The following is a 71,471-nucleotide window of genomic DNA, read 5'->3' on the forward strand; positions in this document are numbered from 1 at the left end:
TCTCCCAGGTGCTGTACTTAGCTCATCCTGGGATACTCGAGTCATGTTAACCCTTGAACTTGTGTCATCTTTTCTTCCAAATTTAGTAAGCTGAGGCTTTTAAAGTTCACACTTAAAATTAATCTCTTGTCTGATGACTCTTATAGATGTCCTGATCTATAGCTTGTGCTTCTGATCTGCAGACAGTGGCTGTCAGATGCACAGTTGAAATAATCAGCTTTTTTTCTTTAGTTGAAAACAGGAAAAAAAGAAAAAAGGAAAAAAAAACAGACAATACATACACAGTCTTTTTATATCCTAATAATATCAGATGGACTTTTTTGAAGGAAAATAAATTACTAGATAAATAGCTTGCTTGGATACTAAACAGATTAGCCCTTCATACCATTTAAAAGGAGAAAACTACTTTGTAACAGGAAAATTATTTTTATATCTCCTATCTCACCTGGTGCATTTCCCTTCCATTCTACTGATAATTCCAACATACTTTTTATTAAGAGCAATTCCAGACCCCATTATTGTTCCAAGCTCTGACATTCACATAGGAAATGAAAAACTGCCCTAACCTTCCTTCCTGCTCATAAAGTCCTGGAAGAGGTGGATAAGACCACAGAATCTTTTGACTTAGGGTAGATTTTTTTTTTCCTGCATTTGCATAAATCCCCTAGGCAGTCAGGAAGAGACAATATTTCAAACCAAATCCCAAATATTTCATTTGGAGCGGTTATCTCATAATTACAGAGCTGCTGCCAATTAGTAAAAATAGAAACTTGTGGAATAATTCTGTGCTGTTAAAGATGGAAGAAGGGATGGGACTGATGGGCTTTAATATGTATTATATGCAGATGTACAGTCCTGGACTAAACCAGGCAGTCCCACAGAATGACCAGTGATTTCTTTGCCTGGAGGGGACACAAACCCTGAACACACCCATCCAAACACCTTTTCCTTGCAAAGTTTTTTTTTGGGGGGACAGCTATTGCTACAACACAATGTTAATAGACAATCTGAGGCATAAACTTTATTCACCCAACAGAAATAAACTGGGAATTCGGAGGGAATATAAATATCTTTGGCAGGGGATGAGTGTCCAAATGCAGAACTTCCCTGGAAGCCTGATAACTGCAGGGAAAAAAACCCTTTCCTTTAACATCACCTTTCCCAGAAGATCTACAATATCAGGCACCCCTGATGTCGTGTGGGTCCAGAATACAGTGAGGTGAAGATAGACCTCTGGGCATTTTCAACTCTTGCTGGAAAACTTTCTCTGAAAACACCTCATACTCCCCAGTCCCTCACCAGCAGATGGAACTCTGTGATTCAAGGTCATTCCTACCTCGTGTCTTATTCTCTAAGGTTTCTAACCCACTAATTTGCTGTTCTGCACATATTTTGTTTAAGTTTGTAAGACACAGACTGCTCAAGCCTTTTACAGGTGAATACAGGAAGCCGTGGTAAGGAGGGGATGAGGCAGAAGAGCTGGAGACAGACTTTGGACAAGAGCCTGGAATGGCTTCACAGGGACAGAGGGTAGGGTTAGATGGGATACTGGGGAGAAACACTTCCCTGTGAGAGTAGTGAGGCCCTGGAACAGGTTGTTCAGAGAACTTGTGGCTGCCTCATCCCTGGAAGTGTCTTCAAGGCCAGGTTGGATGGGGCTTTGAGCAACCCCGTCTAATGAAGATGTCCCTGCCATGGCAGAGGGGTTGGAACTGGATGGTCTTTAAGGTCCCTTCCAACCCCAACAATGCTATAATTTGGTGACTGTGTTCTCCTACACCATGTGCATTCAAGTACATGGGCCCCAGCTTTGTGTGGAGAATGTGTCAAGGATGAGCAAATTTAACCTTCAGTGTCACCTCAAGGCTGACCCAAATGAACAATACAAATTATCAACTGTTTCTGTATGAGATTCCTAATTGAGAAGTACCACCATGTCACCACTGCTCGACAGTCAAATCACTTATGTTCCACTCCCAAAGTATTTGAAATAAACTGGATCTCTGGACGTAGTTGGATAAGAGGTAGGGAAAGTCTGTAGTTTCTTGAATACTGAACAGTGTAGGACTAAGTAGGTTCGTTCCTAAAATGGGTTGAGGCTGTTGAAGATCAAAAGGGCAAAAATGTGAATCAATTATTTTACAGTGGACATCACTGAAGAAATTAAGACCAGGCCCTGTTTCTACTGAATCAATTATAATTTTGCTCCTGACTGAAATGCAAGCTGAATCAGACTTCATAACTACTTTAATAGCCAACCCTGTGTTTTATAATGCCTGTATTTAAATGGCTTATTCATTTAACAACATCCTTTCCCCTTCATTTATGTTACAAATAAACAGAAGTTGTTGAGTTGATGCCTAAAAAAAAATAATAATATAAATATTTGCTACAACTAAAAAATAAGATTCTTCTCTGGCCCTGCATTTGTTAAGGATAAATTGGGTCCAGTAATTTTTATTGTACTCATTATAAAACAGACCACACACTAGTTTCTTTTAGAAATGTTTAATCAGGGCTTAAAATTATCAGCATGGCTCCCAGGACCTGTAGCACCTTGGGATGCACAGAGGGTTTCTACTGAAGTGTCTCAGCACTTTCCTTCCTGATTTGTTAAAAAAAAATACAATTACTGATATGATTACAAAGAGGTGGATATGGAGGCATTGTCTGCTGTAGCCTGACACCAGAAGGTGTGATATTGTCTATTTTTGCATCAAAGTCACCCAAATGAAGAATAATCTGCCCCATATGGATACTGATATGACTCGATTGTGCCATTTGGGCCAGATGCCAAGGAAGTGGGGTCTGATAGCTCCAAGCTGTCTGCTGTAGAGGATGGACTTATAACTCCTTATGTTACAAATATTTTAGTTTCCTACTGTTTGGGTCAGGAGGTTTTTTCTGTTTCTGATGTTCAGAAAGACTCACAAGAATGGACACAACCTGACATATTTTTCTTCTTTCCTGTGAAGCTTTTCCAGTGTCTTTTCCACATCTTCAAACAAAATGACAGTTGGCTAAATGCCATCCTGCTTTTTTTCTTGTTTTTTAATAGACTGTGAAAGCAAAGAAAAAAATAAAGTGGATAAAAAAAACAAGGAAGAGTGATTAAAATGAGGAAATTAAGATCTAGAACATATAATATAATTAACAAGCAGTGAGAAGATTAGGAAATTACTAGGTTGGCCTTTTATTTTTTTTCACATTTCATTTCAAGTTATTAGAAAGAATGGGGGAATCAAGAAGGAAAGGCCAAGAAATTCTTACAGCTGACCTTATTAGTGCTGTTCCTCAGATCCAGGACAAACGTAACCTCTTCCTTGTGCACTGTATCGTGTTATTCTGCTGCCTGGCAGAGCAATGAGTTAGTTGATATTGGAAAGCAGGGCAAAAAAATGTTGTCCTTATACAAATGTTAAATTTTGTTGTTATCACGTGAAGAATGCTGCTCCATCCATCCTACAAGATGAAAAGGGAGCCTGGTGTGTCTGTGACTGGGGACACAGCCAGACCAGGCTGAAGTCACACACATGCTGTTGTGTAGGTGCTTAAGGACCCTGCCAAAACAGGGTCTATAAATGCAATGTATGTTTTCAAACCCCAGATCATGGCCAGCCTGTGGAAAACTTGCTTGTGTTTCAGCCTGCAGGTTTAACCAGGGAGATTTGAGGGTAGGAGGGAGTCCTGTCCCTGTTTCTAGTTTTGGCAGCAGCTGCCAAAAGCTCCTGCTGCAGTTTACACCTCCAGAGACCATGGGGAAGGGAAAAAACACCTCACAAATTTTCAGCTGGTGAGTGCATCAGGAAAGCCTCTCCCTCTCTCACTGCCACCATTCACACCCAGAGTTATGGTCTCTAAAACCTTTCACATGGCCTGAGAAAGGCCTGGCTGGTTCCCTTCTTTTCCCTCTAACAAGAAAGAGCAGAAGAAACTTTGCAGTTTATGGACACAATAATCTCATTAAAGCTTCACCATGGCTTCCAGAAGTTTTAATAAACCAGCTGGTTAATCACAATAACCTCCCTCCCCCCCTCCACTTTATGGAAAGATCCTGCGGTCAGGAAATATAAAACTCTCAACACGTTGACCACAGCGAGGATTACAGCCTCATGCAGTGACACTTCTCCAACTGTAGATCTTGTGTGCTGCACAAACCTCAAACAACCTCATAAACAGGTTCCAAGCAGACCTAACGCCAGGCTTGCCAAAGAGAACATCAAGAGTGATTCTGTTAATGAGGTCTGGCTGGAGCTGAAACACCTCTGCTAAGTGTGTTATTTTTAATCAAGTCATTTCCAGCAGGAACCTTTATAGGAGTGTGCACTGATTCATTCCTTAAAATTTGCACTTGAGAGCCCCAGTCTTGGGCCACTGATGTCACTGAAAGCTTTAGCAGTGACGGATGGGTGTTAAAGCAGACACTCAGTGACTTAACACCCACAGATCAGACTAAAATCCACATCCTCAGACTCTCATATCTCAGGGAAGGCTGGGAGAACGATCCAAGAGCTCACCTCTACAACCAATAAGGAAGTTAATAACAAATCATAGAACTATCTAAGGGCTGGAGCACTTCTGCTGTGGAGATGGGCTGAGAGAGTTGGGGTTGTTCAGCTGGAGAGGAGAAGGTTTTGGGGAGACTTCATTGTGGCCTTCCAGTACTTGAAGGGGGCTTATAAAAGAGGGAGAGAGACCTTTTACGTGGACAGATAGTGACAAGACAAAGGGAAATGGTTTTAAAACTATTATCTCTCCTAAAAGATGAGAGATTTAGATTAGATGTTAGGAAGACATTCTTTTGTCAAAGGGTGGTGAGGCACTGGAACAGATTTCTCAGAGAAGTTGTGGATGATCCATCCCTAGAAGTGTTCGAGGTTGGATGGGGCTTGGAGAAACCTGGTGTAGTGGAAGGTGTCCCTGCCCACAGCAGGGGGCTTGGAAATAGATGCTCTTTAATGTCCCTTCTAACCAATCCCATTTCATGATTTATGATTCTAGGAACTCCCCTTGCATTCATCAGCACTGTCCTGAGCTGACCTGACATGTCACATGGCCGAGGCTCACAAGAGGGGTGCTCCTGAGCATCCTAAGGGGGTCCAATCCAGCAAGTGCATTCTGATCTGAGCAGCGTGGGTGAATAACAAGTGACGTTACTTCCAGTTCATAACCACTTTTATTCAAAGTGTAGTAAGAGTTGTTTTTCCCAGGAAAAAGGAGATTTGAGGTCAGTGCCCTGCTCCTCTTGAAAGATTTCAGGCCTGTCTCCCAACAAAGCCTCTTAAACCACCAGGCTACTTTAGAAAAAAAGTCTCACTTCCTCATGCTGCAATTAAGCCACTGTGAAACCAGGACTGAGGAAACAGGAGGGAGCGTGATTTTCATTTAGACAGCTATTTTGCATCCTAGAGCTGCCTTTATATCACAAACAGTGGCAAGTCTTAAATGTGGAGACCACATTCAGAGACCCTCTGCTGCCAGGGGACATTGTGTGTTCCTCCCGAGCAACACCAGGCCCTGCAATGCTGGCAGAGCAAAGTGGGTGTGGTGAGCACATCTGTGACTAAAGATACTGAGAAAGGCCAACTCATGTCTTACCTATCAGGCCACAAAAGCTGAATCCTGCTGTGCCAGAAGTTAAATCCACTTATACTAAGAAACACATCACACAAAAGGAGGAAATTCTATAGTAGCATCAAGACTGCTGGGGAAGTGCAGTTCTTTATATCTGAAGACCTCAGAGTGCTTCTCAGCATAAAATAACCAGGAACAAACACGTTCTTACCACTTACCTATGTCAAATTTAGCAATCAGATGTGACCTCTTAGTTCATTGAGGGCATCAGTAAGTGTAAAAGGCAATTCACAACATCTCCTTTGAGGCCTCTGGGTCCCTCTCAAGCACAGTGAGAAACAGAGACGTACAGATGATGTTCATCCAGCCTATCTGGATACTCAGGTCGGAGTCATACAAGCCACTCCTGGAAGAAGTGCTCTCCATCCATGCAGAGGGAACCTTTGCAACTTACACAAATGTCTCCCTCAGAGCCAAGCAAAACCTAGTGAGATTAACTTCAGTCCTCAGCAAATAACCAAAATATGGTTCTCTATCCCCATTTATGAATATAAAAAATGAGCGTTAAGGCAGCTGTTCCAGCAGAGCTGAGAAAATACAGCATTTTTTCCTCACTTCCATGCCATGTCGCTACTCATTGAGCCACAATATTTCTCTAAAGATTTTCTACTCCTGGAAATTTACTGTTTCTGGATAATGGTTCCCAAGTAGTTGTTTAATTAAAGCCCCTATGTAGCCAGTTTTATTCCAGAATTCTGGAATAGCTGTTCTGGTAAATTCTGAAGTGTCAAGAAGCCCTAAGGCATGTGAAGAGAAGTGTGTGCCTGTCTCAATGAGAAGCTGTTAAAAGGAAGGTGAAAATAATGGGAAACTTGCCTGTATTGGTAAAAGGCAAAGAGTGTGTTGCTGGTAGCATCATTTTAAATCATTCTGGCACACAAATAGCTGGAGCTGCACAACTAGGAGGGGAAAAGAAGGATTGAATTAATTCACCTCCTTTTTTCATTCACACATGGTCTTCGAGGTTACAATTTAGTCATTATTTGAATTCACATTCCAAATAATTTCTTGGAGGCATCTCAGTCTCAGGTCTATGAGCTGTTGATTGTGTATGTTTGATACATGAAAATCAAGCTGTGCTAATTAGTTTTGATTTTACATATGGTTTATGATGTGTTAGATCTTTGCCTTGATTGAATAAATGTAGCTCTTAGAAACACATGTTACACATGAAAAAAAGTATTTTCAAATACCTCTGCCACAAACATCCTCTAATAGTCATTGAAAAACCTTTTTTGTACATGTTTTCCTCCAGTAAACTTACAGGTTAAGTATATGTAAAAAAAATCAATGCACTAGGAGTATGAACATGGAAAAAATATGTATAGTATTTTATTTGAGCAAATAGTCCATGTTTTGTAGACTGGCCCAGTATTGTTCACTATTGGGTTCATTAATTGCATCCACTCATTTTGTAGTCCTTGTTGCTGATACTGAGCATTTATTCATGCATATGCAGCTCCAGTAAAGTCAGTGGGATTGCTTGTGACTTTGAGGACACCAGCAGAAGGGTTGTCCCAGCTAAAACTGCAGGTTAGAAAGCCCAGGCTGCATTTTGCTTACACACACACACACACACACACTGCTTGCCCCTCACATCCCTCACTTCAGAAACACGAGCGTTCAGCTGTTCCCTTGTGGTCCTACTGCTGCCATCCTGGTTTCTGAGAGCCCTCCTTCACACACCAGCCCCATCACACACACACTCAGCCACACTCACCTTCAGCTTCAATCATGCCCTGCTCCCTCCACTAACATGTACTCACTGAGACACTTTCACATTGGGTTACGTACCCAACCCCTGGCACTCACATCCAGTTATGTCCAGAGTGTTACACCCACACTTAATTACAATCACACCCTCACACTCCCCATCCAGTTACACCACCAGGGCTGCCCACCCACCTCCCCCCACATTCAATTATAATCACATGTGATTAAACCTGCAATTCTGCACCTACAGTATAATCCTTCCCCAGCATTCACATCCACTTACACTCAACAGCCTTCACCGGGTGCACGTCTGCTCGTCACACTCCTGCACGCATGGAAACACCACATTCCCTCCTTCGTCCTGACAGTGCAGTGGGGTTTTCAGGTTTTCTTTTCAGTGACACAAAGAGCACCCACTTCTTACTGAGGAACAGAAGGACTCACTGTTCCTGTGGAATGTTGCCTTCCCAGGAAATCACCTTGGATACTTATTTTATACCTCCTGATAAATGTCTGCTGTGGTTGGTTTTATTTCAGTACCTGGCGGGAATTTAAATCAAGGTCCCAATTTGCAAAATACTGGGTACTTGAAACAAAAGGCAGTTCCAACCATAAAGAGATTCCAGCTATATCTATCTTTCATCTGGAGAAACTGATGGAGTTTCTTACAGAGGAATATGGTCACCTACTCAATTCCTTGTTGCATCCATGGAAGTGTTATGAAAGCAAATTCCTGGTGTTCCCTGACACATGGACAACCACTCACTGCTACCCAAGTAGTCTACAGTCACCTGAGGTCATCTGTGTGTATAGTCCCTTCTGCATGACTGCATGGCCATCCTGAGCAGTTGGGGATGGTGATGTGAGGGTAAAATCCTCCTCTTAAAGTCATCCAAAAGGTTGTTTCAGTGACCATAGACCTGGAAGCGTTCAAGACCAGGTTGGATGGGGCCCTGAGCTACCTGGTCTAGTGGAAGGTGTCTCTGCCCATGGCAGTGGTTTGGAACTAAATGATCTCTAAGTTCCCTTCCATCCCAAACCATTCCATGATTCCATGCTTCTATGACCTTTCCCTTAAGCCCATCAGGTCTTGATGAAGACAAGACCCACCTCAGAAGTGTGTGAAGCCCATACAAATGTTAACAAGAAATCTGGGCAGCTATGGGACTGGTTTCACGGGATAAATTCAATTCCAGGAACATTAACCACATTCAAGGATATTAATAAAAGACCTGAAAGAAAAGAGGATAGAAAAAAGGTTGTGTACAGACACTTCAGAGGCACAAACAGAGTAAGCATCATCTGAACCAACCCATGTGCACCCGCATGCCCAGACACTGTATTATTTTTTCCAGCATTTAAAACCCACAGTCAGCCTGAACCAGACTTAAGAGGAAACTCTGATAATGTGAAGTAATTTCTAAAGCATGTTTTGATTTAGAAAGATAAGGCAAAGCTCTATCTGAGAAGCAAATTTCCAATTGCATATTCCTGACAGAGACTCGGACTTGGGTTTTTATCAAGACAAAATCCAAACTAAATTCACTCCCGGAAGTAATGGCAGGTGGTGGGGTAAAGGAGAAAGAATAATAATAAAAAAAAAGAAAAATATCAAAAACAAAACCATCCAAACATAAAAAACCTCTGCAGGACGAGACAGAATCTATGGATAAGTGCCCGCCACCACAATAGGATACACATGGCCTGTTCAAAGATGCCTTTGCAGGGAGCCAGGCCACAAATAAAACAAGACATGTGGTGTGGGGTTGAATTGGCCACTTTTTTATTAAATAAACAATTGATCCACATCAAGTAACTCTAAATCATTTAGGAGGTCTTTGTTGATCCTGACCAGAACTAATATGTGCAGATAACCTGCATTTGGTCTTACAATTATCATTCCCTGCACATCTTAGAGAAATCCCACTTCTGTGTATCCCAGAGGGGCAGGAGAGAAGATGAGGGAGAAGGGAGAGAGGGACACAAACAGGAGGAACAAACTTTTTTCGTCATCCAAACATCGTAAGCGCTGTCAGAGTCTGAACAGATGCAAACAACAGAGGAGGGACACACCAGTCTCAGTGTGGCACCCCCGTTCCATGCCCATGCTGTGCCCATCATTGTACACAGGGAGGACTGAAAGACCATGAATGCTCCTACTATAACTCTTGGCAAAGTCAACAGAAGGAGGTGAGAAAAGTACAGGGGGCAAAATGCATCCTGTCATTTGCTCGTGGAAAGATTAAAAGTCAGATCTTTGCCACACCCTGGTGACATCAGGGATGTTGTTTCTAAGAGAAATGATAAGGCGACATGAGGAAATTAGGAAGTATTTCCCCACAGCATTGTCTTAATCAACAAAGATCAAAAGGGCAACACAGAAAGGATATTTTGACCAAATACCTTGCAAAACTCTCATATTTAAAAGGGTGAGATTCAGGCCAGGCTGTTGTGAATACTCCAGGTTCACTCCTGTAATTATTGTGACTTCAGAGAATCTATTTTGCTGTAGTGTTCTTGGATGACATTTTGGGCAACATTTTTCAAAGGTACTGTTGACTGTTTGCTCCTCCTTCTTTTTCAGGACCCCCTGTTTTAGCCACCATTTCTTTAAAAGCCATACTAAGTGTCACCACTCCATAGGACAGTCTTAGGCATCCTACAAAACATGGAAGTGTTTTGGAAAATGCAATTTGACCCTGATGTGACTGACATAACACTGTGAGCTTCTGCCTTACATGAGTCAAGGATTAGGGCCAAAAGGCAAAGATTCGGGTTCAGAAGAGTGAAAACCATGACAATAAGGATTACTATTATATTGTTTGCTACCAACTTGAAAAAAAAAATTGGAATGGTGTCACTGTCTAGGAGGTGTATTCTGCTTTTCAGCTGATGATCAGTCACTGCCCATTTTGATTTTTCATTAAAATATGAAAAACGCCTTCAGAGTAGTAGTTTTCTGGAGGCTTGATCCTGATGGACTAGTCCCAGCCCTGAGGGTCCATAGGGATCTCAGCAGAGTTTCTATGGCACTATTGGCATCCCAGTGCTCAGTTAACCTTCTCTTGAGAGTGTTTTTGTTCATTTACAGCCAAAGTGATCCAGATCTGATGTTTATAGTGGTTTGTTTCCTACCGAGTAAAGGAAGGGAGAAAAATCATGCAGCACAATCTATGCCGTGATTAAAAGCAAAATGATAATCAGGACAGAGCAGAGAGAGCAACTTTGCAATGAAAATATCCCAGTTCATATTTTGGGTTCACACCTCTCCAACAGCTTGTGGGAAAATAGTAATAGCAGCAACAATAAACACAGGAGCAACAAAAATGTGGGATCCCAATGCCTACGCCCACAGTGAGGATAAAAAATGCAAAGCCTGGGCCACCTCGCCTTTAATTTCCTAACTGCTGTTTTGTAAGGCTGTGTCATGCTTCTCAGTTCAAACACGCTTTGGCTCTTTATTATTCATGGGCCTTTTTCTCAGTCAGTGGTGTTGAATAATAAAACAGCCCAGGATCAAATGGGCCAATTCTCCACGCCTGACACCAACTGCTACTGTTCGCTGGGCTCTGCCAAGCGTTGCCTCTGATAATGAGTGGGATTTGGTTAAACAGTAAATTAATGAATAATGAAATATCCAGGTTGATCAGTTAGAGAGCACGCTTGCTTTGCCCCCGGCCAAGTGCTCGGGGCAGAAATTACTCTCAAACGGCACTTGCCTGTGTGCTGGGCTGGATAACTATTTTACAGCCTATTGCTTGACAGGATGTTGGGAAGGGGGCGAGGGGAAAGGGGGAGGTCGGGGAAGCAGAGCGGGCAGGGCAATCTCCTTATCACCCCGCACGGAGGGGAGAAGGAGCCGCTCTGGGGCTGTGCAGACACCTCACCCCCCCCACCCCCCCCCAGAAAGGGGAGAGGGTTGAGAGGCTGAGGGAAGTCGTGATGAGGGAAAAGGACGAGCCCCCTCTTAGCTCTTCCTCTCTCTTCTCCCAACTTTGTTATCATTATGTTGGTGGTATTATTATTATTTTTATTTTTTTATCCTGGTAAGGATTACCTTAACCCTGACTATCACTGGGGTTAACCCAACTTTCCCCCCGGCCCCATCACCTTTAATTCTCGCCTTGCACCAGCCCTGTCCGAGCCTGTTTCGGAGCGGGGCCATCCCTCCTGGCAGGGCTTGGAGCCCAGACTGGAGAAAGAGCCTCCTGGAGCCGTGTGTCAGGTGTTCTTAGCAAATAAAAGAGCCTGTGAAAGGCTGCCTGCACGGGATGGGGCATAGAAGCAGAGAGGTAGGAAAAGCAGTGTGGAAAGGAGAAAACCACCCCATACCCTTCACTTTCTGCCCTAGGAGAAATAAGTAGTTGTAAAATATTTCCCACAGGTCAGTGACACAAGTACATGTATGTACACAAACACACAGGTACGATTTTTTACGGCTGGAGGAGGGGGGAAATCCCTTGCTTGACTCTCACACTCGTCTTCTGGGTGTTTATTTGGGATGCTGGTATTGCTCCACATCGGCGAGAAAACCGCTACAATCACCATATTTTATCCAGAAGGATAACTCTCTGCAACCAACTCACCCCATTTTTTTTTTTTTTTTAGTGATTACTTTTTCCAAACTTGCCAAACAAGCCCCAACTTCCTAAGTCAAAGTAAGGAGGGGGAGAGGGGGGGTGGTGAGGAAAAACAATGTGTACATATTAAAAATAAAATAAGGGAGTAGAAAACCAATCTGTTTCCAAAATGCGAGGTCGGGGCTCAGTTACTTTCACTCGTCTCATGTCACTCCTAAGTTAAAGTTTAAAGAAACCTGTGAAGCGTAAGGAGAAGGAGGTCCCTGCTGCGCCTCGGACATCGCCCCTGTACTCCCCCGGCAGCTGCCGGGCGCAAGGAAAAGCCTCCAGGCTCCGGCTGCGATGGCAAAATCCCGGGAAAGAAGGACTGGAGGGGTTTAGCGAGAGTTCCCTTCACTTTCTCAGTCTTCCCTATTCATCTGGCTGCACGACGTTGTTGTGTAGGGATGAACAGCCGGCTTTGGGGCAGGTTAAAGCCCATGTTTACTTTATTCCTCGAGGAAAACAATATCTCACATTCACCGTTTAATCTTAATAACCAAATCCAGAACTTTTCGTTTTCAAGTATTTCACCTCGTTCCTTTCTGCTCGCGTTATACCAATTTAAAACGCATTTTTAAATCCAGACTGTTTCCGTGAAAACTAGTTACCCAAAAAAATGTTTTCTAGTCCCATTTGCAGTTCTTCCACCACCACCCCACACCCTCTTGTCATCATTACCAGTTATTGTACTGTGGTCTTCTATACAGAGCTGGAAACAGGTTTCCTTTTTCCCAACCTAAACAGGATCCACTCTGCACTGGAATAAAGCGGAGTTTATGGGTGAGCGGGGCTTATCTCGTCCCGATCGTTGCTCACAGCTTTTTGGGAAAACTGCAGCTTTCGGTTAAGTCACTGGAAGTTTTGCACGAGCAAAAAAATGCCAGGTGATGCTTTGTGCACTGAGATAAACTATTGTTAACGCTAGTTTCATGAGGCAAAAAGGTCTCCCCTGGTCCTTTGATGGATTTTTACAAGGAAAAGAAATGCCCACACGCATTCCATTCACTCTGACGTTTTAAACCAGTAAAACTCTGGATATAATTGCAATTGTAGACAATGCTCTTCGTAAATCTCAACACGCACTAATTTTTCACCAGGGAAGGACCAGTGGGTTTTGTTTTAAAGGAAATGTTCCCCTGGACCTGAGGAAAGCATCCTCCTCGTGTGCTGTCAGGAGATGAGGGAGATTTCGCTGTATGTTTAACAGGAGTAATAATCACCAGCACAGCACCTCCCCACGCTAGGGAGCCGTGGAGGTCCCACTGCACTCAAGAGAGTGTTTGCCTTTGCTTTAAAAACACCTTGCAAATGTTAAACCTTTCTTTTCTTTCTTTTTTTTTTTTTTTTTCCTGCGTGGATTTTTTTTTAATATTTGTCCCATCTGTGGTCGGACGGGGGTAAAAGGATTCTTGCCTCTGAAAATTCGGGTAAGAAATACATGTGCAAACACACACACTTTTTTCATTTTAGCGTTGTTTGGAGGAAGCTCCAAAGTGATTGCGGTCATTTCGTAATTGCTTGAGATTCTGAGGGGTTTTTCGTCTTCATATTAAGGAGAGAGTATAGAGACACTCTTAACTCCTAAACCCCCAGAGATTTACTTCTCCCTGCCCCAGGAAACGTTCACAGGCAGACGGGGGGATTTTTCTGGAAGGGAAATCGGGGCAGCGTTTCCTACGCTGGGACATCGGGATGTGCGGGAAGCAGCAGAGCCCTGCCCTGAGGGGAGAGCGTCGGGAAGGACCGGCCCCTTGCACCGGCTGGACTCTGTTGCAAGGGTTAAATTCCGAAGGCAAAAACAAGGAGCTTTTTTTCTTTTTCCCTTAATTCCTAAAAGCCAGTGGTGGTGTGAGAATGGAACCGACTCCAGTTACGAGCACTTGTGACACGACGTGTGACACAATGTCCTGGTACAGCTTTGCACGGACAGACACACGTCCAGCTACAGGGAGAAAATATGTGTGGATGCCTGTTTACGAGGGAGACAGAGCAAACAAAGGAATTCGGTGAATGTATCGGTCCTGGGGATTATTTAAGACATTTGACCAGTTTCATCATAGGGACACCAGATGTTATTTATGAGGTCTCGTATTAATGTGGGCCATACCATGCAGGTGGGAGGGAAAAGGGGGGGAGGGGAAAAAAGCCAAAGGAAGAATGAAAAGAAAAGAGTTCACCCCAAAGGGATGAAAGACAAAACTGATGTTTATGACAGTATAAATCACGGTGAAGTTTTGTAATGGAAACTAGAACTACCTGGAGTTCTAGGAAGAGAATGGTGTAGGGCAAGAGAGGAGGAGGGAGGGAAGGTCCCTGCTGGTCATGGTTGGAAAAGCAGATGAGAACCCAGCGCGGTGCTGAGCTGGGGTTCTGCTGGGTTTGCTGGGTTACTGCTGCTACTGTTAAACTCAGTTTGGGTTTAACCTGAGCTGCAGCAGATGAGAGAAGAGTAGAAAGACCAAGAGGCAGGGAGGAAGGAAAAGAAGAAGAGAAAGAGAGAGAAAGAGAAAGAGAGAGAGAAAGAGAGAAAGAGAGAGAGAAGGAAAGAGAGAAAGAGAGAAGGAAAGAGAGAAAGAGAGAAAGAAATGAAGAAAAAGGGAAAGAGAGAAAGAAAGAAAGAAAGAGGGAGAGAGAAAGAGAAAAAGAAATAAAGAGGGAGAGAAAGAAAGAAAGAAAGAAAGAAAGAAAGAAAGAAAGAAAGAAAGAAAGAAAGAAAGAAAGAAAGAAAGAAAGAAAGAAAGGAGAGAGAGAAAGAGAGAAAGAAAGAGAGAAGGAAAGAGAGAAAGAGAGAAGGAAAGAGAGAAGGAAAGAGAGAAAGAGAGAAGGAAAGAGAGAAAGAAAGAAAGAAAGAAAGGAAGAAAGAAAGAAAGAAAGAAAGAAAGAAAGAAAGAAAGAAAGAAAGAAAGAAAGAAAGAAAGAAAGAAAGAAAGAAAGAAGGAAAGAAAGAAAGAAAGAAAAAGAAAGAAAGAAAGAGAGAGAGAGAGAAAGAAAGAGAGAGAGAAAGAAAGAAAAAGAAAGAAAGAAAGAGAGAGAGAGAGAGAAAGAAAGAAAGAAAGAAAAAGAAAAGACATCAATCTGATCTTGGCTTGTTCAAGATCACTGGGAAAATGTAGTGAAGAAGAGATCAGCTGGAATATTTCTACTTTCCTGCCACCTCGTTTCCAGAACCCCGTGTTCCAGTGCCCGAGCCCATCCTGGGCACCGCCGGGGCAGGACACACCGCTGCCTCCCGGAGTAGCAAACTTCACTTCGTTGTAAACATATACATATATGTGCTTTGAATTTGCAAGCTTAGCACTGTCGCCTGGGGCCTGGGAAACTCGGGGTGAGCCCTTCCTCCGTTCGTCGGGTCCCGTTTTAAAGGGAACCCTCGATTTCCACAAGCAGGTCGTTCTGCAGAGTTATCAAAGAGCTTTCCCCGATGCATTTGTTTTGGTTTAGTTTGGGGTTTTTTAATCCCCTTTTTACATAAGTGTTGCACAGTTCTTGGACAACAGAGAAACTTCCTGGTCTCCCCCTTTTCCCCCCAAACAACCTCCTCTCAGACTCCACCGGGAGCGGCGAGGGCTATTTTGAAAGGTTTCATGCAAAACATGTGCTCTACTAAAAATAATACCATCGGTGCGATGAAAACAAAAGCAAACAAAACAAAGTCCAAAAGCATGGCATACCGCCTGGCTTTGGGGAAACAGCTCCAGCGCCGCTGCTATTCCCAGCCCACCGGCATCCTCGCCCTACACCTGCCCGCAGTTGGGTCAGAGGCGTTGAGGAGAGGAGGTTTGGGGTTCCCCCACTCGCCACCCTGCAAAGCCCCAGTGAAAAGGAGGAAAGAAAAAGGCGGGGAGGGGAAGGATTCCCTCTGCTCTTTTCTCGCGGCTCCGCTGCTCCCCCACCTCGTTTTCCCGCTTCTCGGACCCCGGGCACTGCTGCTCCCGTCCCCCCCATCCACCCACCCACCCGCCTCCTCCATCCCGGGCCCCACGAACTTGCTCCGGGCGTTTTTGCCATCACACCACGGAGAGAAAGTAGGTCACGGCTGAGTCCAAGCCTGGCGGAAGCCGAGGCAGCCGAGCCTCGAAAGCTTTCCCATAGAACACACTTTGGGGTCGTCGTTTGCAGTGTTGTTTGGTTTAGGTTTTTTTATTATGATGAAGATGATGATTTATTTTGGACACCTTGGGCGATCAGCTGAGCCGGCTCCTGTAGTCCAAGCTGGAAGGAGAGGGAGAAGGGAGGTAGTTTGGGAGATGGAGGTGGGGCTGGATTTATTTTCTTGCTATTCCTCCATCCCCTCCTAGAGAAATATTAAGTTGCAAAAACCGATCCACCGCCTGTTAGGGCTCCTGCACCTCTGTCTGCCCTCTCCAACCACCGCTCTCTTAAAAACCAACAGATAAACCCCAACCCAGACGAGCCTTCAGAGCGGGTATTTAACTGAAATAGTTCGCCGCAGTAAAAGCGAGGCTTTAAACCGGTTTTCCACCCTCAGGGCTCCCTGTTTGAGCACACGCATGTGTTTGTTTTCAGGGTGACTGTGCGCAGGGTTAAAATCGACAGTCCTTTCCAGGAAAAAAAAAAAAAAAAAGTGTTGTCTATAATACCAGTAAAAAACAATTAATTAAAAAATCCTGAGGCCTTAATCTGCTCCCCCTCCTCCTTCCCCCAACCTCAGGGTAAACCCCGAGTCACTGCGGAGTGGCTCCGGGTTCGCCCTGGGGATCCGGTTCTCCCCTCAGCTCCGCGGCGATTACAAACCTAAATAAAGGCGACTTGGGAACGGAGGGGAAGGGAGGGGGGAAGGTGGAGAAAGGAGTTTTCGCTGGAATATTTTCTTTTGTTAGTTGCTGGTGCTGCAGGTGGAGACCCAAAGGTAGAAAATAATCCCGCATTGTGAATACGAACATATCCCGATCTCTATATAAGAGTATATATAAATATACATATATATACACACACATCCAGGTATACAGAAATGAAATGTACAATAACAGTAACACAACAATGGGGTCAAAAAAGTTTGCTGATATTTCAGGCTTACATAACATTTTCTTTTAATGGCTTATACTTTAGAATGAAAAAGATTTACTCCTAATTCAGTTGGTAAAAGCAAAATGAAACGAAAGCTCACGTTAACATGACATGAGGTTTATTACAGGTCTGCTTAGAATGAGGAGGTAAGAGTGGGAAAAAATATGGACACTTTTGAGTCAGACAGAAATAAAATACCAACATTTCTGAGAAGCAATATTTATTGTCTTTTTTTTTGTCTTTTTTTTTTTTTTTTTTAATGTAGAGACATATCCTGAATTTCCCCAAAGCCTAGAATGGGAAAATAAAGACTTATTGGCGTTATAAGTAAATCCGTCTGCAGAATCAAAGCAGCACCAACATTCAAAAAAACTGAAGAGGAAAATACAACAAAACACAACAATCTCTTTTTTTTTTATTCTTATTCTTATTATTTATGTAAATCAGGTCATCACTGGACAAGAAACCAATTTCTACCCATTACCATAACAGCTTGTCTATAAAGACCAGAAAAGATTCAGATAGGATACTATCTAGTCAAGCGGGATATTTTTTTTGTTGGTTTTATTTTTTCTTTCTTTTTTGTTTGTTTTTTTATATACTTTTTGTTTTTAAATTCCCCCACCCATTCACAGAGGTATAGAGTCACAGATAAATAACCCAAAAACTACTTGCTCGCCATATTTACACATTCCCGTTAAATTAAGCATAAATAAATATATACAAACTCAATACTGAATGCCTCTCCGCATTTCTTCTCAGGAAGAGTCGATAAACTGATATTTCTCACTGCATGGTCAGATTTTTCAAGAAGAGGAGGTGAAAAGGATCGTTTGGGGCATAAAAGGAGAATTTATTATTTTTTCTTTCATCTTTCCAGTTTCTCATTTGCTTTTTCAGAGCTTTGCATTTGTTGGGGCTTTTTTTTTTTTTTTCTTTATATCTCGCTGGCACACAGTGTTTCGTCTCTCTCTCAATGTTCAGGCGTTTGCCAGTGTGTTTGGGGATGTTTTCTTTTATTTTTTTTCCCTTTGTATAAGAAAATATACTATTTGTAAAAAGCCTACGGTCTCTGACACAGGGAAGCCGGAGGGGAGGGGGAGGTTGGCCGGATCGATCTGGCAACGCTTACGGCAGATGAAACAAGCACCAAATTCTCCGAGAAACGCATTAAAATAGAGCCGGACAGGTCTGTATGATAAACCGGTCAGAAAGAGATGAGCAGGGAAAGGGAATAAGCCCTTTGGGCACAGCTGAAGGTCTTAAAACCATCCTTCCCCCCCTCCTTCCCGGCCCCAAATGCAAATTTGGGGATTTGGGGAGAGGTTGGTCTGGGATGCAAAGGGACTTTAAACAGCTTCTCACAGAGAATTTCTATTAGGTGGGACAAGACACGACCCGATTTTAAAGAAATCATCGGGTTGTAAAAGGATTCCCATAAAATTGGCTTCTTGTTTCCTTCACATCTTGTATGAATAACAACCAGGAAAAAAAAAGAAAAGGTCAGGGAGCGTACAAAAACAAAGATCTTTCCAACGGCAAATAGAGAATAGCTATTTAAAAAAAAATCGAGACTGAGAATGAAATAAAATTTACAGCAACCCACCTGTTTGGTTTGAAAACAAACTTTTCATGGTCTCTCCTCAAACTTTTCCCTTGAGTTACAAAGCAAAGCTGCCGTGTTAATCCTCCTGTTTATTGATTTATGATCCCGAGGAAACCAAATCTTTTAATAACTCAATTATCAGATAAACGTCTGAGGTGCCCCGCCAACACAAGTAGTCGGGCTGGGAAAGTGGAGGGGAGCAGGAAAATGCCTTCCAGAGGGAGGCTGATTTAGTTTGGGGGGGACATCTCTCTCAGCACTGATAGGGGCCACCAAGCAATGGATATTTCCCTCTGGAAGCAGCACTAAGCCAGAGGGAAAACAGAGATATGTGCTTCTATGTCATGTTTTCTCCCTGTTTGCATTTCAATCGCAAACCTCATGGATTTTGTCTCCGGAATTTGGCTTTATTTTGCCTGAGTGATGCACAGCCTGACACGTGCAGTCTGTCTCTTCCAGGTAGAAGGCACGAGAGACAGATTGAAACTCTTCCCTCAACCTGCTCAACATTTAAGTCCTGATCCAGGTGACCAAACCTGTGCCTAGGGGAGATTTCAATAGCAGCAGGATGAGGCCCTCACACGTGCAAGCAGGTCTTTCCCCAAGAAGTTCCAAAGGTTCCCTCTCCTCATTAACTCACAGGTGGTGGTGGGATAACTGCCTTCTGCAGTTAAAAGGAGCATTCCCAATATTTCTCCCAAAGACAAGGGAAGACCACCCCAACATTCCCTCAGAGCCTTCAGTTGGAAGCTCTGGGGTGGCAGGGAGCAGGTCCCCACGGGCCTGTGTGTGCAGCTGGGGAGGTGGAAGACTGAGAGCCAACTTGGGGGCTCCCCACACCCACCGGGTGATTCTGGAGGGCTGGACCCAAAAAATCCTGTATGCAGAGGGCAGACAAAGCAACAGCCAGCACTTTGTGCTCTACTTCAATAAACAGGATATTCTCATCAGGTAGAGAAGGAAGATGTGCTTTGGGGTGGTGCCATTTGTTCCTCCCCAGATACACACACATACCCTCTCCCTGTCCCACACATCACTGTTGGGACATGCCCTGCACTTGAGTCTGGATTGCCCTTCCCTAGAAGTCTGATGAAAGTGGAGGTGGTTGGCAAGGGATAGGTTTTGGAGGACTGGGAGCTGCCTGGGGGTTGCTTTTCAGTCTGGGAGTCCCCAACCTGCTGGTGAGGGATCCATGAGGATTGACTACCACACCTCCTCTGGTGACATCCTCAGGGCTGTGCCAATCCCTGCCACAACCAAACCCACTGGCAGGGACATGCCAGGGTCTAAGGATACCTGCAACTCATCCCAACAGCCCATGGAGAAGGCTACCAGCCTCAGTTCCCCCATTTTCTCACAGGAGATCCCCTATAGCACTCTGCCCCAGAAGAACCAAAGGTCCATGAGCGAGGAGCAGCTCCACAGGGGTCAGTGCTCTTTGGAATTAGATGATTGCTGGGTTTCTGTTGCCACACACATGCCCAAATCACAAATAGAGAACAAGAGCTGAGACCTTGCTGCACAAAGATATGAAAAGCAGGGCAGGCCCTCAAGTGTAACCGTGTCTCAGGGAGCTAAGGACACTAAGGATGACAAGAGGATTGTTTGCTTTAAGAAAATTCTGTTGAGGGATGTTGAGAGTATTGCTGAATTGTTTCTCCCCCACCATCCACTTTGGAAGGTATCTAGAAATTAAAGCAAGGCTAAGGCTTCTCTTTTATTTCTCTCTCTCTCTCTCTTGTTTTGAGTTCAGGTGGGCCTGCTTGGGGTGGTGGGATTGAGTCCTGCAGCTTTAACAGGGATCATGGGGGGAGGCCTGACCCCACTGGAGTTTTGCCAGTGACTCCAGGAGGTTTTACCCACACCCAGTAACTGTTCTGACATAAGCAAAAAGATGTGTTAGTGCACGAACCCTACCCCACTGAGAAACACATGCAAGTACCCGAGACAGCAGAATCCAAACAGAAATTCACATCCTTACACTTCAGAGTTATTTTTACCAGAGAAGACAAAGAAATGTATGTTAAAAAAAATTAAAAAAAAAAAAGAGAGGAAAGAAATAAGAATTCCCCTCCACCCTCATCAGCCCAAATCATATGCATAAGACATCCTGTCAGACACCAAACCACCAAGAAAAACATTGGAATTAAGAAGTTTTTTTCCCCCCTTACCACACCGACTTGTTCAAAAGCAAAGAGTCACAAGACATTTTTTTTTTAAAAGCTTTCTAAGAGAACCAGATTTCCTCAAACTGAGCTCAGAAATCAGGATATTCCCTGGTAAACCCTCCCCGCTCCCATCACAAGGAGTCAGCTCACATGGCAACCCTTTCCTCCCTGGGTACAAAACCCTAGTGCCAAGCAAGTGCGGTAACATTCAACACAGCTCTTATTTTCTTTGCAACAGTACACCTCGATTTCAACTTATATTTTTATCTCATTCAAATTATTCCCTTTGAGCTTCTTTAAAGAAGTGCACCTACAGAATTCGGTAACAACTGGCTTTGATTTGAAAAAGCAAAAAAAAAAGCAAAAAAAAAAAAAAGTATCAGAATATCAGAATTGTGGATTTTTTTTCTCTGTACCTGATATATTGTGTAGGGATCTCTAGTCCTCTTTGAAGAAGCTCATAAGCCAAGCGGGCAAAGCTTTAGGAAACAGAAGAAAATAAAATAGTGCATACTCCTGAGAAAGAATTACATACTCATATCACTCATTTTTTGTTGTTGTTAACAGTTCTTTAAAAATGAGGGAAGATATCTCTCACACACACTAGTCAAGGAAATTAAGGACTGAAACATTGGCATAGTTAGGAATATAAAACTCCCTAGAGAAAAAGAGGAGATCTCAGAAAATAAAGAAATCAGATAGTGCTGACATTTTACCAGACCTTACTTCCAGATTTTGCAACCCATTTATAGACAAGGCATTTTACCATCAAGGACAAGTACTAAATTACAAAGGTATGTTTGCATGCATTAATATGTGCGGCTCTACACACATATTTTATATATATATATATATATATATGTATATATCCACATATATACATATATATACACAAACATACACAGCATTCACACACCCCCCTGAGGAGGTGTGTGTGCACATCCACAGATGCACACACAGAGGCACACACACACCCAGACACGCCTGTAAACTCTGGTCATCTAAACAGAGAGTCTGTCTAGACCAGGAAAAACAAAGCAGTTCTTAAAAAATAGAGTTGGCTAATTCAGCTGAGCTACAGTGACTCGAAACTCCCCTTCTGGTGGCACCTGAAGTTAAGATGCTGCCATGAAAGCAGCTGGTTGATGGCTTGGTGAGGGGTCTGTGCGCTCACCTCCCCTCCTTTCCTAGTCTAGACAGAACCAGGGTGGTGAGATGAGATGGGAAGAGTTGGGGGGAATGATGGGGTTGCTCAGAAAGGAACACTCTGGAAGATCATTTTAGTCAAGGTGGAGACAGGACGTTGTTGAAAACAAAAAAAAGAATAAAATAAAAAAAAAAATAAAAGCAAGACAGACTGTGCAGCTCAAGAAATCAAAGCACTGACACCAAAAAGGTTTCTGCGATTTCTTCCAATAAGTTATTCATTTCTTTCTTTTATTATTATTATTAATTATTATTATATTCCCCTCCCCCCCAAATCATTATTTAAAAAATGTGAAAGAACAGAAGTGGGAAAAAAATCCTGGTGGTTGTCTTCACACGTTCCTGGCAAGAGACTCTGAACCACTGGTCTTGCGCCATTGTGCTCCTCTGATCTTAAATTATTGTCTTTCTTTATTATTGTTTTTATTTTATTATTATTATTTTGTCCTACCTAATAGAATTCTTCCAAAGCCCAATCCAGTATTTTTAAAGCTAAAATTAAGAAGGTTTTGTTTTAAAAGATTCTCTCTCTTTTCTCCTCTTATTTAACTTTTTTCTTTTTTCTTTCTCTCTAATTTTTTTTCCTCTCTCTCTCTCTCTCTCTCTCTCTCTCTCTCTCTTTCTCTCTCATTTTCTGTGTTTCTCTTCCTTGTCTCCAGTTTTACTACCTGGTCCTTCGCCAGATGTGTGCCTGTTAGCAGTGTTGTTGTTCAAGAACATCTTGTCCATGCCTTTGAGAGCTTCAGTCAGGTAGTTTTGGAGGGCCGTGAGGGCAGCGCAGATTGCGGGGGCCCCAAAGCCATGAGTGATGAGGCTGAAGTGAGTCAAGCAGCTCTGAATGCCCGGTTCCAAAATAGGGGTGGGCCGGCTGTTCCCAATGGGCGTCCTGTCCTGGGCCAAGAGATCTGTGAATTCTTTACAAAGTTGCCTGCAGGAAAGAGAGAAAGCCAAAGAGAGGAAGGGAGAGAGAGAAAAGTGGTCGTTAGGCTCGTCCAACCATTCTCTGTGACAACCAAGGCTGAAGGAAGGGGCAGGGTCAGGCCAAAGCTGATCTCAAGACACAAAATGGGACCTTTCTGTTGCCTTCCTTTCCCAAAACTGTTTGAGGACCAGCTATGGTGAGCCAGCAGCTCAGAATGATGTTCTTCAGGGGAAAGGTTTTTGCATTTGCAGGATAACACCAGATCTGGACATAAAAATCTCTCCAGCAGCCACAAGGATTTTCCCAAAGAACTGTGAAAACCCAACTCTGCTTGGTGGCTCTAGAAACAACCAGGAGGAAAGGGACATGTGTCTTGGGTCTGCCAACCACCCATCCTCCTGAAGGCCTGACTGGTTCAAAGCAGCTCCCACTGGTGGTGTTCCCAAAGGAAAGCACAACCATGCACTGAGAGCTGCTGGCTGCACTGGCACCTGGTGCAGGGAAGGGCCAAAACGGAGCCTCCCCTGACACTGCTGAAGCTGGGCCACCTTATTGAGAAAAACCAGGACTGTGGGACTCCATGATTGCTTATTCATGGCATGAGGAACAAAGTGAGCACTTCTAATTTTATTTTGGGGGGGGGTGACACCCCAATTAACACATCAGAGTCGACATCTGGCTCATGTTTGTTTGCCTGCACCTTTGAAAAATCAGGTTCGACTTTTCTAATGAATTCACACACACACACACTTTTGCTTTACTCTGGTCCACAAGACCTTCAAGTCAACAAGTGCCTGGGCAATGTAGAAATCCTGGGGGCTGGTGGGGTTCCCAAAGGAAGAGTTTCTTTAAGGGTTCCCAAAGGAATAGGGTTTTTTTTAAGACAAATGCCTACCCAGGGACTGGAGGGGGGGGAAAAAAAGGCCAGAATTCAAAAGAGAAAAAAAAAAAAAAAAAAAAAAAAGAAAAAAGAAACCCTTTAAAAAAGACATTCAGCTCTCTTCCTCTGAAATTCTCTGAAATTCCCAGTGGGTTAAAGGTTTCAGAGGGTGGGGAAAGAAAAAGGTCTACTTCTATGTGTATTATCCATTAAGAAAGTGCAAGAGAGGAAACTTTGAATTTGGAGAACAAACAGTAATGAGTCCAACATTTTACATCTTCAAAGAGCAAAGCAGGGTCTGCGAGCAATTAAAGTTCTGGGACATTAATATCTTCTGACCCTGCGGAAAGGGCAATCAAATTCCAATCACGTCTAAGAAACATCTGGACAAATTTGAGCAAATGATTTTTCGACCCTCCATATATTTCTTTAAATTACACTGTCATCGGAGGCAGGGCACGTCCCAGAGCATGAAATAAATGAGAACTGTTTGGGCTGGTATTTTTCTTTCTTTTTTTTCCTCTTTTTCTTTTTCCAGATAGATGAAGATGTGTGAACACTCAGCACCCACTGCTGAGGACTCGAGCAAACCATGAAGCCTCCAGTGAGTAGCCTGGGAGGCACAGCCAAGTGTAAATCATCACATACAGCACATCCACTGAGGAAGTCCCTAGGGAGAGAGATGGCTTGGAGGGGCCAAACCAAGAATCATTAGCAGTACACGGTGTTGTTCTTCCATTTTTTCTCCTTTTTTCCTCTTTTTTTTTTTTTTTAAATATATATTTTTTTAATTAAATCACACGGAAAAGCCATTGCAATTTGGTAGCAGACAGACAGGTGCGTGTGAGCAGCAGGAGGAACAGACAGACATGCAATGGAAGCAAAATATAGAAGGTTTTTTTTCCCCCCCTTTCCTTTAACTGGGAGTGGCTTGGAAATGATGCACAATAGATAGGGAACGGTCGCCTACAACCTCTATAGGGGCAGAGTCTGCTGACAGGATTCCCACTGCAAGGGGATGCAGAGGTCCGTGGGGCGATAGGAGCATCCTTCTTCCCCGCGGGGCCACTGGAAACTCCGTCTGCTTTCCCCTAGCAGCGAGCTCAGAGGAAGGGTTTAAGGAGGGGAAGGGCAGAAGGGGGGTATTTAACTTCACACTCACTTTGTAGCAAGCAGCATGTTTTTCCTGGAGTGGAGGTCGCTGGGGTCCGTGTGCTGTCTGTTCAGGTATTCAGAAACAGCTTTGGCTGGGAACTCCGTTTCACAGATGTACCCAAAATCCCGAGCTAAATGAACGGCCTCACCTGAAGGGAACGAGAGGGGGATTAACACCTCCGAGTACCGCCGGCCCCGGGCTGGGCTGGCTCCGACCTGCCCACCGCTCCCCTGGGAGACACCAGCTCCTTCGAGCCGTGTTTGGAAAGCTAATAATATCCCTTCCACCTTAGGGACAGGCTTCATAGCATCCCTTCCACCTTAGGGACAGGCTCCAAGTATGTGTTTTCCCTCCACAAGTCCTAATTTGGGGACAGAAGTTGATGGGACAGATTTTGAGCTGATGAGATTTGTTTTTGCTACAATGGTTGTGCAGAACACAGGGGAAAACATATACACCACTCACACACAGAAAAAAACTTTAAAATTAGCAGGGCCAAAAAAAAAAGTAACCAAAAAACCACAAGGGAAACCTGGAGAATCCTGAAAGATTAAAGAACTCAAACTCCTCTTAAGAGCGGAGAAACCATTCCTATTTCAACACATCAGATCATTGTCCAAAACTTCACAGATGTGGATACAGTGTGAATATAATGTTAATTCTTTGTGGGACATTATATACACACTTTATGCACACAGAGTACTTGCATCATTATCACAGTTAGTGCCACATTTATAAAATTATGGAGATAACTGTATTTAGCCCGATGGCAATTTAATAATCTGCATTTTTAACTGACCATCATGTAACAGGAACTCCTCTCTGCCCGGTGGAAAGAAAACAACTAATGGGAACTTTTTCTGTGAAAAAAAAAATAATTATTATTCTAACTCTAATTCTAATTGTCATTTTTCCTGCCTGCCTAGTTTCAGGTTTCTTGCCTCCAGAGGTTTGTGTCATCCAACTCCTACTGGTGTACTTCATGCCACAAGAAGACAGTAGCTGCAGAAAGGAGGAAAAGAGGAGGGGAAAAAAACCCCTCAGACTCTAGGGGGATTCCACCAGATTATAGCTCAGCCCCTCTAGAATAAAGCATTAAACCCTTTAAAGCATCGCCTGAGGGACGAGGGGGAAGATTTCCAACACGTAAAACAGGTATGTCTAATAACTCCAGGACCACATTATTTTTAACTATCAGGAGTTGCTTTTCAACGTCATCTCCTGCTTCTCAATGCTTCTCGCTAATGATCAAACCGGTTAATGAAGGCGAGAGCACCCGGGAGAGCCTGGAAGTGGGATCCCCGCGCCGGGAAGAGTCCTCCCGGGCAGCGTTAGGGCAACAGAGGCGGAGACCGACCGGACCATTCCTGCTCCTGGCGATACAGGAGCAGCAAAAGCCTGGCTGGTGACAGGGAAAAAAAAAAAGAAAAAAATTCAAACTCCATCAGGTGCAGCTTTTTCCAAAGGGAGGGATCTCCCTGAAGGTAAACTGTTGATTTGTGAGGGAATCAGGGGAGAGCACAGGCGTGTACACCTTGCTGCACATTTGACATAGAGCTCAGCGGCACTACATAAACCCACCAGCTTCTGAACCTCACAGCAGCCTCGGAGAGGGGCTGTGAACTGGGGGTTCACACACACAGCGGGGGCGAAGCTGCGCTAACCCGGGCGCCAAAGGGCACTTGTCACCCCCGAAATACTTCACATCTCCTACAGCGAGACCCTATATCCTGTATCCGTAACCTACACTGTGCCTTGCTCGGCATCACCTCCACGCGGGTACCAGGAGGAGCTCCTGCCTCTCAGGCTCAGTGTTTTTACGAGCCTTCCTTCAGCTCTGCACGCGGTAAAAGGTCTTATCGCCCCCATAACTCAATCAAAAGAGTTGAAAAGTTAGTATCTAGCACAAATATTTATGCACGCTCACATGCAGGAGAGATAAGTGGATTATTTATACGCCTCTCGGTGTGTATGTGTAGTGCAGATACATAGAATTTATAATTGCATCCATACTATTCCGGATAGGTTTTTTTTGGAGAAGGTCCAACTTCTCTTAGCATAAACACGCACATATCCTAAACTTATTAGTGACTCTAAATTTTCCTTCTCGGTACAGTAACAACAAATCAAAGGCCACCAAAATACCATTAGCTGACTTGAAATGAGTTGAAACTTCAGTTTCCCCTTCCCTCTCTCCTTCCTCGGAAATAGCTGGTCTCTTTGTTCAGCTCCAACCACCTTAAGCGAAACCGAGCTCTGCGAGTCTTAAATTGCTCTGATTTCTTACAGAAAAAAAAAATTGTATTATTTTTCCCTATTGAGCATCTTGTAGCGGCTATAAATCAGCTCGGGAGGAGCGAATTAGCGAGAGGATGGAGTAGGTGTGGAGTCGGAGGGCATAGACTGGAAAGGAATAACAACGAGGAATGGGACTGCCCTGCGGAATTACACATACACATACAGGTACACACACACGCACAGGCATAGACACACTCCTTCATTCTTGCCACCAAGAAGGATCAATGATCCTCCAGCCAGTGACTTCAGTTTTGGGAATGGGATCCTTCATCGTGCAGGTGTTTCTCCTAGCCCGCCCTGAGTTTCACCTCTGCAAGGTTTTCCCACCTGATCCCCAAAGTTGGTGGTGTTTCTTTCTTTTTGTTTTGAGGGTTTTTTGGTTGGTAAAATGTCAGACAGGAGTTCAGAGCAGGCAGGGGTGTGAAGGGAGCTGCGACCCTCGGCTTACCTTCCACCAGGGAGGTGAGTAAAGTGACATTTGCGGCCTTACGCCTGCCGGCTGGTAAATTCAAACCGATTTTTTCTAGCCTTTCTCGCAAAGATCTCCCCCCGTTTTTCGATTTGGCTCTAGAATTGCAAAGAAATTAACATCGTGATTAACCCCGCAGTGTTCCTGGAAGAAACGTTTAGTCTGTGCAGTCAGCGGAGCCTGGGAGGGTTTTCCCTCGACGTCAAGGATTTTGGGGGTGTTGATTTCTGCTCGGCTTTGCTGAGATTTGCCTAATTTCTCCCAAGGGTAGAGGTGGGGATGAACCCACTTTTCTCCCTGTTTTATCCAGGGAAATCAAATAATGCCAAACAGCAATAATTAACGGAACGGTCCCGATCTAGAGAACAAATGGGTTCCTGTTGTATGACGCCAACTTGCATTACGATAGAGGAAAGGGATGGGCAGAAAGGTAGAGGAAGATTCAATCACCTGGTTTTTTTCCCTTAAAGAGACAGAACGGGAAGAGAGGATAAAAAAAAAAATCGGAAAAGCTCAAAGGGAGAATGTGTGCGCCTGTGGATAAATAGAAGAGGAGGAAAATATTTATTAAACCATTTCGCGCACGCGTGTGTGTGTTCTTGTGCGGGAAGGCGATGCTGAGAGGAAGAGCTCACCTGAGGCAGGGGGTGTTATATAGAGGGAATAGAGGGAATAGATTGCCTGGGGAGAGATTTGAGTATCTGTCGGAGGTTACTGATAAGGGCAATAAAAGGATGAGTGAGCTATGGGTGGGAAATTCAGAGCTATTGTTCGAACGCCCATACATATGTAAAGCCTCAGGGATGAAATCTTGCCACCTGCGAAGTCCGGGAGAGTTTTGGCACCTAACAACAGAGTCTGTCCCAACTATCTCTAAGTTCTTTACTTAAAATTTGTTTAAGAATTAGCAGTCACACTTAGCGAAAGGAAATCAAAAGCTACAGAGAAGACAGACTGGCATCTCACTATTTTATATCAAAGTAAATCGGACTGGATGGCAGAATTGTAAGAGAGTAGCTTTTTATATTTCATCTGCTCTGAACCAAAAGCTTGTCTAAAATTTAGATTCGAGATAGGAACTGAAGTCAGCAGCAGCCAATGGTTACGGCTTGGGCCACCTCCAGAAATCCACTGAAGTTCAATAATAATGTTTCTTTACCTTGATAATTGTATTTTCTACAGGGTATCTCTCAGATGTTCTCCCTGCTCCATTTATGGTTGCGCAGAAGGAGCAGGAAGGTTTAGCATCTGTAAGTAAAAGTCTCTGCTGCTCTCACTGGCAAGGCTTGCAGCTGAACAATGATTACAGACATTCACGTGGAACTGCATCTATTTTAGGAGATCCTGATTCTCGTGTGTGTGTTTGGGTGACTGACTGCACGGAAAAGAACTTTCCCTCTCATCTCCAGACATGGAGCCAGAGACCCCGACGACATCAGGGGGTGGTAAGGGGGGAACCCCAAACATAAACTGCATTTTAAACCACCTTAGACTCATCATATCCCAACCGTGGCTACAGGAGTTGTCAAGATATTTTCTCCTCTAGGATTAGCAACTTTTAAACATGATCTGAAATTTATTCACTGTCAATTTATATGAATTTGTTCCTGTCTAAAGTCTGTTCCTGTCTAAAAGTCCTACTTTTCTTACCAGTTTGGTGTCCACCTCTCCCACAGAAAATGAAGTCTTATCTCCTGTCAGTCTGAGTGGGTGAACTGGTACCTCATGCTGGTACCTCATGACTTCTTCTCTGTTCTGAATGGAGACAGAGCTTTGGCTCACCTTTCTTACAGCCAAGTCATACTGACAATTCACAGTCCCTCAGTCCCTGCCAAGAAGAAAAAAGCCTTTCCCCCTCTTAGTATTTCCAGTTAATGACCTCAGAGCTTAAACTCTTTTTTCTTTTAGATAAAACCACAATCTCCCATTTGATATGATCGAGTGGCAACAAGACCTCCCCATTTTCCTCAGCACCGATATTTTGCCAAATATTTTGAGGTCTTCAGCAAAATCCACCAGGATTTTAGTGGTGATTTGCACAAATATTAAACAGCAAAGGCCTCGAGCCCAGCTGTGAGTGATTCCTCCAGCAACTTTCTCTGCATGAAGCACAAAGTTTCTGACTTTCAGAGCTACCTGTTGATGACTTTTCTTTAGTCAGGTACTTCTCTACCTTACCCTGCCTATTAGTTCCCTGCCAATCTCAATAATGTCTTGTGTGACAACAGGTCTCATAACTGACATAATTGTCTGACTGCTATTGCCATACAGAGAAAACCTCGTGGATTTATCCAGGAAATCCCTAGAAATGCATCAAGTTTTCAAAAACCTCCAGTTCACCCTGAATCACATCCAATGTGGCATTTTATATTGCCCACTTTCTAAGAGAGAAGTGTGAGTAGGTGAAAAGGTAGAAATTCTGTTCATATACAAAAGCAAAAATCTTTCTTGTCTCAGTTCCTTGATTTGCGAGCAAACAGGGCCAAATCTTTCTCTGCTGTCCATACATTCATCTCAATGTCTGAACACTGATTATCTTCACTTTATCCATAAAGTTACACACACAGGCTATAACAATAAGGTCAATGCATATTTGCAATCATCTTTACTGTTGACCAAGTATTTCTGGTGTGTGCAGGGAGCCCCCCATGCGGTCATCTTCATGCCTCTTACCTTCTAAGGACTCCTCCTAGGAGGGATGCGTTCAGACACTCTGGAGGGGAAAGTCGCCTCTGAACTTCTCCCACAGTTACTTTGTACTTTGAAGTTGAACTAAGCAAAGACAAGCGGCCGGGGACAGAGCAAAACACCTCCCCGGTGTTGACTGAAATTCCACCCAGGAAGCCATCTTTATTCATCATCAAAGAAGTAACAGATTTTGGAGGAACCGGAACTGGAGAAAGAAAAGGGGAGGAGGGGAGAGAGAAATCATCACGCCACGAAGGAGCACGGGATAACCACAGTCTCTCTGACATGCACAGAACATCAAAATGAAAGGGAATTTTGAAACTCTGGCTACCTCCAGCAACCTAAAGGGTGCTGCTCCCCCAACCTCTAGGAAACTGCTCCATGAATGATGGATGGAGAGAAGGGTGGTACAGTACAGCCTCTATGCAGGGTTTAATCATTGGGAAATAAAATACATATTGGCAAGCACCTGGCAACTTTCGGGTTTGAGCCTGTGTCTCACCCAGAGCCCCCCGATGCCTTTTGTACAACGGACAGCGCCTTTCTGGAGGGGAAAAAAAGAGGAAAATTTACTTTTTTTTGGCTAATGTTTCCATTACTGCTAAGCTGAGCCAGGAATAAATGCAGCACACGAAGGGAGTTGCTGTCTTAAATAAGTATAAAGGCTGGAGGATACAGCAACGAGAAGGCAGCTCTGTTATTGCTTTGTGTTTTTATTAAGTCTGGTTTATGAAATAAAATGAGTCTTTTCCTTTAGAAAAATGAACACCAGGAAAAAAATATCTGGTCCTACCATGGTGTTCTCCACTCTGACCATATTGTGCTGTCCGTGAATTACTGGGAATTCTCCCGCCCCTAAATAAAGCTGTTTTAGTTACTGTAACATATATTTAAAGGTAGTTATAGGGAAAAATAAAAAGAGGACGATAAAGTGAAGCTAAATAAAACAAAACCGTGTTGCTCTGCCTAAGATAAAACGAAATATTTCTTTTCTCTGAGAAACCAGTGAGGTTATTTTAAGAGTAACCAAGGGGATTATAATGAACAAATTCCTATAATAGCAACCAGACACACTCAGAAATAAACAAAAAAATTGGCTAAACTAAAACGGAGAGCAATTCCCCCGTGACATGAGTTTTGTTTACAAATGAACTTAAATAGCTCTCTCATAATTGTGTGTAACTGTTATGATTTACAGCAGGTGCTCTAATCAATCACCCAATCACTTTAATTTATAGGGAGCCTCACTGCATTTTCCCAGTTGTTTCATTTCTGCAAGTAATTGATAACAAACCGTACTTAAGGTATGTTTTATGCAGGAGTTAATAAGAGCTGACAGCTGCTACTGCTGCTTCCTCTTGGATTCACGGCAACACACGTTTCCTTATAGAAAATATACTCCAAAACTGGGGGGTTTGCTGGTGGCAGAGCCCTGGCAGTCCAGCGGGCATGTTTCAGAGGAGAAGACTAATTGATTACACACCCTCTTCGAGCAGATACTACTTCACAATCTCCCGTTTCCACTCAATCAATTGCAAAACCAATTCGGCAAATAATAGGGTTCTATTATGCACATATGCCAGCTATTTAGGTACTTATAATACATGTCAGTTAAGTCATAAAAGCCCTGTTTATTTGCAACATATCTGGAGAATCAAACCATTAGGGTTGAGCGGATATTTAAGTCGTCTGGAGCTGCTAAACAATAAGATCGGGTATCCTAATATATTACCAAGTGCTAACTACTGGGCAATTGCCAATTTTATAACCTCAGTGTATGGAATAGACACAACCGTGTTTCACTGTTTTTATTACAGATCATTTCCTACTGCCAGACCAGACCCCCACAATAAAAGCTCTATAACAGCTAAAAACCAAAAGGCATGTCGATTTTAGATATACATATTGCTTCTTATGCCTTGTATATAGTCTCCAGTATAAACAAATTATTTTGAGTGGCTTGACTTCAGGGAATCGGAAAGTGAAATGGATTCCTATTTCTCTATTATTTTTACTTAGGCACTTTATGCAGCTCATAAAGGCGGTTTCAAATAGTTTGAGAACAGCTCAGAAACAGTTATAAAAGAGTTAGAGGCCCGCTCCTGCTTTCATTGCTATTAATAGGATTTTTTTTTACCATTGATTCTATATAGGAAGGCTTTTTTGTGTATCAGAGGTAGTACAGCAGAGCAAAAAACCATATGCATTTTCCCCCATTATACATAAATATATCACTTATTTCATGTACGATAGTCTATTTGAGTGAAGTATCAAGTTAAAAAAAATATAAACAACAACAACAACAAAAAAGTTAGATTAAAGCAGTGCCACAAAAAAGTTAGATTAAAGCAGTGCCACCAGACAGATCTTCATGACTGGCATTTTTTTCTTGGGTCAAACTCACGGGCTCAGTGGTTCGAGTACACCTTTACCGTGGCTATATTTAGTGACCAGTTTATCAGGTCACTGTCCAGTGAACTGAGAAATTAAACAAGAGGCAGCAATTCCACGAACATCTGATCTTAGTCCAAACTCACTAAAGAGAGAAGGACCCGTGCAATGCTTAAATGCACCTCAGCCCACTCGCTTTGGCCTTTCGGAGCACTCATTACATTAGTTAACCTTTGAAATATGGATTTTCACGTGCTCGGTATTTTTTTTTCCCTTGCAAATTGCTTTTGGGAAGCAAGCTGGCTCCCTTCCCTGCTATGCTGGGAGCTCCTCAGCTTTTCCTCCTACCACTGTTTCCCTGAAAAGGACCGTAGGAACATACCCACCAGCTGGAGCCTGATAACTCTGAACCCATTTTGAGGCTTACCAGGCGGTGTAAGCATATCTATTGCAATTTCATAGCTTCAGAGAGATGTATTCTATCTAGGCTCTGTATCTTCTGTAAATTACCTAATGCTGCCTCAAAAAAGTGTTTGCCATGGAATGAATTATCTCTATCTATATCATATCTATATGTTCATCATGGCTAGAGCTTTTCAGATATAGCCCAGACAGCAGCAGAGATAATGGAACGTGGAGGTTTTGTGGGTGAAGAGATCCGTGTGTGCGGCTGCATGTGTCAAATCCCTGCGTGGATGTAAATAAACCCTAATGCAGGGTGTATTTTTAGCCGATGTCAACTTTCCCAGTTGGTTGGGGATTGCCACAACTGCTGGAGTAAAACAGAATAATACACACGTATCCACGCAGAGTCCCCACCACTCCTGCTTTCACTTCATCCCATTTAGTTCTTGTTATCCCCAGCAGAAACTCTTCGATTTTCTTTCACTCCCAAACTCTATTTGCTGTGTGTATGTGAGCACTCACAAATACATAATTCCCCCTTTTAAAATCCCTGCCTTCTCGCTTGCTTTATATTTCTTTCTTTACCTCCTTTGTCTCTCTTTTCTCCTCTCCTTTCTCCTTTTCCATCCCTTTATCTCTCTTTCCTCCCTCCTTCTTTTTTTCTCCCTCCTTTTTTTCCCCTCTTTCTCCTCCTGCGGTTCCTTCCAGCCTCTTTGTCATTTCTCCCCCTTCCATTTCTCTTCAGCTTATCAATAAACCGGGAGAGCAACAGTAGCCGCTTGATTTGTTAGTAATTATAAGCATACTGTTCCTGCAAACGGGATCTCTAGATGAGTGAGATCGCTTTAAAACGACAGCAGGAAATGGTGGGGAAATGGAGCATGGCGAAACTCAGCGTGAAGCTTTCAGTTCTTTACATGTTTACAATTTTCTGTGCATACATTAAGTCTTAGGGTTCTTTTTTTCTTTTTTTTTTTCTTTTTTTTTGTATGGTGGTTCTCTGTTGAGTTGCTTGCCAAAAACCTGTGAAAATGCTCACAAATGTGAACTCACAGGAGGAAATGGAAATAAAAACCATTTTATGGACACTAAATATAAAGAAATAATAGATTTATGTCCTGAAAATAGCTGAATAATAGGGGTTTAAACTATGGATATTATTGCAATAACCCCGGTGAATAATCTGATAGTCAATCAATCAATCAAATAATCAATCAGAGGAAATGTTTCTTATATTTCTTACTAACAAACATCATGGACAAATTAATTATTGATCAACTGTTAAATTCTTTTAATTTTTTTTATCTGCCTACTGGGCCTGAAATGAGTAGAAAATTCTTTGTCCAGTATAACAACAGGACTTTGCTGTAACTGGTGATTTGATCTGACTCAGTGGCCAAGTCTAAAAAGTCCGGAGCAGCGTCTTACACGCTGGATCTAAAAGACCCGGATCTTATTTTAATTTTAATGAACAAATACGGAAAGTGTGTGTTCATCTGCCATTTCCTCCTGTCCCCCTCGTCTCCTCCTCTCCTCCCTCCCCTCTCCTCCAACCGCAGTCCCTTTCCTCTGCAAGCCGGGACTAAATTTCAAAGTGAAACGTATTCCCTCGAAATTGTTTTGCATTCAATTAAAGGGGATCCTAAGGTTCAGTGGGTAATCCAGGAATGAGCACGAAGCTGAGTGGCAGCAAAGCACCATCTCCGATTCCCAGATCTATCACCTGAAAAGCTGAGGCCAGAGTGGTTTTCAGTTAATCATTTATCCTAAACTTCAAGAGGTGGGGAGGAAAGTCATGTCGTGTTATTTAGAGTTAAAAGCAAAAGGTTAGGACACCTTCTTTCATATGTTTCCCCAAAGTAGTAGGAACGATAGAGTGTGTTTGCAAGGAGACCACGAATTAAGGTGTTCGAGTTAAAATGGCCTTTCATGCTAAATCAGGTGTGAGTGTGCAGGCGATCGTCAGAAAGATCTGTAAGTAAATAAATACATCAGAATAACTTTAAGACTCTGACTGTGCCCCAGAGTCACAAAAAAATTAACTCGGGACTTGGGTCACGAAAGATTTTGCAAGAGGACAACTTCTTTCACCACAGTCTGTGCCAAGCAGATTTCAGATGAGCACTTGACAAGGGAGCTCTATCTTTTATTCCTGACACATGGAAAACTTTCCCTTCATTTCAGCAGAAATCGAGGGAAAGGCCTCCAAACGTGCAGCCGGTAAGCTCTGAAAGCTTAGTTATAACTGGTATTAATGCTCTTGGTGATCATTATTATCATCTTGATGATTTATCTGGCTCCCTCCCTCCCACTTCCACCACCCAAATCTTAATGGAACTAGGAGTTAACGATGATTTTTTAATGTCTCGTTGCATTTTTAGGCTGTTAATGTACCGCATCCTTCTCATTATTAGTTTATTGATTGTTCATTGACCAGCCCCCTTCAAATCGTATTAACCACCCTCTGCCAGTTTAGATTAGGGGAGTTTAAAAAGCACCTTTCATTATTTCCCCGCCACCACCACCACGACCACGGTGGAGTTCAGGCTTGGTAGCTTAATGCTCGCTCTAATGGGGCAGCTAAGAGACGAGGGGCCACGGTCCCTGCCTATTGCATTAATAGCTCAAAGGGGGCTAATACAGAAAATTAGCCTTAAACGAGCTCTGGAGATCTCCAAATGAAAGAGCCATTTATCACGCTGGCTACCTTCACTCCACTCGTTTGCTCTCTCTACTGGGAACAACTCATTTCCTCTTAACTAAATTACTTCAGAAATGTCAAGTAAGCTCAGATAGCAAACATAACAAGAGGCTGGGTATGTGTAATCTATTGTGGGGGATCGATACGTGAGATAAATCAATAGCCGTGTATGAATCCCTATATAATTTCCTTAATAATTTGGCAAAGCTTTTGCATAGATAGATAATTCCCTCTGCAGGCCTGAAAGACCATGAACAGACACAGTCTGGGTGATATAATTAAGTTTAGACTCTAAGTCTCCATCATACTTCTCCCACTGCTTTGTAATTAAAGAATTTTAGGCACTAAACCAGGATTTGGTGAAGTAGACCCCCTCCGAGCCTCGACTGGCAAATATGTATCACGGGAACGTTCCACTGGACAAAAATCAGTCAATACCTTTCTGTCTCTCGATCTATCTGTGCCATCTGCCTGCAATAACGACTCACGGAGTTTAAATAACTTATTCTTCCTTCAAAGTACATCCTCACAGCTACAAACTGCAGGGAACAAAGCGAAATTGATACTGAGCGCTCTCTGTGTTGCTCCTTCTCTCGTCCTGATTAAATATTGACTGCCACAAGTGTGACCTGCTATTTATTACCCATTTCTCTTCCTCGGCACCCAGGAAAATCGCTGGGCGAGAAAATACAATATTCCTTTGCGCTGGGAAGTCTCTTAGAGCTCAGCATTACTTCTAAGGAAGAAAACGCTGCTGCAGTGACTTTTAAACAGTTGCAAACACATCTCAGGGTCTTTTTTAGTAACCTAATTTCTAAAGCGCATATGTCTCCTGCTCATCATGTGTAAACTCAGAGTATCTCTTCTTCTGGCTGCAAATAGGCACATGTAATCCCATATAGACGAGACTGGGTCTCTTTAGGAGGCAGCTGCTCGACCTGGGGCCGCTGCAATGCCCACACATAAGAAGCACACCTAAATATATACCTTACACATATAAAAATCTATACCTGATCCATAGAACTATTGACATTCACATTCTAGTGCTACTCGCTCTCTAACTGTAGCACTGAGCACACACGTGGAATGTCTCTGCTGTCCTCGTCAGCTGAAGAAGGGAGAGACAGAGACGTGTGCGTGTTTAAAATAAATAAATAAATAAATAAATAAAAAGAGTATTTTGAACTGTGTATTCTGTGAAAAACCAGCGCGGAACAACATTGGGAAGGAGTCTCTCGACCACAAATCAAGCACCAATTAATCAAATACACACAAGAGACAACATCATGTATGAGGTGTCAAGTGGGGGTGGGGAAGGGGGAGGAGAGCGAGGAAAAAAAAAAGGTTAAAAATACAACCAGAAACCATCAGGTTACAGACCCTGAGTAGATACTCCATTAAACATTCAAACTGAACCAAAACAGCAGAAATCTTTTTTTTTTTTCCTTTTTAAAGGTAAGTAACTTTCTGTTTCTTAAAAAAGAAAACAAACAAACAAACAAACAAACAACTAAGCAAGCAACCAAAAAAACCCCAAAAAACCTTCGACTTTTCAACCAATAGTGATAAATGGTGCTGCCAAAGGGTCTTCAAGTTTTCATCTGTCCTCCCTCAAACAACTAGACCTTGATCGTGTGTGTGAAAGAGAGACCGTACATGAAGATTTAAATTAAAAACAAAAACAAAAACAAAAAACCAAGCAAACAGCAAAACAAACCATAAATACACGGAAGGACCTCGTGCAGCCTTCAACACGTTTTAAGCAAACACCCTCCGCGTTATTTTGCTTTACATCCTACAAGATCATCGCTATTAAACCATTTGTGAGCATTTGACAAATAACAAGGTCCTGGAGATAAGTGCTGCTGATAGTAAGCATAAGGGACAGCATTTCTAAGCCTCATCTCTGGTACTTAAAATTGAATCTAGAAATAGAAACTCCTTAGATAATTAAAGATAGCTTTCCCTCCATTTGCAGCGTGTGATCTGTTTAATGTCTATCAGCATAACACAACACTAATCGCCGAGCATCTTCCAGGGACTGTCAGAGAAATGTAAAAAAATTAAGCAGCTGCAATACGCCCAAAATGAGTTATTGTAATTACATTTAATTAGTTTAATTAGTTAATTATTTTGCTTACAGCTGTACAAGAGACTGCAAACATTTGTTAATATCACATTCCCTTTAACAGTATGGGGTGATTCTGCAGTTACACTAAATCATGGGCGCATATGTAGAAAGATGTAAAAAATGGGCATGGGGAAGGGGGGAACCTTGGAGGAAGGGGGAAGGGAGGAATCTTGGAGGAAGCAGGGAAGGGGGCCGGGGCTGCCTTTCCATGGGCATCTCTTTCTCTCCACGTTTTATTCGCCTGTGAAATGCATTTAAGCCCCAAAGGGAATCAACCACCTTCCTCTATTAAAAGCCGAGGGGTTCCCATCGAAGACTCTCGAGGTGAGGGGGGAAAAGAGGAGAGGAGAGCCCACGGAAACTGCATTCGAGCATGGGGTGCTCCATTAGAGAGCATTTGTGTCACTAAACCCTTTGAAGGACGGGGGAGGCGGGGATATAAACTTTTCTGTTCACATATCTTATGCCCTCACTCTATCTGCTGATCCAATCAACTATTCATCTTGCTGCCATGTATTCCTGCTTCCCGGAGAAATTAATTGCCCCAAAGTCAAAATATATCATGAAGATATTGCTACACAGTAAAAGTTTGTCTAGCTTGTTGGAATAATCCATACCTTTTTTAATGACAGACTGGTCCAATAAGTTCATACCGCTGTTATTGGCATCTTCAACTGACTGTGGATATAAAAACATCACTATTCAAATTGACTGGATATTAAAGAATCGCGTACATAAATCATGTCATTCCAAACTGGAGTTCCTGTTATTTCCATTTATATTAATTCACTAGGGGAGGGAGAATTTTTCTTTTACTATTATTATTGTTGTTATTATTATTTCCCCAAATCGAGAAGAAAATGAAATTCTTACAAATTATATAGTCTTCTAATAAAACAAAAAGAGGTGTGAAGCATATGGGGCGCAATAGTGGTTTTGTTATCTTATAAAACATAGATATCACATAGACTTCTTTGCATTCCATAAAGCTTTATATTTCTTCCTTTGAAAATGTGGCAATTTGGCAACATCTGCAAGATCTATTGCATGACATAAATGAACACGATTAAGGACAACTTAAATGCTCCCTCCCCTTTCCTTCCCCTCCTCCTTTTTCTTTTTGTTTTTTGTTTGTTTGTTTAACCCTGCTACATCTTAATAATTCAAGGGCCATTTACTTTTTATATATCATAGTTTACATTATGGACTTTTAATTAAAGCCTGAGCCTTTCGGAGCGCAGCGCAACGCCCACATTGTACAGGGGACGGGCAGAAAGAGATTTACAGCTCTCGAGGTTGCTTCCATGTCCTGAATTAGTGGGGACGGGGAGGGAGGAGCGGGAATATACATTATCAAAAGTATGAACCACCAAATTGATCGCCTAGGAAAAAAGGTCCCGATTTCAAAGCCGTGTTTTCACACTTTCCCCCTTCTTTTCAGCCCGCTGAGGAGCACACCTGTTATTACGGCATTAACTTCTTTGGCAGGGAAGAGAACAAAGACGGGCACAGAGGACACAGCAAATGTTGCGTTTCATTTCTCAACACGAAAGTGGGATATATATATATATAAAAAAACCAAACAAAACAACTAAAACTACCGCTGAATCTGCGTCCGGCAGAGTAAAATCATCTCCCAAAGAGATGAGATGTCATAAGAGTAATTTACTGCAGAATTCCGACAGGTTCCATTTTACGGTCGATTCTAGAGAAAGGAGGGACCTGTGAGTTTCTTGACTTTGTTATTTTATTTTTCTCATTATTATTTAGGGTTTAGGGGTTTCGATGTTATTGTATGTTTGGGTTGTTGTCACATTTTTCCTTGATAAGGAAAACACCTTCACAGCAAAGCAATGATTTTCGTCACTATTATTTTAACTTTATCTTTGCTACACCGAGAGGCTGAGCTTATCCGGATCTAGCCCTTATCTCCATCTCTGTGCTCAGCGGAGACATTCCAGATGGAATATGATTTAGGAGAAAATTACATCTCCCCAAAACGTGACGGAACAATATTTTCTACGAGAGCTTTCCTTTCATTTTCCTTGAATACACCCTCCAACGAGCCTACATACACACGCAGAGGGTTGCCTTATGTGATGTGTTTGGGCATGGCTGTGTCTCTCTCTCATAATCAATAGGCTACATACCTAAAGGGCACAAAATAAAATTACAAAGTCTTCCCTCCTTTCCCTGAGCAGCTCCCGACGAGGGATGATGAGCAAATCCTGCAGCCTGCTGGAGTGCAGCGTGGCGCACCTCGATGGCACAGAATTGGAGGTAAACATGAAAAACACCACCTTCCCTTTTATTTTTTTCCATCTTTCCTCCTGATCTCGCCCTATCTCTGGAGTCGATGGTTGTGCACACCCTTTATGCGTGTGCATGCACTCCGCTCGCTCCATCAGCAACGTGGGTTAGTTGTTGTAGTTAATGAGAAGACTCCTGTCTGATTTTCTATCTAATTACGCCCTCCTGCTGGGTTTTTGTACAGGATATTCGCTCAGCATGCTGGCAGTTAATAGTCACAGAGAGGATCGTAAAGATTTAATTAGGACTGCATGCGGAAACGTGGAAAAACAACTCAGACTTTTAATTACTAGACTTCTTTAGTTAAAAGTGATACCAGGGGTTACTTTATAAGAGACTTGGGTGTTTTGGTGCAACTTAACTTTCCTTGTCTCTAGCTGGCACGTAGTAGCAGCGTGAGTGAGGAGGAGGAGCGGAGGTGTGTGTGCAGGGAGGGGAAAGGTGATGAGTTTCCAGATGTACTTGGAAAATCTGGAGGGGAAGATTCCCTTCCCTTCCCTCCTCCAATAATCTGATAGCATGGAGCTTCCTGAATACTATCTATAATCACATTATTCAACAGCTATGGACATATCTGAGAGAAAACCTGAAAAATCCGGCCTTTATTTTCCTTCAAAGAGTCTGAATATTTCCTTCATTGTATCTTTTACCACTATAACCCTACTTTTGCCCAGCCGATGGGGAGAAAAAAATATCTGGGGTTGCAATGGTGGGTTTTTATTTTTTTTTCAGAGTCCCTATTAGATGATGCAAATTTTTTTTCAATAAGTAGGTCTTGGTTTCTCTGTTCCCTGTCTGAAGGCTGTAAATCGCAGATTGAAAATTCCTCTCGAAAGGGGCAGCAATAGCAATACAATATGTCCTGTTTACAATAACAGAGCGCTATCATGTTACAATCACTTAATTCTAGCCCCGGACAATGGCTCACACATGGCCTGGATTTGGTGTTTATAAAATAACCACTGTTTCTTTCTGTCACGCACTCTCTTTCTCCGTCTCCTCCTCAGCCCAGCCCATCCTCATGGCACATATTTGATAAGACATGCATAAGCTAAAGCAAAGAGTAACATCTTTATCCAACTCTATATCTAGATATCGGTTCAACTTTCTGAACTATTAAAAAAATAATACTTGAAATCCTTCTGGGAAATTCTATCTAGTGATGGCGGATAATAAGTATATGTGGTCTAAATAAAAATCCCTGTAGCTAGAATGGACTCCTCGAATCTAGAATAAATCCATACTGAATATCAGGATGGAAAAGTGCCCAATTTCATCTGTCACTAGTGGAGGGACAAGAATAGAAAATGCTGAGCGGTAGAAGCGAGTTCTGGGCTACTTTCCCTCCTGCCTGTGTTGACTTGCAGTTGGACACCTCTTCCTTCATGTGTTTCTCCCTGGGACACCCTCCTCCCCCCAACCTGAGACCAAACTTACAGGAATAAAGGGTCTGTTTAATTTCCTACTGTCTCAGTACCCCAAAACAAGGACTCCAGCTCTGCTGGTCCACAGCTTCGCCTGCCCCATCCTACCTCGATCCCACCCCATCCCACCCCCCCGGCCCGGCCAGCCCGGGTGAGCAGGTCGGGGATGGCCGCGGGTCGTCACCGCTGCGCTCGGAGGCATCGAGGGGAGGCAATTGCCACCAGTACTGTACCCTGTCCGCAGAACGGATGTTTTATTGGAAAAGAGATGGAGAGTTGCTTCATTTGAGCTCCTCTTTCCCTATTATTTCTGCTCTTTCTTTCCTTTTTTTTCCTTCTTTATGTCTGCCTCTCTTCCTTTCCATATCTTTCCATTCCTTTCCCTCTCTCCTTCCTCTACCTTTTCTTTTTTTTCTGCGTTTTATCTTTCTCTTCTCTTCTTTTTACCTCTTTTCTTTACCTTCCCTCTTTTCTGTTTTTCTCTTTTTTTTTTTTTTTTTTTTTTTTTTTTTTTTTTTTTTTTTTTTTTCACAAAAGCACAACAATTACCGGCTTTTCTTCGGGGAAAGTGTAAATATCAAAGCACAAACAGCATTCAACGCCTATCGGCTGCAGAGAGAAAGGAGAGCGATCTCCTTCCCGCATTCACAGAGGTAAAACTCGCCTTGACTTGCAGACCAGTTTGTCTGAGCCAGGAATGCGAGACGAGACTTGCGCATCGCGCCCGTGGGGGTCAGGGGTTGCCCCCAGGTCTCAAAGCCACCTTGGAAACCTGCAGGAACCAGCGACCCGACGGTCACTGAGCTCGGAGGCAGGAGCAAATCCAAACATCAAAACCTTTCTATTTCTAAAGCATCTCGACCCAGCAAAGACCGGGGATTTTCCCGTGAAGCCCTAAAACAAGCCAAGCCACAAGCCAAAGCAATACATCCCCTCCGCTTCCCTGCCGCTGATTCCTATAATGTTCAGCACATCCTTTTTCACGGCTACTTTTTTTTCTTCCCAGGCTCCTCTTTTTTCCTTTCTTTTTCCCTTTCTGTAACTTTGTCGTCCGTATTTCATCCAATGATTCTTTTCTTTATTTATTCCAAGACTAAATACATGTGTCATATATACATATGTGTGTGCATATATATATATTTATATATATATATAATATATGATATAGAAATTCTGGGGGAAAAAAAAAAACAACTAAAAAGAATGGAAGAGAACCCCCAAAATCCCGATTAGTAAAGACTAATGCAGGACTTGGCCCCTGGAGGCTTCAGCCTCGGGCTCGGGGGTCCCCACGGGCTGTGCATGCCCAGCTCCAGCAAGGTGCAAACCAGCCCAGCACCGAAGCTGTTAAGGGCCTTTCTGTTTTTAGGAAATAACACGTGATGATGAGTTTCGCGTGGGATGGAAGAAAGCTGGGAAATACTGTGCTTTGAGCCCGGCGAAACTCCTTTGTTACCCAAAAGAGAGAATAAAACTATTTAAAATCAGTGCTGCCTTACCCAACCACACTTAAAAAAATAAGGAGGGAGTGGGGGGGGATGGACACCGGACTTGTTTCTGATTACCAGTTATTGCTTTGGGTTTGGGTTTTGTTTATATTTTGCCTCCCTCCCGGACGAAAAATGTAGTAATTCGACAGTTTCATCAAAATCCCTGAACGACAGGAAATTGATTGGGGGGGGGAAGGGGGTGGAAGCTGAGATTGCATGGGAAACTGGAATTTGAAAAGCCAGGCTTGAACTCTGCCAGCTTTTGAAACACGTGGAATATTTGGAGCAGCATGTCCGCCTTCCCCCTGCACTCTGCTGGCTTGCCATGTAGGGGAGGGTTTATAGAGCACAGCCTGTGCGTGACAGCAAGGAAATAAATTCTCTTATAAAAAAAAATATAGAAAAATAGAGAGAGAGGGAGGGGGAGTACCACAGTTATAATCCCAGAACGGAAAAAAAGAATGGCAACCCACAGCAATATCGCTGGAAATCCCTCACTGATCATTCCCAGCCCAGGCATGGGGGCTCCAGCTGCATTGCCCAGGAGAAAGGAACGCGGTGCCTTACCTGGACCTCCTCCATCCCTGGGTGTCCGATGCCATGTAGAGAAAGGCTGTCCCCCATGCCGGAGTCAAGGCCATGGTGAGCTGAGTGCAGGAGGACATCTGGCCTCCTTACTGAGTGGTAGTCCCGCCTGGGGTCCAGTCCCGAGAGCTGGGGCAGGGCGGCCCGAGGCTGTGGCAGCAGTGACCCGGTTTCTGATCCCACCTCTTGCCTCTGCCTCTGTCCCCAGGGGTGCTGCTGGGGCTGATGCAAGGGGTTTAGGGAGTAGGGGTCATTGACATGGGAGTAAGGGTCCTGGCTTTGGTGGTAAGGAAGAGGCTGGTAGGGGGGTGGGAAATAAGGCGGCTGGAAATCCGAGGATGGGGTGTGAGAGAGCGGAGGAGCGCTGGAGTAGGGTCCCTGCGAGACGGATCCCAGCTGGGACAGCCTGGAACTGTGGCTGGGCACTCCATCATGCCGGTCCTACAGGCGGAATGACATAAAAACAACAACAAAAAAAGAAGACCTTTAAAAAAAAATAAAAGGAGCAGAACCCATCCCAAAATAAAATAAAATAAAACCGTAAACAGTTGGAAACTGGAATTCAGATGTGCCCCTTTCCCCTGTCACGTATTAGAAATGTTACTGTGTTTCGTACCCACATTGTGTCTGTTCCCGGTAACCATCAAGAAGGGGGAAGGGGGCGGGGGGTATGAGGGAGAATTGCTAAATGTCAAAATTAAAACTGTAGGACTAGTGCTCCTTATGCATATGTGATCTGCAATTTCAGTTCAGTAATATAATTCTCCATCCACAGCCCCCCAAATCAAACCAAAGGTAAAAAAAAAAAAATAAAAAAAAATTAAGAGCCTCACACCACCCATCCATCCAAACAACCCACTCTTTCCCCTGCCTAAAGTTTCCAAACGTTTGTTTATTCCCATTGCTGAAGTCCTCAAAATCACCAACCCATTTTCACGTGGAAAAGCCCAAAAAGAAAGTTGCACTTCTCGGAGGACTCCGAGGTGAGAAGTTGTGCAAAAAAAGGACGTGGGGGGAAAAAAAAAAAAAAGAAACTCAAAATAAAACCCACGCGGGATCTTTGCTTAAAGAGAGTCTACCCCTTAAAAAATAAATTAAAAAAAATCAAACAAAATAAAAATGAAACATCGACATTGAACAAATCCAGTCGCTATGATTTCTGCAGCAACTTCCAGTGTCTTTTGTTTCCTTTTCCAGTATTGTATTCCGGAGTATGGGGTGGGGGTTAATTGTAATGAAAAGTCTTTGGGGTGTGTGGAGGGGACGGGGGGGACGGGGGGGGGGGAGAAATGTGTAGAGGCTTCAGAGAAAAGGTGGGAGAGGAGTTTTGTCCAACTCCCTCGCACTGAAGCTGCGAGGCTAAAGTAAACAACAAAAATATCTATTCCACAAAGTGTAGCTCAAACCCCCACAAGCAGTGGCACACATGGTTAAAAAAAAAAAAAAAAAAAAAGGAAAAAAAGTTCTTTTTCCCCCTACTCTCCCCCCAGACTCCCCTCGCTCAAATCGGGAACACACAATGCAAAAAGGGAGAAGCAGCTGCAAGCCTCCTCCAATTATTGTGCTAAATTACCAAGCCAAAGGCGTTTAAAAAGAGAGAGAGAGGGAGAGAGAGAGACAACAGATCGAGAGAGAGAGAGAGAACATGCAATTCTAGTACAACATGGATCCAAACTCACCATGGCGGAATAGGTGTGGACTAACATCTGGAAATAAAAAAAGTCTTGTAATAGCTAAAAATAAAATAATGGTGATAATACTAATAACTGGAGGGAAAAATATCAGGGAGATCTGCACAGGGACGTGTTGGACACAGGAGAACAGCTTGAGATATTTCGAAGTCTATCCATCAAAAAAAAAAAAAAAGAGGTAAAAAAAAAAAAAAAAAAAAAAAAGACCAATGCCCCCAAAACCGAGCCTGGAAACCTCTATCTACATATATGATTTACCCCTCCCTCTCAGATTTTTTTTTTCCTCCTTTTTTTTTTTTTTTTTTTTTTTTTTTTTTTTTTTTTTTGCCTTTGAGCTCCCAAATACAATCCTCTTCAACCCAAGGCTAGGCTCAGACTGCTCCTCTACCCCTTCCTCCCTTTCCTTCTCTACACCGCCTCATAATAATTGATATTCATGACTATTAATATTACACGACTACTTTAAAGGGAGAATGCAGGACCAAATGGAGCGTGAAGCTGGCAGCCAGCTCGAGAGCTCCCCTACTATTGTAAATGACGTTCATTCAGTGGAGAATTACTAGATGTAATCAGACGAGGGGGGCTGGCAGAGGCAGAGTTTGGGGAGAGGGAGAGGGGGGAAAAAGTTTAGCAAGGAAGAGGCAGAACTTCAATTAACTCGAGCGGAGGAAGATGCGGAAAGTAGACACTGCTGAGCTGGAGCAAGGAAGTGAGATGAAGCAATGCTAGAGGCGAAGAAGAAAAGCATATTCCCTTTTTTTTCTTTAAATATATATTTAATTATACATTCTTAATAGGAGGAATTGATTGCCTTTGGTGCTTTTGTTCTTTTAGTTTGTTGTTGATTTTTTTTTTTAACAAATAATGAAGAAAAAGAGGCTTTTCTAATCCTTTTTTTTTGTTGTTATTTTTAAAGAAATGGAAGAAGATCTGTGCAGTCACTGTAATAGATGCCTATTTACAGCGAAGATTAAGCCCTTCTGGTGCGTGTTACAGATCGTATTTATTCGCAATAGGCAAATAAATACTTGAATCTACGTTGTTTGGCTCATTTTTTTTTCCTGAATCCTATTTCTACAGCTCGATACGAAAAAAAAGTATAAATGTACATAGATCTCCCGATTTTCACCCAAATGCGAAATGTATGGAGTGAATTTTAAAGGATAGTAAATCTATAGTTTTGAGGCAAAGCCAGGGGCGATATAAAACCTTTTTGATGTTGCAGGAACCCGTTCAACTGGACTGTCTGCCATTTCTGTTAAAGTTCAACTTACGTTCCTTCCTAAATAGACTCACACTTCCCAGAGCAGCCTCCCCCCCCCGCACATACACGCACACACACACTTTTGTTTTAAGAACAGAATCATTTTAAGTGGCTGAGACGCCTCTACCATCGTGTTGTTAATTATAAATCGGAAAGAAGAGAGGGAAATATTTTTTTTAAGACAAATCTAGAGGGTTTCAGCGCTTAAAAAAAAAATCGACAACAATTTTTTTTTTTTTTCTAATGCTGCACGTTACAAGATGCCTCGGAGCGCACCCCCAAGTTCGGGAATACCCAGCCCGCAGCCAAATCCCCCCTAATCGCTCCCCCAACTCAGCTTCTCTCCCACGGCAACCTACAAACACGAGTGTTCGTCAATTCATTGCGCTTTTAAAAATCCCTCTGAAAAGGAGGGTGGAATAAAACCCCTCATCCCCGACCGCGGCAGCCGGGGAGGGGAGATGTTTTGTCGCCTGCTGCTGCGGGCAGAGACAATGGCCGGGCTGTGCCTGGGGATGGGGAGGGAAAAGCAGCGAGGGTTCCACGGGCTGGGGACACACGGGGACACACACACGGGGACCGACACACACTCACACACACTCTCTCTCTCTCACACACACACACACACACACACACACACACACACACGTGCTCGTTCTGCGCTCGTTCTGCAGATGCCGGGTTTTGCCAAGGATAATTATCCTGACGGCAGCTTTTGGGAATGGAGACATTTCTTCCGTGCGGCTGCCGGATCCCCTCCCCGATTCGCTCCATCCCGTCCTTCCTCCGGCCGGGAACAGCCGGAGCTGTACCTTCCCCTCGATCTCTTTCTCCGCTTTTCCCGGGAGTTTCCCCTCTGTAAGTGCCGGAGGGGAGGGATGCGGGGACGGGGCGGCCCCGACCGTGCTTCCCTGGAGGGGCTGCGGCCACTGCCCGGTACCCTGAGCCCTGTCCGTCCCCTGTCCGTCCCCTGTCCCGTCCCCTGTCCGTCCCTTGCCCAGGACACGTCCCCTAGCCGGTCCCTGCCCAGCCCCTGCCCAGTACCCAGCCCCGCGCTCAGTGCCCTGTGTCTGCTCGGTACCCAGTTCCTGCCGGTTCCCCCATACCTGTTCGATTCCCAGACCCTGCCCAGCCCCTGCCCGGTTCCTGCCCAACCCCTGCGCACTCCCTGGTCCCTGCTCAGTGCCCAGTCCCTCCCCGGCCCCTATTTGGTTCCCGGTCCCTTCTCGATCCCCGGTCTCTGCTCGATCTCCAGCCCCTGCCCAGTCCCTGCCCATCTCTGACCAGTCCCTGCCCGGTCCCTACCGGGTCCCTGCCGGGCGCCTGGTCCCTCCTCAGCTCCCAGTCCCTCCCTGGCCCCTGTCCGCTCCCCAGTCCCTGCCCTGTCCCCGGTTCTTTCCCAGTCCCCGGTTCCTTCCCGGCCGCCTCTCCACGGAGCAGCTCCCGCTCTGGAGCTGGCGAATTGCTCCCTTCTGAAAATCACTCCCCCCCTCCGAGATCGCCGAACCAACGCCTTCCCCTCAATTAAAAAATAAAAATTATGAAAAAAAAAAAAAGATTTTGTGGAGTGCCATTCCTCTTTTACATACACGTTTCCCCAACCCCGCTTCTGAGCAAATCCCGCACGCTGGTTTAACTTACAAGAAATACACTCCCGCAGCCCGTTTGGGAAAGATCCGGCTCAGGAAACCGTGAAAAATTAAGAAAGGTTTCGCGGTGTTTGAGCTGTGATTTTTAACCCCCCACCGCCCTTGGTTTGCTTTTTGACCTCGAAAATAAGGTCTGAATAAAGCTCACAACTTTTCGTGCCCGCGGACTGTGCGGAGCTGCCTTTGACTGTATCGGTTCGGGTGCGTGTGCTCACATACGTGCGAGAATGTATGTGCCGCTTAATTAATGCGAGTATATGTATACATGCACATCTTATCTATTGCTATAGAGGCACAGAAAGTCGTAAAAAACGTATCCGATTCTGAAAACAAGAAAAGGGAACAAAAAAAAAAATCCACATTCAGGTTGAGCTTAGCTTGGAATTGCAAAATAAAAAATAAAAGAATGAAATGCATCCGGTCCCTGAATACCAGATTGTGTTTTTCTTCTATTTTCTTTTTTTTTTTCCTCGACATTTGTCCATATTTAATCGAATTATATCTAATTAGAGGTCTAAACAATCAAACTCTTGCCTTTAAGTTGCCTCATTCCAACCCCCAGATCATTTCTTTGATGTTTTAAATCGCATCAAACAGCTTTTCCATGAAAAAAAAAAAAAAGTTTAAGACTTGGCATGCTGAATACAAATATGCAAATAAATAAGCATTTAAGCATTTACTCTTGGTTTCCCGTCTCTATACTTGTGTGTGTTGGTGTATGTCTCTATTTCTGCCTAGATGTATATGTAGAGATATATATGTATTATAAAGTCATGCCTGTATCTATATACTAGATGTATATTTAAATATACATATACTCTCTTACTTATATGCATGTTATATACTCACCTCATAGATATCTTCATACTTGACATTTTCAACCAGTTTCCAGAGCATGATGGCAGGCTGTTCTCTAGGAGGTGAGTGCATTCATGTGAAGAGCAGATGTCTGGATTCTCAGTACTTCTCTGTCTGTAATGATCCATCTATAATTGGAAATGGGGGACAGACACCAAATCCGACGTTCCTCTTCCATCGCAACTTATATCTGTTGTCTGAAACAATAGGCTGCACAAGTCTACCTCAATGGGATAGTAAAAAACATTATCTGTTACATAGTTACATATAGCTACAGACATATATGTGACTAGATATAGACATATACACATATAGAGACTTATATGCAGCATATAAAATATATACATATACAGAGTTGCACATACACAGACTACACATACATGCACATATACACGCATAAATCTCTGAACGGACAACTTTTTTCCACGTATAGACATATTAATTGCCACATTTAGGTATGTAAATTATATATATTTTTGCACACATAGGTACATGGATGCTACACTTTATATATGCACATATGCACACAAGCCTGGCCAGTTTATATAGGAGTGTGTTTAAATGCATATTTGTGTATCTAATTATACATTTACACATATATATGTTGATATAGAGGGATTAAATAAATGTATTATGTAGTGTATATATCTGCTATTTTAGTAGATGGATGGATAGATAGATAGATGGATAGATAGATAGATAGAATGGAGAAATTAAATGAATATATTTTCGATCCTCCCTAGAATAAAATAAAGAATAATTTGCCTCTGCACTAAGCGATTCATCATTTGCAAAGAGATATTATGCTTTTCCCCCCATGCAATATGCTTTTATTTACATGTCCAGAAATTATCTTCTCATATGCAGTTAAACACCAAAACAGCGTCTCATCAAAGCACATTCAAGCAAATCTAAAAGGAGTAAATTTAGATCAATGTTTTCCACTGGAAAGACTTATACTTTTAGTCTTGGACTGTATATTTTATAACTTAAAAATACTTTATATGGGGGGAAAAAAGGCGGGGGGGAAGGAGTTTAGTAAACCCTTCACTGCACGTATTTGAATAGCGATTACTACTTTCAGAAAACGATTAAAACCAGAGTTGGATTTGTGCATTTCCCGGACAGCACTCGGTTTGGAAGGGGAGAGGAGGAGTTGGACCAGTTTTTTAACCTTTTTTTTTTTTTTTTTTTTTTTTTTTTTTTTTTTTTTTTTTCCCCAGGAGAACCTTCCTTCTCATTGTCCGATTTTTTTAACACGTTGAACGGCAAAGAGCCGGCACAGGCGGCAGAGCCCATCTCTGCCTTTGAAAGGAAACAATCGAGCTTTGCAGTGGGCTGGTGCACCAGGAGGGGGAAAAAAGAGACACAGAGGCAGAGAGACAGAGAGAAAGAAGGTGTTTCTAAATTCAAGGTCCTGTCTCTGGAAATTTCAAGCCCTGCCTATAAGGTTCCTACAAATCTTTGTTGTTCTGCATGGGATCCTATGGGAAAGTGCACAGTGTCCTTTGTACTTTCAAAGGTCCTACAGGTAAAGACGCTTTTATATATATATGTATAATCTCGGAAACGAAGAGAACTTTGTCAGGAGACACATTTGCTGGTGCGTGGTTGGCTGATGGGAAGGGTGGGCTTTGCTTTTTCTGTTCGCTTTGGCCTCAAATTAAGGCAGAAAGTATAAATTCATCTCTTTTCCCCTCAGTCTCTGCACCACCCCGCCACCCCTCCCCATTTCACTGTGTACATCTTCTTCTAAAACCTCAACCCACAAAAGGCAAGAGGCAAATAACAGCCAGATATTACAGCAGGAGCTGGACAACGGTCTTGCTGGAAGTTCTTTAGGCAGATACGAGTTTTTCCTTAGCACAGCCAGTGCTGCACTGAGGAGAAGGAGAGCACATCACTGGGTGGGCTGGACTGCTCATTTCAACTGAAGCAATAGAGTAAAAAATGCTGAAAAAAGAGAGAGGATGTGCGCTGTTTGCATGTGGGTGTGCGGAGATACCCAGGCAGACACCCTTATCCACCTAGAGATCTGAATGACCCTCTTAGAAAAATGCCAAGCTCATAAAAGGACAGTTTGCCATCACTTTTGTTAAAGTCTTTGAGTCATGAAGGCTGGCACAGGGCAGAGTGAATGTGCTTCGTGACGGCTAATGCTTTACAATTTCGTGGCACCCTGAATTAAATATGCTCTGAGTGCTGGGGGAGGGGAGAGGAGAGGAGTGGAAAAAAAAAAGAAGCTAAAATAGACTTGACGTCCACTGTCTCTTAGCAAACAGATTGGTATAGACAGTAATTCTGGCTTTCAAACCCCACTATTATTACATTTCTCTTGCATTTGAAAACAAACGAACAAGAGATCATTTAGAAAATCAAACTGAACAAAGGTTCTTCGCAATTTTTTCTCGCTTGTTTGGTACCCCTCACCCCCGCAGCTGCCTCCAGTCTAATTCAGCAATTCCAAACAGCGACACTAGCACCGGTTTATACCTCAAATGTGCAACGAGCGCTGAGTCCAAGAGGCGACACACGTATTCAGAACTGACCATTATAACCTATATTTCCAAAACTAGCAAAATAAAAGGTGAAAAACAGCCGTTTTCTGGCAGTTTGGGGCGTGTTTTTCCAACCTCTTCCAAGGAAAACCCCGTTTTTTTCAGCGGTGAGCTGAGCAGGGGCACTGCAGCCTCAGCCTGGCAGCTGCGATGGCAAAGGAATATTTTATACTTTTTTTTTTTTTTAAAGGATACCATTACATCTGGCCCTGCCCATGCCGGAGGAAGCCCCCCCAGCCCCCCGCACCGTTCCAGCTCTGGTGGTGCGGGCGATGGCCCCACGGGAGCCGGGAGCGCCGGAGCGCGATGAGCGGGACAGCGGCGCCCTCTGATGGGGACTCCCTTCCCTCAGCAGCTGCTCCCGAAATCCGATTCACCTCCGGCCCTTATAGCATGGAATGGTTTGAGTAAGAAGGGACCTTAAATATCATCTGGTTCCAACCTCCCGTCCACGGGTAGGGACACCCTCCACTAGCCCAGGATGCTCCAAACCCCGTCCGACGTGGCCTTGGACACTTCCAGGTATGGGGTAGCCACAGCTTCTCTGGGAATCCTGTGCCAGGATGTCACCACCCTCACAGGGAAGTATTTCTTCCTAATATCTCATCTAAACCTGCCCTTTTTCAGTGTAAAGCCATTCCCCCTCGTCCCATGCCCTTGTCCAAAGTCCCTCTCCAGCTCTCTTAGAGCCCCTTTAGGCACTGGAAGAGGCTTTCGGGTCTCCTTGGAGCCTCGTCTTCTCTAGGCTGAACAACCCCAATTCTCTCAGCCTGTCTCCAGAGCAGTGTCTCCATCCCTCTGAGCATCTTTGTGGACTCCTCTGGACTGATCCAAGAGATCCATGTCCATAACTGGGATTTTACAATTTCTGCTGGAAATTGTGTTGTTATGAGGGTTTCCCCCATAAGGATGAAATTACAATTTCTTATTTACACCGATTTTTAATTAACAGGCCACTCAGCATTTGAATCCCTACCTTATAATTAGAATGAATCTTTCATACCCCACTGCTAAATACATTCAATATTACTCACCGTAGGATGGTTAGAATACAGACTAGGTCAAATATCCCAATCACCCCAGTGAAATAACTGTTGATAGCTTGGGGAGAGAGAGGACCTGCAACAATGTGATGGTCACTTTGGTGAGAAGTCGAAAAAAAATCTGATTTTAGTGAACAAGTTATGCTGCCCTCATTTCATACCCTGTTTCCAAGATTATTGTTTTGGTTGTTTTATTTTTTTCTCTTTTTTAACTTTTCCTGTCCTTAGTCAAGGCTCTGTTTCAGAAATGGACTTTCAGTCCTGATCTGCCTTTTAAATCCAGCGTGGATCTCTATAAATAATCTCTGTCTTCCTCAGTATCCAGCTCCCAGCGCATCTATGTTGTTGGCTGGAATTTAAAACAAATCCGTTTATCCCAGCGCCCTCTGCTGCTCGCTGCTCTCATGTAAAGACAGGTTTCCGAGGTCTAGCAAAAGCCTTCAAACTATCTCTTCCCTCCCCGACAATTTTCTTCCACATGTTCTCACATGTATTTCAGAATTCAGTAATTTTTATTAAAAAGCTTTTCAATTTAATTCACAGGGGGAAAATCACATAACATTGCAGGTATCTCAAAATGTAGCTTAAAATTTACTGCCTGCTAATTGATGGATTTACAAAATCATTGCTTTGGTGACCATTTCATACCTTTTTTTTTTTTTTTTCTTCTCTTAAAAATCCAACTTCCTATATTTTTTTTGGTAAATTAAGTTTCCCTACCACCTCTGCAGACATAATAAGGGTTTTTCATAGAATCATACAATTGCAGGATCATAGAATCATTTGAGTTGGAAGGGGACATTAAAGGTCATCTACTTCAACCCCCTTCAGCGAGACACTTTCAACTAGATGAGATTGCTCAAAGCCTCATCCAACCTGACCTTGAAGGTTTCCAGGAATGGGACACCTACAACCTCTCTGGGTAACCTGTGCCCAGTGTTTCACCATCCTCATTGTAAAATTCCTTCCTTATATCTAGTCTGAACCTAACCTTTTTTTTTTGGTTTATAACCATGAACCTTTTACCAGTCCCTGCTAAAAATTCTGTCCCCATCATTTGACATTTTCCCAAACCCACCAGTGCTCATTCTTCAATGAGGAACATCACCAAACCCAGCAGAGAGAAAGATATCAGGAGCAGCTTTTAGCAAGTCAGGAAAGCTCAGCCACATGTGTTGAGCCCCTATGGGCAGGTCCAAACAGTTTGCCACAATTAACAACCCCAGCTCTCTCAGCTGCTCCTCATAGGACTAGTTCTCTAGGCCCTTCACCAGCTTTATTGCCCTTCTCTGGACACACTCCAGCACCTTCTTGTGGTGAGGGGCCCAAAACTGAACACACTGATTTGTCTAACCATGGTAAAAAATCAGCTCAAATGCCACTCAGTTGCCTCCAGTATTCTCCAGGTTTTGACAGCAGGAATCCCTATTTGTGAGCCCACACATTCCGGCTCATATCCAGTGTTACGCAGTCTAGTTCTCCCAGAACAAGCCTCACACATCCTGTGGGCTGTTTGGAAAAGGGAGCCCCTCCAAGTGTTTTCTGTGTTACTGGACTGAGAATTACTCTTGTATCCAAGTTTACTTTTGTTTGCAATTCATGTCTCTATGTTTTATCCCTCTGTACTGCAATTTTTTTCCCAAGAAACGTGGGCACACGTTGTCAACAAGGACCCAGACCCTGAGGCAATGTGATGGGATGCCTCACCAAACACCAAGCTGAAGCTTTGGCATCCCCTCTCCTGAACTGTTCCACGTACTCCAAACTCTCTGGAGCAGGAATAATAAATCTCTCAGGGTAAGAATGAAGAACATTTCTTATGTCACTATCCCTCAATCTTTATTTCGATCTGATGTAGGTACTCAGCTTAGGTTAAGTGAACTTCATAAGTGTTTGACCCCTTCCTATGAGCTTGGATGTCCCATATTGTTGGCTTGTGTTTCCTTGTCTTAGGATCAAAACCTCCTCTTTGAGCAGGGATCCTGAGTGCCAGCTCCATGGTATTCCATGACCAACAGAAAAACAGGAGTTAGGCGATATAGCATTAAATTGAAGACTTTACACGTGATCTACCAAGGGATGATTTATCCTTTCTAACACAAAGGGGAGTCTGGGGAGATCCAAGAGCTGCTGACACAGATGTAGCAAATCCTTTCCACATCTACCTTTTGAAAGTGAATTAATCCTTCCTAAACCTGCTTCCTCCTAGAAGCCAAACAAAACACACAGAAAACTTAATAAACTCGTTTCCTTAAAACTTTGAAACTAATCATATAAGGTTATCTTTCAGTTTCCTCAGCTGGGATATGGAATGTTGCATTGGAAACATTGTTCATCTGAATAAAGCATATACTTTTTATTTTTTTATTGTTCCCACTCCAAAAGAATCCCCCTTCCCCTGTACTGAAATAGAGACACATAGTCAAGAACAGATAAACTGCAGCCAGTAAAGGGAAGTCTTAGTTTTCTAGAATATTGAAAATTACAGAAAGTTAGGAGATTCCATTTTTATTAGTTTTACTTAATTCAGCTACATTTCTGTGGATGCAAAGAGTGTGTATGTGATTTAGCAAAAAAACAATTTTGAAATTATATTTATATGATGGAATACACTTTTTTCATTTTAGGACATACCCAATAGAGTGAATTATCTATTTAAATTTCATGACAGGAGACAGTTAATCAGTTTTAAGGGAAGAGAATTAAAACTAAGACTTGGACTATTATCTGTTTTGAGAATATATTTTTTCCTCCAGTATCACCCCCCTTTCCTTTCTTTTTAATTCCTGTACTCTCTTAACTTGCTTTCCAGCAGTAGGTGCTCAGATAATATGACTGTAGGCAGTGCTTTAGGGAGTTAAAACATTCTGGGTACATGAAAGGAGATACAGCAAAGTCAGCAAACTACATCTATAGGGGAAAACACATTTCAGGCCCCTGAAATTGCTCATAATGTATCTGGAGTCACAACATTCCCTGGATTCTCCTTTCAGTTCGTTCATATACTGCACTGTGCCCTTCAGGGACTTTAAGTCCGAGTAATAGCGGGGTTTAGGTCCCTTCCCTTCCCTTCCCTTCCCTTCCCTTCCCTTCCCTTCCCTCCCCTTCCCTTCCCTTCCCTTCCCTTCCCTTCCCTTCCCTTCCCTTCCCTTCCCCTTCCCCTTCCCCTTCCCCTTCCCCTTCCCCTTCCCCTTCCCCTTCCCCTTCCCCTTCCCCTTCCCCTTCCCCTTCCCCTTCCCCTGAAGAAATCAGTGACAAGGAACATTTCTGGTTCCTCAGTTTTCCTATTCCTCAGCAGTTCACAGGATCCTGACATGGTTTGGGTCCATATCAGCAATTTTGGGCAGCTTCCAGGCACACTTTGGGGGTCAGCAAAGACCAGACACTATTCCCAGGAATCAGAAGGATATGACCACCTTGGTTTAGAGTCCCTTCAGTCCCCTAAAGTTTAGTAATATGGATATGAGCTATTCTGTGCTAGTTAAGTCATGGCACATAATTCAGATGTAGTCTAAAAAATTAGGCACAAACTTGTTTGAATTAGGTTAACTGCATCCTCACTGCTCTCCATGCAATATTCATTCTAGCGAAAGAACATGATATTAATATTAATATAAACATGCAATTTAGAGTTGTAATCCTAAGGTAATTGTATATCATTGCTTTCATTATTATAAATGTAGAAGCACAATAAAAATCAGTGTTTCCTACCTAAAAGGCATAGGAATGAGCAAGTGTAAATGAATCATTTTTAACAGCTCTGAAATTAAACATTTTGTTCTCCAGTATTAAAATGAGAAACTTGAAAATTCAAATTTTAGCCTTTCTCCCACCCCTAGTTTTGAAATGAGCATCTAAGGATTTGATTTGGCTACTAGAAGAGAACTTACAGTGCAAAAACTTACAAGAAACTGCACTTTGATAATCAAATTTTTTATGGGTTTTTCAGAATACCTTCCTAAATATGTAATGACAGTGTTCCTTATAAAATGGCTCACAGAATTACTGCTCCATTGTGATAACATTGGTCTTTATTATTTAAGTTCATCGTGATGATTTTCTTCTCCAACTGGGTAATTACAAGTTTCAGCCTACTTTTTTTTTTTTTTTCAGGGGCCTTAAACTGGGTTTTCTCACACGTTTAGAATCAAAGAGCAGTTTCACAATTCACTGAATGACCAACCTTGTTTTTCAGTCCTCTTTTAAAAAAAAATCTCTGATAACTAGAGTTGTTTCTAAGTTTACGATGAATCTGTAAAACCTCAGTGAAAATGTAAAATAGAAATATCCTTTAAAACATATGGGATATAAATGAAGAGACCTTAATTAGTGTAGTGGAGAGGGAGACTGGAATTCAGGAGAATGGTTCCTTCTCAGCCCTGCTTGTATTTCTCCCATGTGCATGACCTTGGCCTACACCTGTTTCTGAAGCTCTGTTTTGAATTTTGTTCCTTGTTAGTCATCAGTCATAGAACCCTAAAATCATAGAATCACAGAATCACAGAATCACAGAATGGTTTCAGTTGGAAGAGACCTTAAATTCCATCTCATTCCAACCCTCCTGCCATGGGCAGAGACACCTTCCACTAGACCAGATTACTCAAAGCCCTGTTCACCATGGCCTTGTCACACAATTAATTAAAAGGAACCTGATCACATCTTAGAGGCGTGAACATCAGGAAGATGCTTAATTGCATCTTGCAAAATACAAGAGAGAAGTGCTGCAGCAGCAAGAACAGCATTCAGCAAAGTTCCCCATTGTGTCAAAATCCCTTATGCTGTGCAGGATCTCTTGTGCAAATGAAGGGTGTTGCTATTTGGTCAGCTTCTCTCATTCCCCAGGGGTTTCCATTTGTGCATCCTTTGAATATGGAATTAATGTAAAGTACAGCAGTCAAACCATTTTTTACAAGTCATGAAAATAGACCAGGAACTGAGGGATGGCCACAGAAACAAAAGCTACAGTGGTTCAGTTAATCTAACTTCTGCAGAACATGGGCCAGAAAATCTGCCTGGAACAACTGCTGGATGAGCTACACTGTACCTGTAGAAGCACTAATAATAACATTATCTTGGTTTTTAGTTTTTAAGGCCATGAACATAAAATCTTTGCCTAACTTAACAAATTATTCCTTTCTCAATCACTGTATATGATAAGGATGCAAATCTGTTTTCCATTCTGGGTTTTGTTGAAGGCAAATGTTAAACCAGTAAAATCTTCTAGTTGGGTGTATCTGTTAACCTTTTTCAGTTCTGTGAATCACCTTTTTATTAAGATGAATAAATTTAGCTTGTTTTGTCTAATTATATAGTAGATTCTCTTACATTTCACAGAATCATGGAATGGTTGAAGTTGGAAGGAACTTCTGGAGGTCATCTAGTCCATCCTCCCTTCTCAAGCAGGGCCACCTAGAGCTGGTTGCCCAGGACCACGTCTGGATGACTTCTGAATATCTCCAGGGAGGGAAGATCCACAGACTTCCTGGGAAACCTCTGCCAGTGCCTGACCACCCTCACAGTCAAACAATGTTTCCTGATGTTCAGAAGAACCTCTTGTGTTTCAGAGGATGCCCGTGGTCTCTGGTCCTGTCACTGGGCACAGCTGAGAAGAGCTTGTCTCTGTTCTCTTTGTCCCTTCAGGGATTCATATACATTGATAAAACCCCCACGTGCCTTCTCTTCTCAAGGCTAAACTCTCACAGCTTTCTCAGCCTTTCCTCATGAGAGATTCTCCAGGATCTTGATCACCTCAGTGGTCCTTTGTTGGACCCTTTCCAGCCTATCCATGTCCCTCTTGTATTGAGAAGCCTAGAACTGGATGGAGTACTCCAGGTATGGCCTCATCAGTGCTCATTAGAGGAGAATGTCACCTCCCATCTGCTTCCAACACTCCCAGTGCAGATCAGGATACCATTTTACCCCCTTTGTGGGAAGGACATGCTATTGGCTCACACCCAGCTTGGTGTCCATGAGGACTCAAGGTCATTTTCAGTAAAGACTCAGACAGTGCTTTGGCTTGACATCAGTGGTGCAACGTGACTTTATTCAGCTCACCAGTGGCTTTTTTGAAAGGGATATATAAAAAAGGAGGATATTATTCCATGTTCCATTGCTTCACATCTGCGAGAGACGCAACATGACCTTACAAATAAGTACTTTTAGTACTTATTTAGTGCTTATGTAGTGCTTTTGTTTATTTAGACACCAGATACTCCTGGCCTTCTGCCCTCTAGTTCAAGTTCATACTTGGTGTATCATTCCCTAAAAACAAAAGTTCCCTTTCAGAGCTGCTGCTTTCCTAAGCAGACTCCACCATCTCAAAGGGAAAAATTATGTGTTTTCTTCTTAGATATACAAATTCATTTTTCATCTGTTAAAAACTTGTTTACTGACATCCAGCCTGTTGAAAAATCCAGATCATGGTACATTTTATTTCTTAACCAGTTTTGCTGCAATCTTTCAGTCATTTACAAATGTTGTCATCAATAGGTATTATTTATTCTCATAGATGAGAAGATAAACTATTGTCAGGGTGGGAACTGAAACCTAAATATGTATTAGAAATTTATATGTTTAGTCATTATTCTCTCTTCTTCATCCATTTCAGGTTCAAATAGATAACTTTAGATCCATTTAATCCATTTAACATTTTGATTAATTGTTATATTTGTAGTCAACACCGCTGTGGTTGCGAGTTAAATATGCTCTAGAACACAATCAAATTTATCATCTCATTAAAAGGAAGAAAAACAAGTTCATTTGCAACATTTATTTTCTGTAAACTCATATCGATTAGTATTAATTATATTATCCTCCTTTAATTTTTTTATTAATTGAGTCCTCAGTCAGATAATTCATTAGTGGGAATAGAACTGATGCCAGACTGTTAAGCATCTAATTATGTGGATTTTTCTGTTCATATTTTTAAAAATTTAGCAACAAATTGTCTTCAGTGCTTCACCAAGTTTTAAAAAAAGAAATATTTATTTTCCAGACATGTGATCATTTCTTTGAGAGCTCCTCAAACTGTCATTTTGTAAAATATTGTGCAACCACAGATGAAGTTATTCCTTTGTTTGTATCCATAGCATTTGTTTTCTTCTTCTGAGGGATTAGTAACAGTTGCTGTGAGAGGTTACTGAACCTGCTGGTCTAGTTTAATACCATTATTGCACTGCACTGATACCTGCTATTAACATCTTCTCCCATGTACTTATGTGTATAGAGTCAAATCTGAACACGTTTTTAAATGAAAATATTGCAGAACAAATAGGACTTTTTTTCTCATTTTGAAATCTCATGAACCCAGAAACAATCGCTTTCTGTGATTTCAGATGGAATATTGAAAAAACACCCAGCAGGTGTTACATGTAAGAAAAAGAAATCACCTGAAAAAAGCTGAAACATTTCCACTCCTTGTGCCACACTGTCCCCTCAACATGGGTATGAAATCAGAACAACTCCTTATACTGATCTGGCACATTCTCTGCAGAGCAGAAACTGAAACACAAGGAAAGAAAATTCTGCATGGATAACATACAACTCTAAAATATACAGATAATGCACATTGAAATTTGTAGATCAGTAATTACATATGGACTCTTCTGACTCCTGGTATTCCTCCTAGAAGCAGCTGAATGTTGCTCAGCCGTGTGCCGGACATACAGTGGGGTTGTAGGGCAGGTTTTTAGTGGGACAGGAGATGTCTGGGAACAGCCACTTGGGTTTCGGGGGCTAAAGAGAATCCAGTTTTGTTGTCAGTGTTATTTTTGAGAATGGGAATTCTGGGTGATCATGAAGGAATAGTAAAATAGCAAACAGCTTGAGCACTCTCCTGATCTCCCATACTCTTCTAGTGCTAGAACAGCTTCTGAAAAAGTGTGGGCTTGGATTAACTAGTAGTCTCCCAAGCATGGGGAAAAAGGGGTAGCACATATCAGAGAGACCTTTCCTATTGTGCAATCTGGATGCAATCACCCCTTTTGAAGGGAGAAACCATGCTGTATTGCTCTTCAGACTCATATCTGTGAGGAACACAAGAAGCCCTATAGAATAAGGGGGAATATAGTGCTAATAAACAGAGCTCTCTGGAATTAGTCCTGGTCCTATTGAAGTCCATGGTGACTTTGTTATTGGCTCAAGTAAAGGCTGAATAGGGTCACTAAGACAACCTCAAGGTACTTGGGTACCAGAAATCAAGGATGTAGTGTGATATTGGAAAATAAAAGGAATTATCACTGTTTTGGGGTATTCTGTAACTAAGTGAAAGCAAGAAATTAGGAGGTTCCATTTGAAATGGCATTTAGAGGAGATAGAAGAAAGCCCATTTTGAACTGTGTTAAATAGCAGATACACTTTATATAATCATACTTAAATATTATTCAATTAATCAGACTTCTGTTTCTCATCCCAGGGATTCTTAGAGCACAACTAAAATGAGAAGAAATCTTTAGCATTTTGGAATATAAATAGACTGGCTGTATGGTTATTATTACTGTTATTTAATGGAACAGATCGTCTTGATTGACAAACATCATTATCACTTGAATAATGTAGTTCTTTATTTTGTCTAGAAGGTGGGATTCTTACTTTGATCACGGAGTCATTCAGCAGCTACAGTCGATGCAGCCTTTCACATGAACGTCTTGGAGCCTGGGGATGTCCACCTCACTGAGGTTTCCTCTGATCCTGACAAGACTCCCTGAAACATGGTGCTGACAGGTATGAAATAGGAGCTACAGCAGATCCATATCATAATTCTGTAACGCTTATTATTTACATTATAAAATGAAAAAGACTAGTGTACCTTAATCCAAGAGCTAATGAGTGATTGATTTCTTCTCACTTTGGCTTCATCTTTGGTGCTCTTACCATATGGTCTTGGTTGATAGTTGCAGTGGCACATCTGTCTGATCTGAATTATGTGCAGATATTTTATGGAATGTTTCTAATGACCTTCCTGAGGGCAGGCTGTCTTTACTGCACTTTGCACAAAGTTCAAGATGATCTGTGTGTCAGAAGTGACTGATAGGAACATTTTATGTAGTGAAACATAATCAACTACTTGAAAGGAGCAGGTAAATGGTAAGAAACTGCTTATGAAAGCTGAGATTACAAACTCCTGGAAAGGCTACCCAGAAGTTACTAATAGCAGCTGAGACTGGATAGTCAAAATCCATCTTCTATCATCTTACTTGAATGAGTAATGAATAGAATCTGGCTAAAGATTTGGCAGATAATTAATTAAAAAAAGTATACACAGAGCTGAAGTATGTACCAATAAAGACTGAAATATATTCACTGCCCCCAATATTGTTTTTGCTGACTGAAATAGCTGAAAGAGCATATAGATCATCTGGTCCTGCTGCTTGTCTTGCAGGTGACACCACACGTCAGGGAATCTACCACATCCTTGGTTATCTGGTGGAAACACCTTTTCAGCACAGTCTAGAGACCATTCCCTGTCTGGTTTGTGGCTGAAGTTTAATTGTACAGGTGCCATGACAGGGCCAGAGATCAGTCTAAGCACTGTTTAGCAGCACTAATGAAAAAAGAAAACAAACACAAAACCCCCAACCAACTAATGGACCAAATGATTCATAACTTCATCTGTGACTGCTTGGTTTTCCACTAGTGTAGTTTTGCTATGAACCTGTTGGTTGCCATGAGGAATATTCTTCAGATGTGAATTCTTGCTTGTCTACGCAGTGACCATTTTTGAGGTGATCTGATTCTTTTTTCCTCAGGCAAACAACTTTGAGTCAGCTAAGCAGGTTAGTAACAGTGCAGAATCTGGAGCAGGGACTGTACCACCAGCAAACTGACTGTAACTGAAAACAATCTCTAGTCTGTTGGATGAATTGAACCTGAAAAACTAGAGGACAGGATGGACTACAGATAAAGTTGTTGCAACTCTTTCTTCAACGGCATCAGTTTAGTTCTGAGCTGAGCTAATGGTAATTAGACATTTCTCTCATTTAATTTTAACTGAAGGTGAGTTTAGTGTGCCTTTTTAGTTCCTTTCTGTTGAAAAGTTAGACATTTAGTCAAACTAGGCTTCCTCTTCAGTCAATGGAGTTGCTCCAACCAACTGGTCTAAACTCATATCTGACTTCTGTGTCTAAAATTAGAGACCTGCACAAAGTTGTGGTTTTGGTTAAGGGCTCAGTGAAAGGCAGATTAAAGGGAGTTAAAAACTAAAGGTGTGGTAATAATGAAAACAGGTAAAACCCAGTGGTATGTCTCTATTAATTTGTTACAAAATGACAAGACCGGGTTCACAGAAGCTTGTGCTGCCACAGCGTATGTGGCTCCTTAATCAGACAGGGAAGATTTTTTCTCTTGGTGCCACCACAAGCACCTCATTCTCCTGATGCAGTTTTCAAAAGTGGTTTTGCCACACAGCATTTCTAGTTTTGGTTTTAATTGATAGGCGTAAAGGGAGAGAAACACCAACATAATCTCTTTCTACTTGATTCAAAATCGTTATTCTTTAAGCTGTTTTCCTGATACACCTTTCCCTAGCTCACTCTGCAAGATTTTTATTTGGTGAATAAAGGGTTGTGTGCTCATTTTTCATTGTTATTTTCACAATTGTCTGTGTTATTTTCATAGGTAATTTTCAAGGGAAAGTTTTCCCACTCATTTCCCAGATCCAAATTTGACAAATAAGGAGATAACATCTTGGCAGGTTTTTAGCAGTTTATTCACAGAGCATCCAGTTCCACTAATATGCTCTCTATTGACTAGTCCTAATTTTCTGCGTAGTTTTATTAGTGGCTTCACACTGCATATTAATTGGCAAAGGCTCAGTGCTTTGATAACACCTTCATTTGCTGGCCATAATGATGGCCCAGAGTGGCTCATTAATATTTGTGTTAAATACATTCATTAATAAAAAAAAGCACACGTGAAAACCAGATAGCTCCAGGTGAGAACAGTAATGGGACTCATCCTCTTGCCACTACATGTGTGTAAGACTTTATATCACAGATTCATTGAACCGCTAAGACTGGAAAAGACCTTCATGATTATCAAGTCCAACCATCAATCCAGCACCACCACCACAGTCACCACTAAACAGTGTCCTCAAGTGTCATATCCACATGTTTTTTGAACACTTCCAGGGATGGTCACTCCACCAGTTCCCTGGGCAACCTGTTCCAGTGCCTGACCACCCTTTCAGTGATGAAATATTTCCTAATGTCCAATCTAACCTCCACTGATGCCACTTGAGGCTATTTCCTCTCATCCTATCACTTATTTCCTGGAAGGAGAGATAGACACCCACCTCACTACAACCTCCTTTCAGGTAGTTGTAGAGAGCAATTAGATCTCCTCTCAGCCTCCTTTTCTCCAGGCTGAACAACCCCAGCTCCTCTGTGCAGGCCATTGAACCAAAATGTTACTCCTGTGGACAGCATGTAGAGACTGTAATGTACATTTATTACCACTGAGAGATGATGTCTAGCACAATTTCAGGTTTCCTTGAGAATTCAAAACATGCACAAGGGATTGACAGATATAGTGAAGCTGTAAAACCTCGGTCCTTCTAGAGAATCAGTGGGAAGCCAGACAGGTTAGACAGGGCTATCCTCCAAATCTTGACATTTTGAGTTGCTTCAGGAACTGCATTTATATATCACTAATTCAAATATCTTTCCATTAAAAAAACCCACAACATAAACTTTGCCCAGAGCATGGTGCCCTTTCCATTAAGGCTTGAAGTTCCCATTAATTTCTTATTCATGTCTTTCAATGAAAAGGTGAGCCTGAATAGCAGTAAAGAGGTTAGATTTTGTTAGTTCAGTCTTTTGGTGCCTACCTAGAAACCAGACTGTACTTTTCAGCAAAATATGAGCACCCAGCCCTTATAACATAAGTGAGAGCTCTGCTGTTGAATCATAGAATAATATTACCATTATTCTATACAAACTTCAACAATTCTGTTAATTCAAGCAGTTCAGGGCACTCAGTATTCTATAGATTTGATCTTTTCTTTTGCCTGGTCACTCACTTCGAATGCAAATTTTCCCAAGCTCTCTTTATGCAGTTTGCATATAAAATCCGACAGAGATTAATTTTTTCCCGTTACTTTTCTCCATTTCATCTGCCTGTATGTTGCAGTGTCTACAGGTTAGAGGCTACTTGTGTACATTGACATGTATTTTGGCACTGCACCTCTGCAAGTCTCAACAGGATTGTCTCCTTTTTGTTTTAATGGAGTGAGTGGAAAATTTACACACCAAAGTGAAGAGAGGTAGGAGAGGCAGCCTCTCATGTGACTGTATTTAACATACTGAGGAATTTGTCACAGTTGTGTTTCCTATGACTTTGGAGAAGAGCACATACAGAATTGATCAGAGGAATTCACTGTCACACTGGAATATTGTACTTCCGTGAAGGTGTGATATTAATTATCGAGAGTTCATTTCTGTTTAGGGAATGGGGCAGAGGGGTTGGATAAAACAAGTTTAAATATGTGGGAACTTCCTCTCAACCCATTTCCTTTTGCACCTGAAACCCTTCTGAAATTTCTGCCACTGCAGCTTTGCCCTTGGTGTGTTGTTGTCTAGAATTACTCAGAAAGTACTGAAATAACACAGAATAAAGGGTTGCCATCAGAGTCCCAGACAGTTTTGGAACTGGCTATGTCTAGAAAATTGCTTTTAAGAATCATATATTTTTTACACTTTTTTTTTTGGTTAAAATGTTCAGATCCATTTGTTTTGGAAAGTTTGATTAAATCTCTGAGCTGGAATTGCTTTAAGTCATACCTAAGGTAGGATACCATTTACACATAAGGGCTTTTTTCTTGACTCTTGTTTCTGCCTGGGAAGGATCTAACCTTTTGCCACAACACTGGAATAAAAATCTGGAGTGGAAGCGGTGGCAATTAGCCAAAACCCTTGGCTGAAGTAGGACTTGAAAAGGAAATGCTGGAAGTTTTCAGGGAGAAAATTAAATAATTAGTTTGATACGGTGGAGATATGGATGTGATGTCACAGACCTTCCATGCAGCCATGGGCAAGGCATCTCTGAGGGCATCTAAATATTAAATATCAAAGGTTAGCAAGCTTTCTAGGTTGCTTCCATTGTGAGTTAATAGATATGAGGATTCCTACTACTTTTACTAATCTAATCTACCACTAATTTAATATAAATCATCCCAGTCAGCTTGAATTCCTACGTTAGGACAAGACAAATTGCCTTGCATTAGATATTTCTCTTACACACATGCATTACATCTGGTTAAGAGATTCTAGATGAGATAACTATTTAATCCAGCCACATTTAGGTGAGATAAATCCCAAATTTAATCTCTGAATAAACTAATTCCTTTGCTGTAATATGGGAATAATATTGTTGTTGTTTCTCTGCTTTGTATGTCTTACCTGTTGGATGGAAGTTCTAGGTCCTGCAATGCAATAGATCTGGTTCCTAGTTGGGAACCAGACTTATTCAGAGATGGAAACTGTTTTGAAGCACCAGGCAAATCAGGGTTAAATCAACATAGATTTTATTGCCGTGAAATGCTTGATCAAATGTGGTCATTATCCTCATAGACTCATGTAAAACAGGTAGCTTGTATAGGAAATAGAAATATAAAAGATTATGTTTTCACCACTGAAGTATAAATTAACTTAAATTAAGTGGAAGGAAAAAAACCAAACCAAACCAAAACCCCAAACCAATAAATAGGACATCGTTTGTTGGTGACCAAGTGCGCACTCACATTTAAATACAATCACAACAGCTGCTGTACAGAACAGAATTAATTGTACAAAATAAAGAAAAGAATAGCAATAAAAAAGATCAGACCTCTCCAAATGACCTTCACCTGGCAAAGGAAAATGACCATATCTTCCTCCCCCATTCCCCACACAGCTGTATGTGAATTCCTGTCCAACCTGTAATGAGGACAGAAGCAAAGGATATTTTTATAAATACAGTTCCCGTATAATTATGTTTATTGATTCTCCATTGTGTTGCAGGCTTCTGTCTTCTATTAATGCTGTTTCTTCTCATCCTTAAAATAAAGAATTAAAGCAGCAGAACTATTTCTCCAAAGGATAAACGAAAGTCAAATGACCTTGGAATTCACTAGAAGCCCTTTTGGACACCTAAGATATCTAAGATCAAAACTGCTTGTTGGTATTAGGAAACAAACAAACAAACAAACAAAAAGTAGCAGTTAGAGAAATTGGCTCTTGGGACAATAAACAGCCCTTCAGGAGCCTGGCTGCAAAACTGTGAGCTGCACCTGTGCCACTGAGTCATGTTGAAAGGAAGAGATGAGCTGGGGAAATATTTACACAGAGGTCCAGGATTTGGAAGGACTATACATTGTGCCTGCTTTGGAGCAGATTTTTCTGGTTTTAGGAAAAGTTACAGAGAAGCTTCAAAAAGAGCAGATTCCATGTTGATTTGGAGAGCTGAAGTCTTTTCCCAACGAATGTTGGAGCTTATCTTTAAAAAAGAAGTAAATGAAAGGTCCAAATTCACCCCTTGTGCCAGTTCTCCAAGGCAACAGAATGACACCCAGAAGGAGTTAGGGTTAGAGATGGCAGCATGAAGGACAAAACTCTTAACAGTCTTCAGTTGTGGGTGGCAGGGTCATCACTGCATGTCTGTGGTCATTTCCCTTTATAGGCCACATGAACTCTGTTCCAGTTCTCGTCATCTGATAAAGCTCTGCCTTTACTCCACATATCTGACATGCAATGATACTAAAGGAGGACTGTGTGTACAGAGAACCAAATCTTAGGGTAGAGGCTGGGGGTGGGAATGTTCCTCCTGCTCTGCCAGACTTTTACGTTCTAATCTTAGTCAACACATGAACTGTTTGTACTCACAGTGAGTAACACCTTGCTCCACAAAAATAGGTGTGTGGTTATCACTCTGTTTACTCCATGAGCAATTTGCTAATAAATCCAAGTATCAGGATCCGGACTTTTTGAGCCAATGTGTCAGGGATTAGGATAAGGAGTAAATTCAGGGAACTACTTAAAAGGTTTTTAGATTGGTGGTGAGAAGGGTGTAACTCATACAGAGCTGAGCAATGGGCGGAAGTACGACAGGATCCAACTCAGACAGAACTTGGGATTTGAATCAATTTTTGGAGTTCAAAAATCATAATGATTCATTGTCCTGGCCACAGAACTTCGGATACTTTTCTGTACTCCTTTGGTGGTTTTGACATTGAATAAACACTTCCATGATCTCTTAAAGGAAGACTTTTTTTTTGTTTTTCGGGTCAGAAAATTTCTAAGTCAAAATGGTACAAATACAGTTGAATTTGCCACCAGTGAGCACCCACTAACTTCAAATCGTGCCCTTCCTGCAGGCTAATCTAATTCATGAATGCATTTTGAGATGGAAAGACTTCCACAGAGACAAGGACTAAGAAAATAATAAAAAAAACCCCAAAACCATAACATGGGAACTTGGGCATGTGGACAACATGGGAATATAACTGGATGAGAATCTAGGCTGAGATTTTAACAGGAAAATCAGTGAACTCATTGCTTAAAACCACACTGAAAGTCCCAATTTCAAAAACTAAAGGCATTTTGACACCAAACTTTTCCGATAGTTCAACAGAAAAGGCAGTAATAATAATTTTTCTCTTAATAAAATTGTTGAGTGCGATTAAAAATAAAAAACAGAGAGCCCGTGAATGTCATCAGACTTGGAGCTACATTTTAAAAGAATTTTGCTTTTAAAATGTGCTATGGGAAAAACCAGAAAGTTTGGAATGTAAGTACAGGTAGCTTCTTAATGGTAAGAATACATAGCAGTTCAATCAGGTTGAATCAGATTTATATTGAACCTTACCAAAAATATATAGGGGTCATTAAGTCACAGAGTAGAAGTTCTGGGGCTTGAAGAATGCTCGGATTTAATATTAATATTAATAGATCAAAGGGTAATCCAGGTCAAAAATAATTTGTTGCCTGCAGAGCAGAGGCTCATAGTGATTCTGTAACAGCAAAAGACGTAAGTCTTGAAATAAATTATTGTTGGGTCTTTGGACCATGTCCTGAAGAGGCAAATATTTCAAATAATGCTGTATGCATATTATTTCTAGTATTAGAAATTTTAATTTGATGGTAATAAAATGCTTCTTTCCCAACAGTTTCACAGATTAATCTGTTCAATCAGTCTTTCCTTTGTCTCCAGAAGGTTGATATTTTTGGTGGAGAAAACTGAAAAGGATGTTAAAAACTTTTTTCTTATATTTCTTTCCCTCCATCAAAATCTAATTTAAATTTATCCACATCTAGAAGTAGAGGTTCACAATTAAATTGTTTTACAGCAAATTTTCATGTGGCAAATCTGCATATCTGACATAGTCAAATTTTGATTTTCCCCTTTTAAATCCCTCAGTTTGGGCAATAGAAAAAGCAGAATGAGTTTCCTTTTCACTTTTAATCATGGTTACCTACTTTGGCATGCAAGTATTTCATGTTCTAGGACAGCTCTACAATGTTTCTGCTGAAGACACCACTGAGGATCATTCATTTGATTTAAGCATTTCTCCAGAAGCACTGGACTGAAAAATTCATTCACTAAAGTTTAAGTTTTTTGAGGCACTTATCTGATCTTAGTGTGTTAAGGAGATGGAGTCCCGTGGAGATACACCTTTAATGGAGATAAGCCTTAATGGAGATATATCTTTAATGCATGGATGGTGCCTGGATAGCACTAGAGTAGGTATCTAAGCCTACCTACCATGAGCAAGGACAAATTTGGGCAAAAACATAGGATTTTCCCCCCAGATTTCCTTGTGTAAGCAAACAGAGACTCCTTATTTTCTATGGCGTTTCCCCACAGTGATGGTAATGTCCTTATTGACCTCCAGAGGAACAGCATCATACCATAAGCACTATATATTTCCTTCTATGCATTTGGAAGGTGAGAATGACCTGGTTAATTGAGCTTGACTCCTCACATCATGGCTGTAAACACCCTTGGATATTTGTTACAGTCCCCAGGTTTAGTCTAAAGCTGATGCTCCAAGGTGTAACTTGTGCTAAGTTCTAGAAAGCTAAAATGTAGAGAGCTTTTGTCCTTTACTGGCTTCCTTTATATATATACACCTACCTGAGGAAAGTACACCCTTTCAGGGCATTCCTCATCACCATGAGGTGAGATACTCTGGGTATTATAAGTGCCTTTCTCTCTCCACTGATTTTAGGGAGAGGAGGATGATTAGACCATTTGTAGTGAGGTACAAGGCAAAATGCCACTGTTACATTCCAACTGTTATCTGTGGAGAATGACAGGCACTTCCAGATGATCCCTTCTATCTTGGCATGCAAGTCAAGTGGAAACCTGTAGTCATCTAGTGCTGCCTCTGGGATCCTCCGGCTCCTCCTCCAGGTGAGTCCAGTTCTCCTATAGATTTCACGTCATATCTGACAAAACTCTGGCTGTCTTAAATGCCTAAAACATCACAAATGGCTCTAAACTTTTGCATGTGGACAACTATATTATTTCCTACCATTCCTACCAAGAAAGACTTGAATTGTCCCTTGGAAGAAAAGGTCTGGTTCTGCTGGTCTTAAATAGCGTATAGATGGAAAACATTAAGCTCTCCCTGTAATGCCATTCCTTCCTATTTTTCTCAATAAAGCAGTGTCAGAGAAACAAGAAAAGGAATGGAATAAAGGTCTTGTTGAAGAAGGAGTTAGAATGTGACTTCTAGAAAAAGTCCCTTGACTCAAAGAGTTTTGAGCTTAAACTATGAGTCCCATATTTTCTGTGTGAGGATGAGTGGTAGGTGGTAAAGGAATATTTTAAAAGCACATTAGCAAGGTTATTGCCACTAAGCTGCTGTGGACTAAGCCAATCTGTCTTATTAATCATTCTGGTTTTATTTTATTTTCAGTGACTAGATTCTGTTAGACCTCTGCACCTCAGCTAGATTTATTAAGACAATAAAGCTACAGAAACAAGCTGTTGAGGAAAAGAAAGCATTATAAAATCAAGGCAACACAAAAGGTGACTCCAATTGCCTGCACTGATCGTGTTGAACAGAGACCCGGGTGTGGCAGAGTGCTGTGGGATCAGGGGTTGAGAATAGGGGACAGAAGCCCGTGCTGTCATTTAAAGTGAAGTTCACAGAGGGATTGAGGCTCTCACTGAAACTACCAAGGTTTGGTTTTGTTTTAGTCTGCCATGCTCTTTTCACAAGAGATGCCTCAGCTGCTGCTTGAATGGCCAGGACAGATCCCCAACAGGTTCTGGCCTCATTCCAGCGCAGCTTTGTTGTACATTCCCATGTGGGGATGAGCAGCCCCCAACACAGAACAGTTCATTTGTCCCATGACCCAAGAATTCCTTTTTTTGCCAGGTTTCCATATTGTTTTCCCAATGGTGAGCAGATCAGGCATTTCCGATGGATCAGAGGAAGCCCTTCTTCCAATCTGTCCAGCCTGCAAGCAAAGTCAGGATGCTGGAACTGCGTGTCCCACCACTGATGCACTGACCCTAACTCTGCAGCCGGAGAAGAAAGTGCTTCAAATTTCATGTGCCACCTCAGCCAAGTCCAGAAGTGCTTATAAAAAACAGTGTTA

The 71,471-nt window shown here is 42.3% G+C and overlaps 1 protein-coding gene across 2 annotated transcripts; it reads right to left on the reverse strand.

Moving 5' to 3' along the window:
• Positions 1-16,096: 16,096 nt before the first annotated feature.
• TFAP2B (transcription factor AP-2 beta) lies at positions 16,097-49,496 on the reverse strand. Of its 2 annotated transcripts, XM_039379089.1 has the most exons (9): positions 49,281-49,496; positions 43,810-44,268; positions 38,636-38,696; positions 30,376-30,595; positions 27,682-27,800; positions 24,942-25,083; positions 22,646-22,905; positions 21,188-21,250; positions 16,097-16,181 (listed from the first exon to the last, which is right to left on the reverse strand). In XM_039379089.1, exons 1-8 carry the CDS (start codon positions 49,359-49,361, stop codon positions 21,210-21,212), a joined length of 1,383 nt encoding a protein of 460 aa, XP_039235023.1. In that variant the 5' UTR covers positions 49,362-49,496; the 3' UTR covers positions 16,097-16,181; positions 21,188-21,209. The 2 variants fall into 2 exon arrangements, with proteins under 2 accessions (XP_039235023.1, XP_039235024.1); XM_039379090.1 differs by lacking the exon at positions 16,097-16,181 and having other exon boundaries at positions 17,094-21,250.
• Between the last annotated feature and the right edge of the window lie 21,975 nt (positions 49,497-71,471).

Source organism: Pipra filicauda, unplaced genomic scaffold (assembly GCF_003945595.2).
Source record: "Pipra filicauda isolate LSUMZ 115617 unplaced genomic scaffold, ASM394559v2 scaffold155_size1731166_pilon, whole genome shotgun sequence".
In the NCBI taxonomy this organism is placed as follows: Eukaryota; Metazoa; Chordata; class Aves; order Passeriformes; family Pipridae; genus Pipra; species Pipra filicauda.

Excerpts from the sequence above, each read along its gene's own strand:
- TFAP2B (XM_039379089.1), bottom strand. The coding sequence starts at position 49,361 with ATGCACTCACCTCCTAGAGAACAGCCTGCCATCATGCTCTGGAAACTG. Across the intron at positions 38,697-43,809 it reads CAGGGATGGAGGAGGTCCAG|TCAGTTGAAGATGCCAATAA; the intron begins GTAAGGCACCGC and ends TTATATCCACAG. Across the intron at positions 25,084-27,681 it reads ACTCACCTCCCTGGTGGAAG|GTGAGGCCGTTCATTTAGCT; the intron begins GTAAGCCGAGGG and ends CGTTCCCTTCAG.